General features: G+C 43.0%; 1 protein-coding gene across 1 annotated transcript; it reads left to right on the forward strand.

Annotated features, from left to right (window-relative positions):
• The first annotated feature begins 34,702 nt into the window (after positions 1-34,702).
• On the forward strand, positions 34,703-59,433 carry LOC147111127 (protein Wnt-7a). The gene is made up of 4 exons (XM_086001699.1): positions 34,703-35,047; positions 36,696-36,922; positions 39,145-39,416; positions 57,403-59,433. The coding sequence occupies exons 1-4, from the start codon at positions 34,977-34,979 to the stop codon at positions 57,880-57,882; spliced, it is 1,050 nt and encodes a 349-aa protein (XP_085857825.1). The 5' UTR covers positions 34,703-34,976; the 3' UTR covers positions 57,883-59,433.
• The last annotated feature ends 12,656 nt before the right edge of the window (positions 59,434-72,089 follow it).

A 72,089-nucleotide genomic window follows, 5' to 3' on the forward strand; every position in this document is an offset into this window, starting at 1 on the left:
TGTAGTTTTTTTTTACTTCTTAAGAAAGTACATTCACATATATATGTTATGAAGCCATTGTGCATTCTGATTGCATGATACTGGTAGGAGGACTGCACCAATACATCCAGGTGTCTTGGTGTGACTGTGCTTGTGCAGGTTAAGGGATCACCATAACTTATTTCCTCTTGGTTTCTGGGAATGAGTTAGGTTTGGGAGTGAAAGGGGACAAAGACTGCGTTGGCTTGTGTTCATGTTGGCTGGGTAATTGCTCTTCATGGTCAATGGGTGGGTCACTGTATTAAGTGGGAAATTGTTCTGAGTAAATCTCCAAGAATGGGCCTCAGATTGCTTGTTATTTCTTCAGTTCCTGGCAGATGCTGAATCTCACATGCTCTATTTGAGAAATATCCCACATGTGCTTTAGCTAAATAGTTGTTATGGGGAAGGCTACACTTTGCCAGAGTGGGATACAACTTACAGTTAGTAGCAAGAGTCATGCTAGCATGCTCATTGTGAGGGTCCCGTGTTGTTCAGTGGGTAGCCCAGCAAGCACTGAACTAGTTCCTCTGGAATTTCAGTACCAATCATGGCCCTTGTGGCCTCTTGGACTGCTATTCAGAATGGCTGAATCCAGTTGCATGACCATAATACAGTATGTGGAGGAGGCTGCCCTTATGACCACAGCCCCTCCATCAGTTTTCAGATATAGAGGGCAGAAAGTGGTGGAATTTGTGTGAGCGTAGAACATTTGATATATGATTATGGAAAAGGTATTCTCAGTTACAAACATTCCCATTGCTACACTGAAGCAATAGTTCAAATCTACTTGAATTGATTGACCTCTGTATTGTACCTTGAATAATCACTGCTCTGGCTTTAATATTCTGTTTGCTTCTTCCTCTTGGTTATTCTTCAAATCCTTTTACATGGCTTATTTTTGACCAAGCTATTAATAATTTACATGATGTGGTTTTGGTGCGTCAGAGTGCTGTGGTGAGCAGCAACTATACAATGAAAACAATGTTTTAGCTCTGCCAAGTGAGCCATACAAACCAGAAGGTCCAAGGTTCGATTCCTGGCCTTTGCTGAGTTAGCTTACCATAGAAAGGGTGGCTATTTGGGTGCTGTAGTTAGCCTCAATGCTCCTGGGTTAGGGAGGAGAAAACACATTTGCCAGGGTTCCTGCTCTGGATTGCTTTGCAATGATGAATGCTGGAATGTTGGATGAGGAAAGGATTGGGTTTGGTTGTGAAGTACTCCACATTCATTGTCCAGGTTCAAAAATGAAGAATTGGGTGAGTGCTCCTGACACTCCAGTGCTGTAAACCAGAGTCAGCGTCTTCAAGAGAGGAGCGGAGAAAAAAAGAAAAAGCATGGGGGGAAAATTCGGTTGCTTTGCGCCTCCTGTTAGCATCCTAAGAGGGCGCTAATGGGGCACAAAGCAACTAGCGCCTGGGCGCAGTGATGTTTGCACCGTTCGCAAAATTGACCAGGCACTTTGCGGCAGCGCTAAACACTACCGCCACGATCTCCTGCGCCCGCAGATCGTGACGTCAGTCGAGCGTGCAACGCCCCGGTAGCACCCCGGACTGGATATTGAGCGCCCCCTGCCTTTCCGCCTGCCGCTAGCAACGACAGGTTGAGGGGAACGTTTTGCAGTCGGGAAGGGACTGGGGGAGCGCTATTTAAAGGCGGCCGCTTCCTGCCTTTTTTTGTCTGCGACATTTTTGCACCACGCTTTCTGAGAAAGAGAGAGAGAGAGAGAGAGAGAGACTTCTGGAGAGATTCAACGCTGTGTGAAGGAGTTTTGGGTACTGAGCAGCACTTTGCAGATTCATTTTGATTTGCCCTTCCTTGAATCGATTTAGAAGAGACTATGGGGGCTGCACTCTGAGCTCTTTCCCTGGGACTCTCCATTGTTCTTTCCAGCAGAATTGATGTACAGGTCTCTCCAGGCCGAGATTCAAGGCTGTAATGAGCAGGCTGTGGATGGGGAGCAAGATCGGCCTTCCCCGGCGCCAGTGTGTCTGTGTTCCATTTCTAACTGACATCACATGAGCTTTGCCAGCACTCGCTCCTCGGCGTTAGCACCTTAAGAGAGGTGTGTAGCACCTGGTTTAGCACTACAATCACCTCTAGGGGTAATAGAAGCCAAGTTTGCAGTCAGAGGCGATAATTAGCACCAGGCACTAAAATTTGCGCCCAACCGATAATTGCGCCCCAAACGGGGCGATACCGAATTTCTCCCCCATAGTGTTTCACTTTCAAGCTACAGCACTGAATAACTGCATAAAAATGCAGACTTCTTTCAGACTTTATGGTTTTGTTAAAATTTAAACCAACGGGGTTGCATTTCTTTCATGTCTGAATCTTCGGTTGCTGTGGAAACATAAATGAGCTGCCACTGGAATCACAACACGTAAAATGGACTACACTTTTCAAGGATTCCAACTGGAAAATTGTAGACTTTGTGATAGCAAATGAAAGAAACCCACAACTCTGTAAATCATTATCATGCATTCAATTAGTGAATTTCAATTAGAGATGCCTTTAAATACCTTAATTGAAAAAAAATAGAATTTATATTTTCAGCTTGATTTGTTCACTTGACAAAAAGCTGGTAGGTAATGATCTATATTGGCTACAGACTCAAGTTTTGACTGTTCCCTTTTTGAAACATGAAAAAGGAAAAACTGTGTTCACTTTTTTAAACTATCCAACCAGAAAAAATACAAGCTATTGTTCCTAGGTAGAACTCCATTGGAACTTGTGGAAACCTGTTTGAATGCGATTAGGTTCAGAGAAAAGTCCAAGACACAGGGGTAGAGTAGAAGAAGGATAAAAGTATAGCAAACATATACACTTAATACATGTTAGCAAAGACACTGCTAAATCAGGAGAAATAGTGTTGTGGAGGGATTGTGAGTTGTCAGTACCGTATTATGAAAGAGGTGGAAGAGATAACAAAAGGAAACAGGAAAATGGATGGAACAACTATTATGGAAGAACATAGAAACATAGAAGATAGGAGCAGGAGTAGGCCATTCGGCCCCTCGAGCCTGTTCCGCCATTCAATGAGATCATGGCTGATCATCCAAATTCAGTACCCTGTCCCTGCTTTCTCCCCATATCCTTAATCCCTTTAGCCTTAAGAAACATATCTAACTCCTTCTTGAATATATTTAATGAATTGGCCTCAACTGCCTTCTGTGGTAGAGAATTCCACAGGTTCACCACTCTCTGGGTGAAGAAATTCCTCCTCATCTCAGTCATAAATGGCTTACCCCTTATTCTTAGACTGTGACCTCTGGTTCTGGACTCCCCCGCCATCGGGAGCATCCTTCCTGCATCTAGTCTGTCTAGTCCTGTTAGAATTTTATACGTTTCAATGAGATCCCCTCTCATTCTTCTAAACTCTAGCGAATGCAAGCCCAATCGACCCAATCTCTCTTCATACGTCATTCCTGCCATCCCAGGTATCAGTCTGGTGAATTTTCGCTGCACTCCCTCCATGGCAAGAACATCCTTCCTCAGATAAGGCGACCAAAACTGCACACAATACTCAAGGTGTGGTGTCAGCAAGGCCCTGTACAACTGCAGCAAGACATCCTTGCTCCTGTACTCGAATCCTCTCACTATGAAGGCCAGCATACCATTTGCCTTCTTAACCGCCTGCTGCAACTGCATGCTTACCTTCAGCGACTGGTGCACAAGGACACCCAGGTCTCGTTGCACTTCCCCTTTTCCCAATCTATTGCCGTTCAGATAATAATGTGCCTTCCTGTTTTTGCCACCAAAGTGGATAACCTCGCATTTATTCACATTATACTGCATCTGCCATGCATCTGCCCAATCACCCAGCCTGTCCAAATCATACTGGAGTTTCTCTGCATCCTCCTCACAGCAGACACGCCCACCCAGCTTTGTGTCATCTGCAAACTTGGAGATATTACATTTAGTTCCCTCGTCTAGATCATTAATATATATTGTGAATAGCTGGGGTCCTAGCACCAATCCCTGCGGTACCCCACTAGTCACTGCCTGCCACTCGGAAAAAGACCCGTTTATTCCAACTCTTTGCTTCCTGTCTGCCAACCAGTTCTCTATCCAAGTCAGTACCTTACCCCCAATCCCATGTGCTTTAACTTTGCATGCTAATCTCTTATGCGGGACCTTATCGAAAGCCTTCTGAAAGTCCAAATACACCACATACATCAACATAACGATAGTGAGCAACAATACTGGTAAAGACGTTATTAGAGAATAAGATAATATGAAACAGAACTGGTATAGATAATGCCAGGTGTGTGTGTAGGCTACAAAAGAACTGTATGAAATTAGAAACATGATAGAATTGAACATCTTTATTTAACTTAGTATACAGTTACTGGAAGGACCTGAGCAGATATGAAGTAATACCCATCAATGGGTAAAGCCAGTAAGTGTGATGAGTAAAGTTTAGTGAAAATGATAATGTTCCTGATTAGATCCTGAAGAATGGGAAAACCTCTAGTAAGATAACGGAGAATGAAAATAGAACTAAAGAAGTAATATTTAAACCTTAAATCAGGAACTCTCTTCCCCAAAAAGCTATTGAGGCTAGGCCAATTGAAAATTTCAAAACTGAGAATTATAGATTTTTATTAGGCAAGGGTATTAAGGGATATGGAACCAAGGTGGGTAGATGGATTTCGGATACAGATCAGCCATGAACTAATTGAATGGTGGAACAGGTTCGAGGGGCTGAATGGCCTACTCCTGTTCCTCTGTCCCTAAACATTTATTATCAGAAAGATAAGCATCTAGGAACCGATATATGTATTTAGAGGTCCTAAATACACCAATAGCTAGAATGCATAAAGTATGTTGTGCCTTTCAAGAAATAGTCTTAGTAACATGTTTGCATGAGTGAGTATTGAAAGGGAGCTTCTGCACCTTTATCTTGATGTTGCATGATGATCTTCCATTATAGAAACCGCCCAATTTAATTCCCGTTCATTTGAGGCTGCCTAAACCCATTTAGTAGTCCTTACACATGAGAAGGGCTTTCATCCCGTCAGTCTGGATTTAAATCCCACTCCCAGAGATGAAAGGAGAGTGTGTTAACCCACAAAGCCTCCAGTCCCCAGGTTAGAGAGTTAAAGTGAATGAAATAGTTATTTATGTTAAAATATCATATAGTTAATCTACCTTTTTTGTTGAATAGTTATTTTTCACCATTTTTGTACCTAAGCCCCTTTGCTGTAAAACTAGTCACTATTTCAAGATCATTAAAGCACAATTGTGTGCGTGCAGTGACGTAGCACTGTGTCCTGTACTTTCAGTTTCTGGATGTTTTGGCATCTGCAGTAACTGTTAACCTGTAAACCCATTTTCCTTTACTAAATGTACATGAAAGTTTGTGCCAGACCAGTCATAAAAAATAACATTTGGGGTGCAGTTTTGATTTATGCCCTATTTATGCTATCCCTATAATAATTGTAGGTAGTTTTTCTAAATGATATATTGCTTTCAAATCCTGAAATGCTTCTGTGGGTTCCATAGTCTATGAATCTTTACTGGTCTGTAAATCATAACACATGTTGCAGAAAAATGTGGGAGATTTGTGACTAAGTGTTCTAACAGTGTAGGAATTGTTAAACTATATATTTCAAATGTGGCTTATAGCACAGAGTGGAACATTCAACAGGAACACCTGCTCTAGCTCCCCACTTGCCTGCACCACTTCTGAGATTTTCCCCTGGAAGTGACATTCGGCGTACAAGATATCCACCCAAATGTTGGCGGGCATATTGTAATGGAGTGCAAATCATGGGAATATTTCATCCAATGTATTCCTAGCATTTTCATGCCATTATAGTATGTTGGGTGCTAGGGATGTGTAAGGGTCGAGAACCAAAGGACACAGACTTAAGGTGATTGGCAGAAGATCCAAAGGCTACATGAGGAAAAACTTTTTTACGCAGCAAGTGCTTAGGATCTGGAATGCACAGCCTGAAAGGGTGGTGGAGGCAGATTCAATCGTCGTTTTCAAAAGGGAATTGGATAAGTACCTGAAGGAAAAAAAATGCCAGGCTACGGGGAAAGGGCGGGGGATTGGGACCAGCTGAAGTGCTCTTGTAGAGAGCTGGCACGGGCTTGACGGGCCGAATGGCCTCCTACTCTGCTGTAACCATTCTCTGATTCTATGATTTTATGCAGCAGGAAACTAGCATAACTATGTTGAGCAATACCACACAAACTCTCCGTGGATAATCCTCTTACTAGTCAGCAGAAGGAGATCTCACAATTCATTACATTCACAACAAACTGTCTCCTTAAACCTCTTCCTCTGCCTTTCCAGCTTCACTTCTAACACCAAGCGTGAGGAATTCATGAATCATGACTATTCAATTAAGGTCAATGGGTTCTCCTACCTCCTCAAATGCCTCAGCTGCTATCTCCCCTCTTCTATTCCCCTGTCCCTGATCATCCCTCAGGCCCTCACTTACACTAGCCACAAGCTTCTCATCACTCTGCACTTCCTTCTCCATTTCTCTTCCACCCTCACTAACTTTATGTCTTCCATAACACCTATCTCTTGCTCCCTTGATTCCATTCCCACCCAACTGCTGGTCATTCAGCTACATTTCTTGGGCCCTGTGCTGGGCAAATGAATAAAAGGTCTTTATTCATCTCAGAGACTCCCTTTCAAAACTGTCATCGTCACACTCATCTTCAAAAAGTCCACCCTTATCAGCTACCGCTCCACCTCGAATCATCCTTTTCCTCTGTAAGGTTCTTGAATGCATGATTGTCTCCCTGCTCCTTGCCCACAAATCTCTGTTTGAATCATTTAAATGCAGCTTCCACCCTGCTCACCGCACCGAGACCCTGGTCAAATCCACCAACAGAACCCTCTTAGAAACATAGAAACATAGAAGATAGGAACAGGAGTAGGCCATTCGGCCCCTCGAGCCTGTTCCACCTTTTAATGAAATCATGGCTGATCATCCAAATTCAGTACCCTGTCCCTGCTTTCTCCCCATATCCCTTGATCCCTTTAGCCTTAAGAAATATATCTAACTCCTTCTTGAATATATTTAATAAGTTGGCCTCAACTGCCTTCTGTGGTAAAGAATTCCACAGGTTCACCACTCTCTGGGTGAAGAAATTCCTCCTCATCTCAGTCCTAAATGGCTTACCCCTTATCCTTAGACTGTGACCCCTAGCTCTGGACTCCCCCGCCATCAGGAACATCCTTCCTGCATCTAATCTGTCTAGTCCTGTTAGAATTTTATAAGCTTCAATGAGATCCCCTCTCATTCTTCTAAACTCTAGCCTCTTTGCCCACTCATTGGTTATCTCTCTTCAGTCTCCAAAAAAGGCTTAATATCTGTTCCTTTCTTCCTCTGTGAAGTGATTTTTCCATGCTAATGGTGATTTATGGGTATGGTAGCCTAGTGGTTATGGTACTGGACCAGCAACTCAAAGGTCATGAGCTCAAATCCCACCATGGCCAGTTTACAGATTGTTGTAAAAACCCAACTGATTCAATGCTCTCTCTTTCAGGGAAAGGCACCTACATGTGACTCAGTCCCACAATATGAGGTTGACTCTTAATTCCATCAGAAAAAAATCTATCAAGCTATTTGTACAACAACCACTGCAAAATAGAATAATAAGCGAACATAAGAACATAAGAAATAAGAGCTGGAGTAGGCCATATGGCCCCTCGAGCCTGCTCCGCCATTCAATAAGATCATGGCTGATTCAACCTCAACTCCACTTTCCCGCCCAATCTCCATAACCCTTGATTCCCCTAGAGTCCAAAAATCTATCTGTCTCAGCCTTGAATATACTCAATGATTCAGCATCCATAGCCCTTTGGGATAGAGAATTCCAAAGATTCACAACCCTCTGAGTGAAGAAATTCCTCCTCATCTCAGTCTTAAATGGCCGACCCCTTAACCTGAGACTATGCCCCCTAGTTCTGGACTCTCCAGCCAGGGGAAACAACTTCTCATCATCTATCCTGTCAATCCCCCTCAGAATCTTGTATGTTTCAATGAGATCACCTCTCATTCTTCTAAACTCCAGAGAGCAGAGGCTCAATCTACTCAACCTCTCTTCATAGGACAACCCTCTCATCCCAGAAATATTGGATGGACCTATCAGCAACAACCCAGATATCAGATCAGGACAAGACTCAGGCAATCTGTGCCTAGTCAACACTGCAAAGCCCTCCTCACCAACATCTGGCAACTGGTGCTTAAGTTGGGAGAACTGTCCTACAGGCTAGAATCACAGAATTGTATCTATCAATCAACATCACAGACCCCGCCATCATCATCATCTCACTCCAGGATAGACTCACTAGAGGTAGAGGAACAGTGCTATACAGTTGGGTGAACATGGTGCTGGGAGTCCTCAGCAATGCATCAGGAGTCTCATGTCTTCAGATTGAACAAAGAAATCTCCTGCTGATTACCACCCACCATCCCCCTTGTAAATGATAAATGAGTACTCCTCCATGTTGAACAGAGCACTGAGGAAGAAATGGCATAGAATGTATTCTTATGGGAACTTCAAAACCCATCAAGAGCGGCTCAACTGACCAAGCTGACTGAGTCCTGATGGGGAGCTGCCAGACTGGGCCTGCATCAGTGGTGATGGAATCAATGAGGGGAATAATACACTTGACCTTTTCTTCACCAACCCATCTGCTGCAGACCTGTCTGTTCATGATAACATTGGTAATACTGATCACTGCACAGTCTTGTCTTCACAGTGAGGAGTCCCTTCATTGTGCAGTCCAGATGTGCTAAATGGGATAGATTAAGGACAGATCAGGCATCCATGAGACTCCGCTTGCTATCAGCAGCAGCAGAATTGTATACCACTACAATCTGCAACATCATGGCCTGGCACACTCCTCCACCACCATCAAGCCAGGAGATCAAGTCTGGTTTAATAGGGAGTGTAGAAGGGCATGAAAGGAGCATTGCCAGGCATATGTTAGAATGAGGCACCAATCTAGTGAAGCTACAACACAGGTCTACTTATATACTAAACACCAAAAGCAGCAGACTATAGATAGAGCAAAATGGTCCTGCAGCCAACAGATCAGAGCAAAACTCTGCAGCCCTAACATGTCCAGTTAAGAATGTGGTGGGCAATCAGGCAATTAACAGGAGGAGGAAGATTCATGAGCATCTGCTTCCTCAACTATGGTATAGTTCAGCACATGGGTGCAAAAGACAAGGCTGGAAGTGTCTTCAGGCAAGAGTGCTGTGGTAAACCACTGTTTGTATTCCTGTTTGTCCTGTTTGTATTCCACTGTGTACATGCCTGGACATGCCTCGGCTGACTCCTCCCACAGGTCCTAGTATAAAGGTGACTGCTCCCCAGCCCTTTGTATCCTGGACCGGTCGACCACGCGAGGCAGACCTCCATTCTGTTGTTAATAAAAGCCTTTAGTTACTCTTCTAACTCTCAGTCTTTTATGAGTAATTGATAGCGCATCAATTTTATTAACAACATTTTTATAATGGAGAAGATCCTCACACCAGCATGCCTGGACTTAGATCATCGGGAGGCGGACTCATCCACCAAGTTTACTCACTGGCTTAAGTGTTTCGAAAAATTCCTGACCGCCTCCGAAGCAATCAAATCGGACGAGGACAAACTGGATGTCCTGACCTCCAAAGTGAACCACCGAGTGTACTCGGTCATCCAAGATGCGACCTCGTACGCGGACGCTATCAAGCTCCTCAAGGACCAGTACACGCGCCCAGTGAACGAAGTGTACGCCAGGCACCTCCTGGGGAGTCGTAAACAACAACCTGGGGAATCGACCGTGGAATACCTTCAGGCACTGTCTGTGCTTGGCCGGGCCTGTGGCTGTAAGGATGTAAAGGCCGCCGTGTACACAGAGGAACTTATCCGGGACGCTTTTGTAGCGGGCCACAGATCCAATTACACCCGACAGCGACTGTTGGAGCAGAGTAACCTCGACCTCAACAAGGCCTCTGAACTCGCACTATCGTTGGATGCAGCCTACCAGGGCATGGATGCCTACTCCTCTGCACCGTGGACGCCGCGGGGAGTGACAGCCTGGGACACGGTAGGACCGCCTCATAGCGCCGTGCCACCCCAGCCACACCCCAACAACGGCCCAACTACCGCAGCAGTGTCCCAAGGCCAGACAGCAGTGCCCCAAGGCCAGAAATGGTACTTCTGTGGCCAGGCAAAACACCCCAGAGCGCGCTGCCCGGCGAAAAACGCGATCTGCTCGGGCTGCGGAAAGAAGGGACACTACGCTAGCGTCTGCAGGGCCAAAGCCACCCCGAACCCCAGCAGCGCCGCGTGTGGGCCATGCGGGCCGCCATCTTGGACCTCCCCGGCCATGTGCGAATCACCGGTACAGCAGCCATTTTGGACGCCTCCAGCCACATGGGGATCATGGACGCCGCCATCTTGGACGACAGCCGGGACGCAGCAGGCCCCCGACACCGCCTCATCTGATACCCGCAGCGACACACCGACCCCTACGCTGGCATCCGTTACACTGGACCAAGCGAGACCGCACCAACTGGCCAGTTCCACAATGGACATTAAGGTAAATGGCCACGATACAATCTGCCTTTTTGACTCTGGGAGCACGGAGAGCTTCATCCACCCCGACACGGTGCGGCGTTGCTCTCTCCCAGTCCTGCCTGCGCAACAGCGGATTTCTATGGCCTCCGAGTCCCAGTCGGCGGACATCGGCGGCTACTGCGTGGTGACACTCGTAGTAGACGGGGCCGTGTACGACCATTTTAAACTTCTGGTCCTGCCTGACCTCTGCGCTGCCGTCCTGCTGGGGTTAGATTTTCAGTGCCACCTTAAAAGTGTTACGATGACGTACGGTGGACCCCTACCCCCACTCACAGTCCGCAGCCAGCAGCTTCCAAATTGCCCGCCGCGCACCAGGTGCAACCTCTCCACACTCAGAGTCACCCCCCCACCACTGTTTGCTAACCTCACCCCCGACTGTAAGCCCATCGCCACAAAGAGCAGGCGATACAGTGCCGGGGACAGGGTTTTCATTAAAACCGAAGTGGAGCGGCTCCTGAAAGAAGGGATTATTGAGGGCAGCACCAGCCCCTGGCGAGCCCAGGTTGTGGTCGTTAAGACCGGCGAGAAGCAGCGCCTGGTCATCGACTACAGCCAGACAATAAATCGCTACACCCTGCTGGACGCCTACCCACTCCCCCGTATAGCTGATATGGTCAACCAGATCGCGCAGTACCGCGTCTTCTCGACCATTGACCTGAAATCAGCGTACCACCAGCTCCCCATCCGCCCTGAGGACCGCCAGTACACTGCCTTTGAGGCAAACGGCCACCTCTATCACTTCCTTAGGGTTCCCTTTGGCGTCACCAACGGGGTCTCCGTCTTCCAAAGGGAGATGGACCGGATGGTAGATCAAAATGCGTTGCAGGCCACTTTCCCATATCTGGACAATGTGACCATCTGCGGCCGTGACTTGCAGGACCATGACACAAACCTCGAAAAATTCCTCCGCACCGCCCAACTCCTAAACCTGACATATAACAAGGAGAAGTGCATATTCCGCACAAACCGCCTCGCCATCCTTGGCTGTGTTGTGGAACACGGAGTCATCGGCCCCGACCCCGACCGGATGCGTCCCCTTATGGAACTTCCACTGCCCCACTGCCTCAAGGCCCTGAAGAGGTGCCTAGGGTTTTTCTCCTATTACGCCCAGTGGGTCCCCTACTATGCGGACAAGGCCCGTCCGCTGATCAAGTCCACCTCTTTTCCCTTGACGGCAGAGGCCCGCTTAGCCTTCCACCGTATCAAGGAGGACATTGCCAAAGCCACCATGCACGCAGTGGACGAATCCATCCCCTTCCAGGTGGAAAGCGACGCGTCCGACTTTGCCCTGGCCGCTACCCTCAATCAGGCGGGGAGACCCGTGGCCTTCTTTTCACGAACCCTCCAAGGCCCGGAGACCAGACACTCCGCTGTTGAGAAGGAGGCCCAGGCGATTGTGGAGGCTGTGCGTCATTGGAGGCACTACCTGGCCAGAAAACGATTTACCCTGCTCACTGACCAGCGTTCAGTTGCTTTTATGTTTAACAACAAGCAGAGGGGCAAAATCAAAAATGACAAGATCTTGAGGTGGAGAATCGAACTTTCCACCTATAACTACGAGATCTTGTACCGGCCCGGGAAGCTAAATGAACCCCCGGATGCGCTATCGCGTAGCACCTGCGCCAGCGCGCAGATCGATAGACTGCGGGCCCTCCACAATGACCTCTGCCACCCGGGGGTCACCAGGTTCTTCCACCTCATCAAGGCCCGCAACCTGCCTTACTCTATTGAGGAGGTCAGGACCATGACCAGGAACTGCCAAGTCTGCGCTGAGTGCAAACCGCACTTTTATAGACCAGACAGGGCCCACCTGATAAAAGCCACTCGCCCCTTCGAGCGCCTGAGTGTTGATTTTAAAGGGCCTCTCCCCTCCTCCGACCGCAATGTGTACTTCCTCAATATTATTGACGAGTACTCCCGTTTCCCGTTCGCCTTCCCCTGCCCGGACATGACCAGTGCCACGGTCATTAAATGTCTGAACAACCTCTTCACCCTGTTCGGCTTCCCCAGCTATATCCATAGCGACCAGGGCTCATCGTTTATGAGCGACGAACTCCGTCAGTACCTGCTAACTAGGGGTATTGCCACAAGCAGGACCACCAGTTACAACCCCCGGGGGAACGGACAGGTGGAAAGAGAAAATGCGACAGTTTGGAAGGCCGTCCTGCTAGCCTTAAAGTCTAGGGGCCTTCCAACCTCCCGCTGGCAGGATGTGCTCCCCGATGCGCTCCACTCTATTCGGTCACTGCTCTGCACTGCCACTAACGCCACCCCTCATGAGAAAATGTTTGTCTTCCCAAGGAAGTCCACATCGGGGACATCGCTACCGTCATGGCTGACGTCCCCAGGGCCGGTCCTACTGAGAAGACATGTGAGGACCCATAAAACGGACCCCCTGGTCGAGAGGGTCGACCTCCTCCACGCCAACCCCCAGTATGCTTACATCGCATACCCGGACGGGCGGGAGGACACAGTCTCCATAAGAGACCTTGCACCCTCGGGGACCGCAGTAACCCACTACCCACTACCACCCCCCCCCCACGATCCGATATCCAGCCCCAGCAGACGGCAGGCCTGGGCCCCGCGACCCGCTCGACATCTACGAGGACGACACACCTGTGCCACAGCCTACGCTGGACTCGACGCCGGAAGCTTCACTACCCCTGCCGTCGCCACGCCGATCACAGCGGCAGACAAGACCTCCGGAGAGACTCCAATACACTAACTTTTAATACACTTCACCCCGCCGGACTCAATTTTAAACAAGGGGTGAATGTGGTAAACCACTGTTTGTATTCCTGTTTGTCCTGTTTGTATTCCACTGTGTACATGCCTGGACATGCCTCGGCTGACTCCTCCCACAGGTCCTAGTATAAAGGTGACTGCTCCCCAGCCCTTTGTATCCTGGACCGGTCGACCACGCGAGGCAGACCTCCATTCTGTTGTTAATAAAAGCCTTTAGTTACTCTTCTAACTCTCAGTCTTTTATGAGTAATTGATAGCGCATCAAGTGCCAAGTGGATGACCCCACTAGACCTCCTGCCAAGGTCACCACCATCTACACCAGGAATTATCGCTTCCCAGCTCATTTGGGATCTGATGTGACACTGTGCCAATGTGCCCAGTGAGAAGAGGGGTACTGACTTCCATATGAGTGTATTGAGCCCCAGTTGCGATCAAAGGGGACATGGCTAGAGTTGGGGGGCCTAAGCAACCACCACCCCTCCAAGAATAGTGGGCAGGTACCAGAATTTGGCTGCCATTTGCAAATTAGGTGTCCTCCCTCTGACCCACTCCCTCCCCCAAACTCCAGTGGGATCAGTGCTGGATGGCACCAGTGGGTGTGATCCTGGTATAACCGCTGGGATTGCAGCCTATGGGGCCAAGTTCTACAAGCCATGTTTGAAATAGTTTAATAATTCCTAGACTTAGAATAATGCTTAGTCACAAAGCCTCCACATATATTCTGCAACATGCAAAAACATTATTATTTAGAGGACTGTAAAGATTCATAAACATGGATTTTGATACAACCACAGAGCTAGTACAGGCACAGCCTTTTAAACACCTTGATTTGGATTCTATTAGTAACATTTCCACAGACTAAAATTCTATGAACAATGAAAAATGCAATAAAATAGGGAAGAATTAAACATACACAATTCACTAAATTCTCTTTCTCCAGATATGTATTGATTTTCTATCCACATTGATGCATCGTGAGCCCAAAAGTAGGCTTGCCGCCCATCCCCTTCCCAGCACATTAAATTACTGCAAAACTTTTCTTTCCAACTGGGAAACAGCGAAAAAAAAGACTAACTTCCATTTACTTTCACCTCCAGCATAGCTGATAACCACTTCTGTTCAACATCCACTGATCCTCTTCCAGGATTGCTGTCACCTTCACCGAGTATACATTTCAAGCTCCAGCCTGCTGTGTCTCTCAATGCTGTGATTCTGATCCGTTGCCCAGGAATCAGCTTTCATGGTTTATCATATCATCCAAAGCCTTTGATGTATTATCCTCTTGTAACATACTCCTAAGTATCAGTTACCTCTTTATTGTAAGGATCATTAATCAGTAAAGTACAAAAGTGGCCATTTTAACTGTTTGGAACTTGGAGACAAAGCAACACAAAACATGAAATGAACATTTGACCTGGACTAGTGTAGAACTATGTAATGTCATGTCTGTCAAATATTGGTTAACATAAGCTTAGTCTCTTAATTTTTGTCACTGGGTTTTCTGCTATTCCTTAAAACGTTGTCTAGCTTATAAAAACATATTCATAGTTGTGATGGGCGTTAGATACTATGACTAGATTTTGGGAAAATTATAGGGATTTTGATTTGTAAACAAAAAGGTGTTTCCATAATAAAATCGGTGGGACACATTGTGACCTGTCATTACATTTACCTTTGATCCAGTGCTAATTTTCCCCATTCATTTCCAGTCTCTGTGGTGTTCAGGAACTGTTCCTCAATACCCGCTAATAGTGAAGCATTATACTGGTTTCATGACTTAGGAACATGATGTGAAGTCTACCCCCAGCTGGTCAAACAAAGTGAGGATTTTGTGCAGTAACTGATATATCCGTTTTACCAGTCAATGTACATTATAGAGCAGTATTTTAAAAATAGTTACTGAGTTTATGGAGAGAAAAGTTCCTTTGCCAAATTAATTACTGCGTTAGTGTACATTCTGATCTGAAATTAAGGTGTGTGTGTTAGAGAGAGAGTAAAAGGGAGAAGATGTTTTAGAAAGGTGTATGAATATGCTTGAAGCATGAGTAGTGCTGTAAAGAGAACAATGTTAGAGCTGACTAAAATGCATGCCCTACTTACTTAACTTTTAGAACCAGGAAATAAGATTTTCTGCACTTCTGATTTGTGCATTTTACATACAGGGTGAATTTTCCTCCCCACTATGCCCAGACACCAGATAGGAGTAATGCTCTCAAAGTGAACTGTGCCTGTCCTGACTTGACTACACCTGTATTTGATGGGTTAGTTCATTTGAATGTTCTGGTCTTAAGCTGGCACAGGACCACATTCTGGCAGGGCCTTGCATCTAGAAATGGGGATGTCCAGAAAGAGCATCCAGAAGGCCACCATGCCAGAAGCTCCATGAGGAGGCTAGAAGAGAAAGCTAGTAATTACCTTTGTAGGCCTCCTTTACTGCCTGTCCCTTTCAGATCCTCTGATCTTTGAGTGGGGGGACTCCAGGCCCAAGGCCCAGTGTCAATCTCTTCTGGTGCCCCTAAGTCTGGACCACCTTACGGTGAAGCAGTGGTGCTCCCACTTCATTTCCACACTTGCTCTAAGTCTGTGCCTATTATAGGCTCAAGCATTCTGCCCTTCCCTGCTGAAGAGGCCCTGGAAATTGTAAGGCAATATAAAGGGTGAGGACGGCACCATGGATCCCTTATACCTGTGCTTTGCAGCCTGGGAACAAGCATTTGGGCGTACATGTTCTTTATGACAAAGGTCTTGAGAAAGAATAAAATGCATTTATATCACACCTTATAGTGTCTCTCAGATGTTCCAAAGTGCATCACATACAATGAATTATTGATAGGGGGCATAGTCTAAAAATTAGAGCCAGACCTTTCAGGAGTGAAATTAGGAAACACTTCTACACACAAAGGGTGGTAGAAGTTTGGAACTCTCTTCCGCAAATGGCAATTGGTGCTAGATAAATAGTTCATTTTAAATCTGAGATTGATAGCTTTTTGTTAACCAAAGGTATTAAGGAATATGAGCCAAAGGCAGGTATATGGAGTTAGGTCGCAGATCAGCCATGATCTCGTTGAATGGCAGAACAGGCTCGAGGGACTGAATGGCCGACTCCTGTTCCTATGTTCCTATGTTATGATGTTGGCAAATGTAGCAGCTATTTTGCATACAGCAAGGACCCATGAATAGCAATGACCAGTTAATTTATTTTTGATGGTATTGGTTGAGGATGGAATATTGGCTTGGACACCAGAGAACTCTTTGCTCTTTGAAAAATGCCATCGAATCTATAACATCCACCTGAACAGACATGCAGGGTCACAGTTCAACATGTCATCTAAAGGACAGCACCTCCAACAACACTGCCTCAGTACTGTATTGCATTGCCAACCTAGATTATGCAATCAAGTCCAGGAGTGGGACTTGAACCCACAACCTTGCAAGTCGGAAGCAAGAGTAGCGCTAACTGAGCTAAGTTGAGAATTCTTTATAACATACATAACCAGGTGGCTTATTTGAGTGTTAAGGGTATATACCATAGTTTAATCTATATTTAAAACTCTACAAATGTGGAAGGTAGCATCCAAATGGTAGAAGAACAAAATTAGATTATAATGTCAGATGTTTCCTTGCCATGCCTTTGAAGGGTGGGGTACTGTTGGTAATGAATTACAGCAAAGGAATTTAGTGAAGTAGTCTGAAGTAACATGCAGGTATTCAAAACTAAAGCTAACTCTGTAGCAGAGGGGGAGAGAGACCTAAAAAACACAGGAATAGTTCAATGAGAGCTAAGCGTTCAATAAATACTTGAAAGGAAAATGGTGTCAAAGGTTAAATAAAAAATACATGGTGTCACGTTTGAATGGAGAGGGGAATTTTAACAAGTCACTGGCTTCTTTGTCTTAATAATGACCCTGAAATGGACATAATGCACAGTGTCAACTAGAAATGTATTGCAATCAACCAATAAGAGTTATGTGTAAAACTATTAATAGCTAAAACAATTTACAAAACATTTTAATTGCCTTGTGTATTATTAATGTAAAGAATGACAAATAATGACAAACTCAGTAAGGCATAATGTGCATAGGACAGTGTTGAAATGAACACGATCATTAGAACTACACTAACAAGTAATATAGTCGTATTTCCCTCTGATTGGCGGGTTGGCAGCAGGGTGGGACTACTGCTCACCCACATGAGTCTGCTGCCAACCTGATGGTTTCCCTCCCCAGGCCCTCAATAGCTATGTGAGGTAGTATGGAGCAGTGATACAGCTCCTCGCGGATTTACCATCACGGAGAGGGAGAGTAATTCAGTGCTGCAAAGTTTAAAATGCTAGCCATTTAAAGGGACACTTTTTTGGAGAGCAGGAGATGGGTGTGGCTAATATGTCACTGTGTGCACATCTAAACAAGTCCTTCTGTTTTTCACATTACAGTATAAGGGGTGCCTTGCAGGAGGGGGCCAGCCACTCAAACTATGATTAGGGAGTAACAATCTCATGTGGAGGCAGTGGGGACAATTTCCATCCATATGGTTGAGATGATAGACATGTAGGAGGAGTCCACTACCCGTATCTGTAACTCATTGCAGGAAGAGTTTCACCACCGTGGAACACCCTGAAGAGCGTGACAGCCTGGAAAATTTCTGTGGAAATAAGACACCAGGCAGAACTTCTCACGACATTGGTGACTTCTGGAGTAGCAGCTGACAGTGCTGCAGTAGATGGTTGAATAGCACAATTTCATAGGGTTTCCAAGATCTAATTGGTACTATTCGGTCTGTGATGACACTGACCAGTAGCACCTCAGAGTCTGTGCCCAGCACGAGTGGACTGCAAGGAGTGATCATTGATGCCACTGTCTCTCCAGAGAGTGAAAATGAACCTGCTTCCTTAAGGCCCTTTCCAATGCCTGCGCATGAGGGAGCTTCAAACATGGGCCCAGCACCTCTTGCAACTGAAAGAGACAGGCTGCCTGAAGCTGGTCTCTCTAAGACAGCAGCTTCTCTGAGATGAGTCACCTCCAGCCTCTAAGGCTTGAGGGGATCCTTCCCAGCCATCCACTACTCAATCTCATGCCATTCAGGGACACCTTGTAGAAGTAGTAGACTTGGAGCTCGAACAAATAAGTTAGTTGGCACAAGGGGGAGACACTCGATAGCTGGATAGCTCGCCCTATTTACTGTATATGGTTCCATATAATTGTGAATTGTGCAGCATCACTGAAGAGAGCATTAATTACTTTGTTTATGCAATGGGTGAGTTGCTGTTTGATTAACGTGGCAAAAAAAAATCACCTGATGTTGTCTGGAAGAACCCAGTGACAAAGAACTTCAAGGCATTGATGACCTTGACTAATACAGACAGTGCTGTTGTCCTGATGGAAGTGAGCTGCAGGCCTACAGCCAGTAGCTGGCAAATGTCCCAATTGCCTCGAGGGATTGGGGGGGGGGGTGCGTGGTGTGAAGCAGAGGTCTAAGTAAGACTACTTGGTCTGGAAACCTTGGTGAGTAGGTATCTATGTGTCGGAAAGAAACTTTTTCTGTGACTTTTCACTTGAAGTGCCTCCAATATAGCCTCTTCCATATCCTACTCATCCTCCTCCTTTTCATAACATATGAATGGAAGGAGTCCACTTAGGAAAACCATGTCCCAATCCAAAATTGTACTTTTTGCAAAACTGACAGAAAGTAGCAGCAGAAGTCCAGACAGATTTTGAAGTGACTGCTTCCATCAGGCAGGCAGTGGGCCTGAACCATTTTATTGGTCGAGCCTCATAGCAATTCCATCACTGAGCTGCTTGTGCTTTTGGAGAAGCTTGCTAATCGGAGGGGAATGGAAATCTGGTGACATAGGTTTCACAACACAAGTGTATAATTTACAAACATACAGAAAAGGGTGTGAAAAGGCCCATCAATGTTCACCCTATCCACAAGATGATGTGACCTTGTGCTGACCCCCTCCAACGTGAACTCCTGGGGGGAAAGCTTGTGGCCAATTTCAGGAAAAATTTTGGAAAATTCCTGCCCAATTCAAAAAGGCATTCAAGCAAGCTTCAGGATTCTATGGTTAACCATGGCATATCACTAAACAAAGTTAACTAACCCACTTCCCCCTTCCCAAAATGTCCCAATGTCTTCCCCCTTCAGGAACAAGCTGAGTTCTTTCTTAAAGGACTATATTATGTTCATACTTAACACATCCATTGATAACCTGTTCTGCGGACAAAACCTCATCAAGAAATACTTCCTGCCACCTAACTTGACTCTTTGCCCAGGTATGTTATAGGCACGTCTTCTTGTCCTACTGTCATTATCCATTTTGCATATTTTATCTACCCATATCCAATCCTTTCATATTTTTAAAAACTTCAATTATATCGCCTTCTAAGCCTATTCCTCACCAAAGTGAATAACTGCACTTCTCGAAGCTTATCCTGAAGAGATCGAAGTTTAGGTATGACCCTTGTTGCCTTCCCTACATCCTTTCTGGAGCCTCAACACCCATCAAGGGCTAAACTCACTGATGGATTTTTCAACTAGGATACACTTCTATTGATGTTTAACCCATGGAGAAAAGGAAAATTTGAGCAAGCAATGTCAAATGGTGCTACCACTGGAAATTGCAGACGTCCAAAGAAATGTAAATGCTGTATTTTTTTACACTAGTAAGTTTGCTAAGGCCAGTAAAGGCAACATTATTTACTCCATGCCCGCTGTCCTTCACTGATTTTTACTCAAATATTTCACTTGGTGTTTGCTCCTGTTTTGGACAGGTGTTAGAATAACGAGAGTGCAGCAAATATTGGGCAGTTTTCATCATAAGCACTATTGATATTGCTTTTATTTATTTTTATTCATTCACGGGATGTGGGCGTCACTGGCAAGGCCAGCATTTATTGCCCATCCCAACTTGCTCTTGAGAGGGTGGTGGTGAGCCAACTTCTTGAACCGCTCCAGTCATACTTCTTTGTAGCAGTTTGGTACAACTGAGTGGCTTGCTCGGCCATTTCCAGAGTGCAGTTAAGAGTCAACCACATTGCTGTGGGTCTGGAGTCACATATAGGCCAGACCAGGTAAGGATGGCAGATTTCCTTCCCTAAAGGACATTAATGAACCCAATGGGTTTTTACGACAATCCAGTAGTTTCATGGTCACCATTACTGATACTAGTTTTTTAATTCCAGATTTTATTTAATTAACTGAATTTAAATTCCAGCTGCCATGGTGGGATTTGAACTCATGTCTCTGGATCATTAGTCCAGGCCTCTGGATTACTAGTCCAGTAAAATAACTACTATGCTACCATTCCCTACTGTATAGGTGCTGAAGGCAGAATGCTAAAAAGGAGTGCAGAATGCAAAGAACCCTCAAAGCATTAGATTCCCAAGGGAGTACATTAGGATCAACTACCTGAATATGACTGCAGATCACTGCATGCAATGCCTATGGTTAACCAGAAAGATGGTCACTGAATTGAGTCGCCGTTTGGGTCCCAACCTGATGGTTAATCCATAATGAGCATAACTCTGCCTGTGGCTTGTAAGGTGAGCAAAGTCCTAATTTGTTATGCTTCTGGCTCCTTCCAATCTGCAATAGGGAATTTCATATTGGTTAGCCAATCCTTGTTGCATTAATGTCTGCACAATGTCACCAAGGCTGCGATTTTATCATCGGTGTCGAGATGGTAGCGTGCGAGCTGGTTTCAGGGTTCCAGTCACTATCCTAGTTGCAGCCGCTCTTTCAAAGGGATTTTCCCTTGATTGGCCTTGTTAAGCCCACTCTGCGGGCTTCCCGGCCAATTAACAGGAAGGGCGTCTGATGACAGCATTTGATGACATGTCATCAGCCGGTTTCCTTAAAGGGACCATGGCCGCATTGAGTTTGACAGTTGTTCTGTCAGTGTTTGACAGCATTGAGGTGCTGCAAACACTGACAAGCACTGCACAAAGGTGGACGCTTGCACCCAGGATCTCAAATGACTCCCTCCATATGCTTATGGAGAGAATCACAGCATGCAGGGAGGTTCTCTTCCCTTCCAAGGGCAGAAGAGACCACCCCAGGACATCAACGCAGCCTGGTTGCACATTGCACAGGAAGGCAAAAGCAGGGATGTCGTCAGGGGTCCCTGGCTGCAGTGGCACCAAACTTTCAATGATCTCAGTGGATCACGAAATGTTACTGCAAAGCCACACTCAACCTCATCCTACTGTGCCACTCAACACATCCCCATCACTCTGCCTTCCGTACCCTTCTTCTGCATATCCTTACTCACACCAACTTACCTTGCACCTCCACCCAACCCTCTCTATTTACTTTACCACTTCCCCATCTCACTAGCCACCCCTCACACTCAGCCTCATTCTACTGCAAGCATACCAATTAACAACACACAAGGGTAGGCACTTGAGAGGTTTAGCCAATGTCCATGTAAAGTTTCTGGTAATGTGTTGTCATACAGTGAAATCTATTTTTCCAACACTGGCCCTTATTGGACAGGTCTGAGCGCACCTTGAGAAGTGTCTTACTGAGTTCCAGTGAATGTTCAGGCATAACTTCCCCCCGCCCCACCCCACCCCACCCCGCCATAGTGATGAGTGTGCATGGATAGCTTGGACATTAAAGGGATGCTTCACGGTACTGGTGTGGGATGGTGTCAACCTGGCACATCATGTGGCAGCCAAGGTTAACAGCGTCAAGTAAAGTAAATCTGGCCATGGTGATGCCATCGCTGGCCTCCTGGGCAGCAATGTTGTCAGGGGCTGATGCCCTGTGTCCAGTGCAGCATCAGGTGATGGCGGAGAATGTTGGTGATGTTGGTGTGCCTGGTGATGTTGGTGTTGGGGCTGATCGTGGTAGTCTTCAGAGGATGTTGCTGCAATTGATGGCAGCTGTAGGTGAGATGACAGAAGCGATCGGTCAATGGTGAGAGAGGTTGTTCCAATGAGGTGGCACTGGACATACAGTTGCCTCTAAACACTTGCAAGCTAAAGAAATCTCTATATGTATTACAAATGAAGTCACCAAAAGTTTCTGCGCTCTGAAACTGACCATCTGCAACATGGCATCCTCTACACCACTTCTGCAGCTGTCAGCTTATCAGAAACATCAGAGCAGACTCAAATCACCCCAGGTTGAACATAAGAAATAAGAGCAGGAGTAGGCCATACAGACCCTCGAGCCTGCTCCACCATTCAATAAGATCATGGCTGATCATCGACCTCAACTCCACTTTCCCGCCCGATCTCCATATCCCTTGATTCCCCTAGAGTCCAAAAATCTCTCACGTGCCTACCCTGTGTGTTGTTAGTTGGTATGCTTGCAGTAGGATGAGGGTGAGTGTGAGGGGTGGCTAGTGAGATGGGGTGTTCCCTGAGAAGGGGGTAACCCATGGGAGAGAACTTAAAATTGGAAGGAAGCCTCAAAATAGTTTTAAATTGGCTCTTAACAAGCCATTTAATGAGCTCAATTGTCTCCCCCACTGCTTGGTGTTGGGTCAGTTCTCCACTGACAGACCCGACACCTGGGAGACTCGTGTGGAGGTGGGTTGACAGCGGGTTTCCTACCCGCTGTCAATCTTTGCTATTTTGACAGCGGACCCGCCTCCTAACCCGCCTTCTGAGTGCTGGCAAAACTCCGGCCCAAGACTCTGATAAGGCATGCATCTTGCTATGTGCATTTTACACCTATCTGCTACAGGAGAGATGCAAGGAGCAAGATTTCTTTGATATTGATAGGTTTCCAAGGGTGCAGAGCGTCAATAATTGCAAACACGTGCCCATTCAATCTCCAACAGACCAAGCAGTACCCTACAACAATAGAAAGGATATTACTCAATATGCAGATAGTTTGTGTTGTGAATATGAGCATTTTTTACATGAATATCATATATCTTGGAAGTTGCTGTGGCTGTTACATCTTGTGAAAGGCCAACATTCAAGATTACTTCTACAGACATGATAAGCTGGGTGGATGGGTGCTAGAAATTCTGCCTATTCTTTTCTATTTGGCTGATGACACGAGTTTGCTGTGATATCCAACATGACCAAGATGCTAATGAGGCCAATGCCAAAACCAGGGTGCAGCACCAGGAGATAATTACCATATTATTCAGCTGAGCTGCAAAACTGACATTGTTAAAATGACCGGGGTGTAATGATGACTTCCCATGTTGTTTGTCTTTACATTACTGAACCTGCCCTGCAGCTTTGAGCAAAGATTGCTGCAGCTGGCAGCTTCTGAATGTTTGATAACACCCAAAGCAACATTCACTGTGGGATGGCACTGATGTATCTCCTACTTACTTACAAGATACCAGTCATCTTTCTGTATCTAAGGGTCAAAATATGTCAGACTGTCTCTCACAAAATCAACAGGCAGTGCATCATAAATGGGGAACATTTAACACGATAGAATCATAGAAATTTATGGCACAGAAGGAGGCCATTTGGCCCATCGTGTCTGTGCCGGCTGAAAAAGAGCTATCCAGCCTAATCCCACTTTCCAGCTCTTGGTCCGTAGCCTTGTAGGTTACAGTAGTTAGTGCATATCCAAGTACTTTTTAAATGCGTTAAGGGTTTCTGCCTCTACCACCCTTTCAGGCAGTGAGTTCCAGACCCCGACCGCCCTCTGGGTGAAAAAAGTTCTCCTCAACTCCCCTCTAATCCTTCTACCAATTACTTTAAATCCATGCCCCCTGGTTATTGACATCTCTGCTAGGCCCCTCATAATTTTATACACCTCAATCAAGTCTCCCCTCAGCCTCCTCTGTTCCAAAAAAAACAACCCCAGCCTAACCAATCTTTCCTCATAGCTAAAATTCTCCAGTCCTGGCAACATCCTCATAAATCTCTTCTGTACCCTCTCTAGTGCAATCACATCTTTCCTGTAATGTGGTGACCAGAACTGTACCCAGTACTCTAGCTGTGAGTATGGGTATTAGTATGGGTGTGCTAAGGGAGCCAGCAAGTCACAGCAATACCATTGATGTAGAAGAGAGGTTGGATGCATTTGAAGGCTGTGTACATCTACCACCTCTATATTGTACACCATCGCTATACAAACAGATATCTTTTTGTGGTGGGCCTTTAGGGGTGACCAACTCCAGAAAGTTTTTTTGACCTAATAAATTCAAAAATAAGCTCTTTCCCAGGGGTGTAGGGATCCCTTCCTGAAACGGGTGCTATCAATGCCAGAGTGCATAATTTGACACCTTGGGCTGCAACAAGCAGCTTGATGGCAAGATTACTTGTATACTCCAAGAGCGCATATTGAAAAATTAGCCATCCTTGGGCTATGATTTACTGGCCATTAAAATTAATGTGTAGAAAATCACAGGCTGGAAGTATGCAATTTTCTGATATGCGTGAAGCAGAAAAGCTTCCCCATTATGATGCACATTATACAGCAATTGGCACACGTTTAGTTCCATTTCTGTTCCATAATTGACTCCAACTTCTCACATGGTTTAATTTTCCAAATTATAATTCTGCAGAACCCATACTGCCATTTACAGTTAGCACTCTTGTTCAATTTTACCATTACTTTGCCATACCATCAGTTTTTGTTCTCCCTAATGGTATACCATGTTTGTCAGTTGTGGCTATAACAAACATGGCTTTCCTAAACTCACGTAAAGAGAATGCCTGTATATGATGTAAAATAGTACGAGTTATAAATTTAAATTAAATTCACTTACTTTGGTAACCTTGATGTCAGTGAATTTTTTTATGGGTTATCTTAACTATCCTCTTGGGCAGTGATACAGCTTTTACAAGTATGTCACCTCCTTCAATGCTTGCAGTCTGTGGGCCTTAGTGGTTTTTGTCTGACCCACCAACCCAAAGATAAACTGCCGGCGAACCAGCATTTCATGCACAAACACTTCTGCAGCAGTTTTGTTGAAGTAGACTTTTTTTCCTGCGAGGTTGAATCACAATGTTACTAATGCTGAAATCTCTGCTTCCCACAGCTGTTTTAGAGATCCACTTTAGTTCCAATTATGAGGACAATGACATCTGGGAGGTGCTCAATAGCCTTCCTTCTCATTTTTTGCCACTAACAGAAGCAACAAGGAAAATCAAATGATCGCAAAGCACATTCAGGAGCAGGATCCTGAATAACCTAAATAAATGTATGCTTGGCTTTATATTTTATTGACTCAGCAATACTTCCGAGAATTTGATTTACTTTCTCTATAGTTACCTATTTTTATCTTATTGCTTTGAAAAAAAACATGAATAACCAAGGATACATAGAGAACAGCAAAATATGTTAACATAAAATTTCAACACTATAAAATTATGTTTATTCTTTGGGAAATAGAGTGCAATTGATTACATTCAACAGTTTCATTTCAAATTCTTTGTACTTTTTGCCTAAAACAGACTTCATTTTTCTATTGTCTAATCTGGTCCACAGCATTTATCCAATTTCCTATTCACAGTTGTATTTTTATGATGACTACAAGCCACAGCAACCTGAGAGGAATTTCGGGAGCAACCTATAGGTGAGTACAAAGAGAAAGTAGAAGGAGAATGCACGGTCAATCCGGCTCAGAAATCTATCATGTGTCATTTTCTATGTGATTCTATAAAGGAATATAGGAATGGGGCAGATCCATGGTTTAGGACTGCTGTCAGCAGTGTGGAGGATAAACACCAACACAGGCAGGTTGGGCCAAACAGATTGTTGACATGTCCCAGTTTCTGAGATAAATGTTTGTCTTAACTGACTGGATGATATACATAGCCTGGGCGGGGCACAGAGAGGAAAATTGGGCAGGGAGGCTCACACATCTCTTACAGAACCTGCCTGATTTTCCTTCCATTAATTTAAATGGATGGAACATTAGGCAGCTGTTACCTGTGTGAGGTCTTGTCACACTTTCCTCTTTGCACTATTTCCCAGGCTGTGCTCAATTACCAGATGGTAAAAACTAAAAACCTAGCGCTGTAATTCTACAAAGGGATATGGGAAGAGGGTGGTCATGTGGGATTAGAACTATTGTTCAGGTGGAGAACAAACATCAACACGATCTGTTTGGGCTAAAGAGCTTGTTTCTGTGTTGTAATTCTATGTAATTCTAATTCTTAGTGAGCAAACCATGTGTAATGAAGAGACTCGCGCATTGAACGTATATAGGGGCCTGGAGCAAATATATATCCCAGATATATTCTAGAATCCTCATGAAGATGAGTGAGGAAACGGCGAGGTATTAAATGTACCTGAGGACTGAACCATACCTAATTTTGATATTCAGATTAAAAGGAATGACGTGTCGGTTATTCAAATACTGGTAGCCAGGAAAATGCTCAAAAGCATTTAATGGAATCATAGCAATGTCCATTTAAAGGATACAGAGGCATAACAGACTGACCGTGTAAATCTGAAGGTTACAAATCCACCAGAATTCTTCGATTTATATAGCGCCTTTAACGTAGTAAATCGTCCCAAGGCGTTTGTCATGAGCGTTAACAGACAAAATCTTCGAGGAAATAGCTGAACTGGTGGATCAGGGCTGTCCACTGGATACAATTTACTTCGCTTTTCAAAAGGGGTTGATGAAGTTTTGCTTCCGAGACTCAAAGAAGAAGATTAGCTTGGGTAGAGAAAGTGTCCAGGGGTTCCTGCTTCTGTTGTGTGGATTGGCGCTGATGGGAAACAATAGCTGGGATAAGAACTACCATCTGTACTCATTAAGTGTCAAGAGTCAATACTTTTGCTTTTAAAGCTACTTTATCAGCTCATTTTACATTTAGTGTCCCTCTTGTAGTTTAAATAATCAAACTACTAACCCATTCCTGTGTCATCCACTACTATATGCAAACCCAAAGAGTACCGTCAAATTGAGTAGTTAAAAAGCTGCTTAATCGGAGTCCTTAAAAGTGATTAATTTCGATACATTTACTCTACCGATTGGTGTCTATATTCCACCTATCGATATACATCTTATTCTATCATGAATGAACATATTCGACGTTTAATCTGACTGTTATTGATATACATGGAATTATGGTAATATTTGGAGACAACTAATACGCGATATTTCTATAAATATTTAAAACAATTCCCCTAACGTGCCTCCTGCTATTTATGTGGCTTTTCAAATAAATCCTTAGGAGGGCACTGTACACTAATCATATACTGAACTGCCGCGGTTTCTGCTGTTAACCTCACATTACCTCCACTGTACTGTACACTTCCATACTATGCTAACGCTACACTGCTTCCACTGTGCTAATCCTATGCTTTGCTAATTCTATATACTATATTAAAAACTTTACATTTCTAGATGGATATTCACATAATGTAATAAGACAAACTTATTCTTTACTAACCCAAAACTGTACTGAACAGCCTCTCCTGTACTATACTTACCCTTGACTGAAGTACCAGATTGCAGTTGTGCTGACCCTTTTGGTTGGTGCAAAGTGGTTGGGGTACATGTGATGCGAAGTTCATAGAATCATAGAATGATTACAGCGCAGAAGGAGACCCATTGAGCTCGTGCCGCTCTCTGCAAGAGCACTCTAGTTAGTCCCACTCACCCACCTTTTCCCCTTAGCCCTGCATTTTTTTTCCTTCAGATACTTATCCAATTCCCTTTTGAAAGCCATGATTAAATCTGCCTCCACCATCCTGTCAGGCAGTGCATTCCAGATCCTAACCACTTGCTGCGTAAAAAAGTTTTTCCTCATGTCGCCTTTGGTTCTTCTGCCAATCATCTTAAATCTGCCTCCTTTGGTTCTCAACCCTTCCGCCAATGGGAACAGTTTCTCTCTATCTACTCTGTCTAGACCCCTGGCAGCATAACCTGGAATCAGGTCTCAATCTGACTCCAGAATGCACTAAAGTCTGTCTCACACCATTTGAACTTGGCACAGGGTAGAGTATAACTTCAGTGTGGTGTGAAGACAAGTTTAAAAAGTGCTGAGGTGGTCTTGATTCTTTATAAGTTTAGTCTTGAATATTCCTAATGCCATGAGAAACCCAAAGCTCCAACCCGCAGTCAGCTAACATTAAAACATAGTTACTCAGGGAGCGAGTATATCTACATGAATATGGAGAGGTCTCTCCTGGCAGACAGAGTATGATTCACAACCTGCAATATAATTATGTTTTTTCCAACGTGCTTCACATTCTACACCAGGGATGTCCAACCCGCAGCCCTGGGGCCAGATGCAGCCCCTGAGCACTGTTAATTGGACTCCTGAATCTGTGCTAACTCATTCCTACTTATATTTATATTTATTTGCTGGATTGCTCAGATTGAATTTTGTAGTCCTGCAGATTTGCTGCTGCTTCATTGGTGAACAAATCCTAATTCAGTAGACCAAGATCTGTTGGTATCAGCAATTTAAGATATATGCAAATCAATGGGAACATTTATATGTGGCCCAACAGTCTACACTGTGGGCACCTGTGCTGTCCACGAAGGCAAGAGTTTAGATACTTTGCTCTACAGATACTTGTCTCAAATCAACTGCAAGCATAAAGTGACACTACACTGTTTTGCTTCTACTATATATATTTTTTTAAAAGAGGCTCCTTACAAATCCTACTTTATCCCCTTCTATATTTTACTCATTCTGCATTAACCGTACATTGTATTATGCAACATTGCTCTATTCCAGGCTATAAAAGCTTAGCCTACTAACTTCGTGCACTAATTCCATACTCTAACAAACGGAATTAAATTGTATACTGGTACCAAATTCTGCACACAACTAGTTTACTAAGCTGTACTAGCTGCTCGAATCAGCACTTGTTTAAATTATAGCATAATATATTGGAATTACAACGTAGTATCAGTACTGCACATGGTTATTAAATGATGAGCTTAACCAGAAGTTAATTTGTGACACATCAGGTTTACATTAAAGAGGTCTTACATTCTTAAGCACTTGTCATAAAAGTCCCCCTCGGAGACATCATGACGTCCTGTGAGCACCGTCAAAGACACTATTTGGTAAAAGGCTTCCAGCATTGGGCAACCAGTGGCAATGACCAAACTGGACACCATCATTGATCGGCACAGGTAGAATTAATCAGCAAATTGCCCTGTTGCAAAGGGAGTGGTATTTAAAGGGGCGAAACTTCTCCCTCCAGCTATTTTCCTCAAACTTAATTAGCAGAGGCAAATTTAGATACGTCATGGGCATCATGGCAATGGGAAATATCTCCACAAGAGAAGCAGAACTCGATAACTCGCTAGTGGTAAAATCACTTAGCCATTCGTGACTTCTGGTTGCTTAGCTAGTGGAGATATTTAACATATGATGGTCATGATCTATTCCAGTTATAACATAAGAACATAAGAACATAAGAAATAGGAGCAGGAGTAGGCCAATCGGCCCCTCGAGCCTGCTCCGCCATTCAATAAGATCATGGCTGATCTGATCCTAACCGCCAATCCACTATCACAGAACCATCTCCTGAATCTAACAGAATTAGACACACGAAATAGGAGCAGGATCAGGCTACACGGCCCCTGGGCCCGCTCCGCTACCCACAGGGCCATGACCGATCCGGACCTAGACTCATGTCCAAATTCCTGCCCGCTCCTCGTAACCCTTAATTCCCTTTACTTCTAGGAAACTGTCTATTTCTGTTTTAAATTTATGTAATGATGTAGCTTCTACAGCTTTTTGGGGCAGCATATTCCATGGACCTACCACCCTCTGAGTGAAGTAGTTCCTCCTCATCTTAGTTTTGAAAGAGCAGCCCCTTATTCTAAGACTATGCCCCCTAGTTCTAGTTTCACCCATCATCGGGAACATCCTCCCCGCATCCACCCGATCCAACCCCTTCACAATCTTATATGTTTCAATAAGATCGCCTCTCATTCTTCTGAACTCCAATGAGTAGAGTCCCAATCTACTCAACCTCTCCTCGTATGTCCATCCCCTCATCCCCGGGATTAATTGAGTGAACCTTCTTTGTACTGACTTGAGAGCAAGTATGTCCTTTCTTAAGTATGGACACCAAAACTGTACGCAGTATTCCAGGTGCGGTCTCACCAATACCTTGTACAACTGAAGCAATACCTCCCTATTTTTATATTCTATCCCCCTAGCAATGAAAGCCAACATTCCATTGGCCTTCTTAATCACTTGCTGCACCTGCATACTAACCTTTTGAGTTTCGTGCACCAGGACCCCCAGATCCCTTTGTACTTCAGTACTTTCCAGTTTCTTGCCATTAAGATAATAACTTGCTCTATGATTTTTCCTGCCAAAGTGCATAACCTCACACTTTCCAGTATTGTATTCCATCTGCCAAATCTCTGCCCACTTACTTAGCCTGTCTATGTCCCCTTGCAGGTTTTTTATGTCCTCCTCACTCACTACTTTCCCTCCCATCTTAGTATCATCTGCAAACTTTGATATGTTACACTCGGTCCCCTCCTCCAAATCGTTAATATAGATTGTAAAGAGTTGGGGACCCAGCACTGACCCCTGCGGAACATCACTAGTTACTGATTGCCAGTCTGAGAATGAACCATTTGTCCCGACTCTCTGCCTTCTGTTAGATAGCCAATCCTCTATCCATGCCAGAATATTACCCCCAATCCCGTGATTTTTTATCTTAAGCAATAATCTTCTGTGTGGCACCTTGTCAAATGCCTTTTGGAAGTCTAAATACACTACGTCCACTGGCTCCCCTTTATCCACCCTATATGTTACTTCCTCAAAGAACTCCAGCAAATTTGTCAAACATGACTTCCCCTTCATAAAACCATGCTGACTTTGTCCTATTAAATTATGATTATCCAAATGTCCTGTTACTGTCTCCTTAATAATGGACTCCAAAATTTTACCTACCACAGATGTTAGGCTAACCGGTCTATAGTTTCCAGCCTTCTGTCTACTGCCCTTTTTAAATAAGGGTGTTACATTAGCAGTTTTCCAGTCTGCCGGGACCTTTGACGAGTCCAGGGAGTTTTGGAAAATTATTACCAATGCATCCACAATCCCTACCGCCACTTCCCTCAAGACCCTAGGATGTAAGCCATCAGGTCCAGGTGATTTATCCGCCTTGAGTCCCATTATTTTACCGAGTACCACTTCCTTAGTGATTGTGATCGTGTTTAGCTCCTCCCCCCTTTAGCCCCCTGTTTGTCCAGTGTTGGGATATTCTTAGTGTCTTCTACTGTAAAGACTGATATAAAATATTCATTCAGTGTTTTTTCCATCTGCATATTTCCCACCATTAATTTCCCGGTCTCATCCTCTAAGGGACCAACATTTACTTTAGCCACCCTTTTTCTTTTTATATAACTATAAAAACTCTTACTATCTGTTTTTATATTTTTTGCTAATTTACTTTCATAATCTATCTTCCCTTTCTTAATCAATCTTTTTGTTATTTTTTGCTGTCTTTTAAAGTTTTCCCAATCCTCTATCCTCCCACTAGATTTGGCTACCTTATATGCCCTTGTTTTTAGTCGAGTACTATCCTTAATTTCTTTACTTAGCCACGGATGGCTGTCTTTTCTTTTACACCCTTTTCTTCTCAGTGGAATATATATTTTTTGGAAGTTGTAAAATAACTCCTTAAATGTACACCACTGATCATGTATCGTCTTACCCTTTAATCTATTTTCCCAATCCACTCTACTTAATTCCATTCTCATACCTTCATAGTCTCCTTTATTCAAGCTTAGCACACTTGTTTGAGATCCAACCTTCTCACCCTCTAATTGAATATGGAATTCAACCATGTTATGGTCACTCATTCCAAGGGGATCCTTTACTAGGACATTTTTAATTAATCCTGTCTCATTACACAGGACCAGGTCTAAGGTTGCTTGCCCCCTGGTTGGTTCAGTTACATACTGCTCAAGAAACCCATCCCTAATACACTCAATGAACTCATCCTCAAGGCAGCCCTGCCCAATTTGATTTGTCCAATTAATATGATAGTTAAAATCCCCCATAATTATAGATGTTCCCTTATTACAAGCCTCAACTATTTCCTGATTGATACTCCGTCCAACAGAGTTGCCACTGTTCGGAGGCCTATAGACTACGCCCACTAGTGTTTTTCCCCCCTTATTATTCCTTACCTCCACCCAAACTGTTTCATTATCCTGATCTTTTGACCCAATATCATTTCTCTGTATTACAGTGATTCCTTCCTTTATTAACATAGCCACCCCACCTCCCCTTCCTTCCTGCCTGTCCTTCCTGATCGTTAAATAACCTGGTATGTTTAATTCCCAGGCATTGTCACCCTGCAGCCATGTTTCTGTAATGGCCACAAGATCATACCCATATGTAGTTATTTGTGCCATTAACTCGTCTATTTTGTTACGAATGCTACGTGCATTCAGATAGAGAACTTTCAAAGATGTTTTGTGACACTTAGTTCCTGCTTTTGCCCTTTTTATTACTTTACCTTTTACTCCATACCTTCTGCCCCTTCCTGACATGCTCTGGTTTTTAATTTCCCCACTGCTACCTAAGTCTGTGACCTTCTCTGTTGTCATTTTTATTATTTGCTCTCTAGGAACCTCCCCCCCCCCCCCCACTAGTTAGTTTAAAGCCCTCTCTACAGCCCTAGTTATATGATCCGCCAGGACTCTAGTCCCAGCACTGGCCAAGTGAAGCCCGTCCCAACGGAACAGCTCCCTCCTGCCCCAGTACTGGTGCCAGTGTCCCAGGAAGCAAAACCCATTTCTCCCACACCAGTCTTTGAGCCACGCATTTAACTCTAATTTTATTTGTCCTAGTCAAATTCGCTCGTGGCTCAGGTAATAATAACCTTGTGGTTCTGTGTAAGTTTTTAACTGAAAACTAGTTTAAATGAGTATTATAGCAAAATAAAATCAGTTCAAACAACTTTAATCCCACTTTATCAATTTTATTTCTACTTGAAATTTCGTCTGAGATTTTGAAAAAAAACCTTTGAAGTCTTAATTAGCAACATAAACAGATACAAAAATGTCTACCTAATACAAACGTCACACATCCTGAACCATGTGCTACTGACTCTCAGAAATGATCCACATCTATCGTATTTATTCGCTCGACACCATTGCCTGAAATGAGATTTGTCAAAATGTGACTAATAATGAAGTATGCCATCATGTACCTTGTCTAAAGGAGGCAGTTGAAAACGTATGGTGCACTCCTAAAGAGTGTTAATCTTTTATTTGGTCACTTTTTATTCCTGCTTTGTTGATTTAGGTCGTTATATATAAAACAAAATAAGCATTTATGTTTTCTGTAAATATTTCGCCTAACCACTCTTCTGCCCTTTAAATCTTTGATTGCCGAATTTCCCAATTATAAAACAGACTAAGTATGGAGAGTTTTTTGTCTAGTGAATTTGATTAGGATTATTGCTTCAAAACACCGAATTCTTTCGGACTTGGTTGAATCACTGCCCAGCAATCCGAGCCCTTTCCTATTCAGGGTAGTTAGTGACTCTTTAAACGTACACGCCTGACACCATCTAGATTGTCCTGTAATGACAGCTTCACGTACAGTTTGCCGGAGTGCTGAATGAGTGATCACCCCATTCAGTCTAACGACATTTGAAAGAGTAGGATCGGTTGGTGACAGAAATATAGAGGGACAATTTATTAATCCAGTCTCAAAAAGTAAGCTGAGGTGGGGGAGGGGAGTCAGAAGACTATAAAAATCTAACAAATGGAAAAAACCGAACTAGTAGTCAGAGGGCGGTGCGTTAGGGCGCTTCAGTCACAAAAGTGCCTCAGTTCCCTTTCTATCACACAGCATGAGAAACCCTTTGCTCCGTAAACCCCTCATTGGCAGGACCTCAATTCCCTTGCGGCAAACAGCTCACAATCTAATGTGCCAAGTGGTCAATGGATGTTTAGCTGAAAAAAAGTCTCATCATTAAATATCGATAAAATTGACAGCCGAATACGGCACAGGCAGCCCGTAAGAAGAGCTTTGAATTGTGTGCGTGAGACAGCGGGAGGGGAGAGAGGATCCGCGGTGAAAATATCTTATCAGCGTACAGAAATAATTGCAGTACCGAAATAATTAAAACAAAAAGTTGATGTTAAGGTCCCTAATCCTATCTAACTCCTGGGTGCGAGATAATCTCCATAAAATTCAATGGGGTCTTGTCTGCACTAAGTTACGTTTTTTAAAAATGGAAACTTGTTAGATCATCCACACAGAATTCTGCAGGTTCTTCGTTAGCAACCCCCTCCCTCCTCCCCTCCCCCCGGAAAAAAAAGGTGAGTGTGTGCACTCAAGAGGTATTTTGTGGGTCTGCTGCGGTTTCCTCACGAACACGCCCAAATAGATTAGATAGATATATAGAACCTGGGGGAAGATCCAGCGTCTCATTGTGGCGAATGCCTGAGATCCTGTGCGATCTCTAACCCAGCCTCCCATTTCAATCTCGATACGTGTGACACGCATACAGATGATGGATAATCTGTAAAAAAAAGAGTGCAGGATATCGATTCTCCACTGGGATTTACAATATACGCTGGTTTTTACTTTGGGTGCACAGTAGCTGAGATCACAAGGGTCGGCTTGTCTCTAAATACCTTGGACTGTCTCTGCCCGGGACTCTGATCAACAAGCAAACAGCACGACAAGAATTGCATCCAACTCACAAAAGTTAGCAACATGAACCGAAAAACCAGGCGCTGGCTCTTTCACATTTTCCTCTGCGTGGGAATCGTGTACCTTAAAATAGGGTAAGTGGCTTTGGGGAAAAGTTGCCGTGTCTAGACGTGCCAGTGTTTTTCATTGCAAGCTTTGACGATATGATTATGTTTTTGTGTCTATAATAACAAAGTCTGCTGTGTGACTGGGGTGGTTAGATCCTGAAATCTCACAAGCAGTGTTGCGTTTGCCTGATACACGCCAGCTACTATTGGAAGAAGTGTATTCCACCGTAAATGAATTAAGCGCTTAAGTTTAGGAGTGGAATCCGAAAGCTGTGCTATAGTATTATCGTGTGGGGCTGGAGAACAAAACAATGTTCGCCTTTTATATCACCGAATGGTCAATCGGGGCTCAAAATATACGGTGCACCATATCGCGGAACCTGTAACTCAATTCTCGACTCAAACTTCACCATTAGGTTTTATAGTTTATAAAACATTTTAGAATCTCTAGTACAATGAAGTTCGAATGACTTGTGAGATCTTGTTGGTTTATTTAGCTGTTCTGAAAAGGATAATGTGCTGAATGTAGCAAGTGTAGCAGGAAGCGCTGTTACTTTCTGGCATTGCGCTCTCTCTATACTGCTGCTGCAGTTAAACATAGCTTGATGTGGAGACTCGGGCCGAACGATAACACAATACAATGGCTGTGATTTGCACTACAGCCAGTTCTATAGATCGATCAGTGTGTACAGATCGCACTACCATACAGAATTAACCCGTGCCTGTTTCCCCCATTGCACATGGCATGGGGTACGCCAGTTCACTTCACCTCCTCAGTGTAACAGCTTTCTTAAAATGTGAACGTATATACGGGGTATAGGCATAAGGAAGAACAGGAGGTTAAAAGGTGGTTATAAGGGGAGTGAACGCATGAATCAAATGTCAGAACTGCTCCAGTATAAGTAAAACAGTCATTATTGGTCCAAAATCAGTCCGAGGTTATCACTCCATTTAATACATTAACTAGTTTTGTTGTATATCACATTGATAGGTAAACACATTCATTCATTTTAATGTGTTGATATCACGATGCAGCTTAATGGTCATAACATGAGCACAGATGACTTTCGATCACGTTGCATGTTTAATTGATGTGAGATTGCTCAGTATTCAGTGAGATACACAATTTGCCCGTTGTATTTAGTAAAGATTTACATTTGTGATTTTGTTTCGTGAATCCATCCCACAATCCCTGTAATCTTGTAGGGCTGCTCCTTGAGTTCCCAGGACGGACCGTGTCACCGTCCCGAACATGAATGGAGGCTGCAAACCACTCTAGTTCGTACAGTGACCCACAATCACAAATGTTCCGGTTTATTTGTGACCTGTTTAGATCCAGGCACATCAAAGAAACCAACGTTGAAAATAAAGGACTCCAGATAAGAGGGAGGATTTGAAAAACAATGGCCCTTCTGCTCAAATTTACAATAGCTGAGGTCGATCAAAGTCGAACTTGGCAAAATTAGACGGAGTTCGATAAATGCACCGTTGGATATGTCTGAACCTATGAAAATGACCAGATCATTAAAAAATACTGTGCAACCTTATCGGGGAAACATTCATTTCGGACTTTAAAAGGACTCCATTGTATTTGTGCAGCGAATTACGTGTTTGGAGTTAATAATTAGTTGTCGTGTTTGCTTTCTCACCCAATGTGTACCATTATTTGCCACAGCGGATTCTCCTCGGTGGTGGCGCTAGGAGCGAACATTATCTGCAGTAAAATACCAGGACTGGCGCCTCGTCAGCGGGCGATCTGTCAGAGTCGCCCCGATGCCATCATCGTCATCGGGGAAGGGGCTCAGATGGGAATCAACGAGTGTCAATTCCAGTTCCGATACGGTCGGTGGAACTGTTCTGCACTCGGCGAAAGAACCGTCTTTGGCAAGGAGCTCAGAGTGGGTACGTTAGAAAATGCAAAACTCTGCTGTCCATCCCAACCTGTCACAATATGAGATCTAAATATAAGATCACTGCATAGCAGGGAACCTTGTGCCAAATATACAGGCAAGAATCCTCACATAAAGCTATAGTATTCATGTTCCAATGCTTAGTCAGTTTCAAGTTAATTTCACAGAATCAGCCAAACAAAAAGAGTTTCATTCTGGAACCAGTCCTGCCAGTTGTCGAAACAGGCAAACATGGAATGCATTTAGAATGTTGAGCAACACATCATTCCTGTTTATTACAATTTTGGACAAGTCGGTAATCACGGATTTACTGTTTGTGGGCCATCACTGTAAGAGTCAATATCTGTATACATGGCCCAGCAGAGGAATTGACAAAACATTTTAATCACTCTCATTATTTAAGAATAAACCTAAATTTGTCTTCAAATTGTGTTTTTGAAAGTAAATCATACCCAATATTAATGTTGGAATTTGTACAAATCTTTCATTGGTAGAAATCATGATGTGTATATTCTGGATTCTCTTTAAAACAAAACAATCAAAAAGCCATCTTTCATGTTACTTCCCACAAGTGTCCACTTTTGCTATTGCGGCGAGTTGCTTTGATGGTGCATAAATAGTGTCTCCCTTCCCCAATCACTTTAACCAAGTTCATTCAAACAGCAATACTACCCTCCTACCTTTGGCTGTGAATCAGTAACTCCAACTCGTTTCTTGGTTACAGCACACACATGTTATCAGTCTTTTCAGCGTGGGCAGTTTATTAAAATCATTGTCAAACTTGAGGGTGCTCCACTGCAACAAAATACTTAACTGTCCTTTGAAAGACCTGGTGATTATTGACTTTTAGACGCGTAATGCGGTAAACATTTTATCAAGTTTGACTTCAAAGAACTCAAGGTGTAACTTTCGCCATAAATAAAGCAGTGCCCTTAACTATCTAAACAGAGCGAGGTTACCTGTGTTATAAATCATGTGGCCACTCTGACCCAGTATATACGGTTTATCTTGCTTTTTAACTATGTCATATAAATGGTGGGCTTTTAGATCGCCTGTCCTGCTTCTGTAAGGATTCTGTATCTATTTTGTCCCCTTCAGTTTATGCATCTGTGTAAATGTATCTAATCTCATTGGCACACCCTCAGCAAATTGTAGAATTTGTCACAACTGTGGGTTCCTAAAGCTGATATTCCAGAAGCGAATTCCATTCAGAATGTACAAAAGTAAGGAAGAGGCACAGCCAATAACTTAATACAGAAACATATACTTCAATAAACCAAGACACGCGCCATCACGGAATATTTACTCCGGTGATTGTAGCTCTGGGGGAGAAATCTTCCAGTTTATAACTATCCAGTTCCCTCCTAACATGGTCCGCATGACTTACTCTCCTCCCTGACTTTCTTACTTTCGAAAGTTCCCACCTTTCAATTTTATTCAGATATAAAGGATATAAGCATCACCGACAGTTAAAATATATACAATATATATACGCAACTACAGTAGTCACACATGTGGGGAAATAAGATGCATAGTTTTGGTAAGTCACATGACAACAATCTGATGCTTTTCATTGAGGCCGAACCAAGACATTAGGACCTTGTTGACGCACATGTAACCCATTTGAAGTGTGCTAAACACGTTGGTGTAAATGAAAAGCGACTTTGCCAGACGATCAAAAAAGGAACCCTTACAAAAGCAAGTCACATTTAATGAAATTGACCATCTTCGACAGCAAGATGGTTGCGGATAATTGTTTGTCCGAGTAGTCTTCTATCGAGTTGGACTGTGTACTCTGTGCCTTATGGTTTGCCATAATGTGCAGAAACCACAACGCTTATTTTGCAAAAAGTAATCATGAATGCGTTTTATTAATTTTGAAATTGATCTCAATTTCTTGTAACCATTTACTGCTGGTAATATTACCTTCATGTTTAATTTTATTTGTTAAATGTAAAATTTGTTATGAATTACACACTACATTATTCTTTGGGCGTGGCTGACATTAAGTGAACGTTAATGGATTTTAAGTTGATGTATTTATTGAGATTTAAAATGAGCTATACTTCTGCCAAATGGTTTAAATATTTATTTAACAAGTAAGTCGTTAGCACAAAGCATTATTGTGTGGCCTGAATGTAAAATATGAAGTGCTATGATTATCATTGGTCTATCAAGCAAGCTAATATGTGTGTCCCAATGTCTTGATTGCAGGAAGCAGAGAAGCGGCCTTCACTTATGCTATTATTGCTGCTGGAGTAGCTCATGCTATTACTGCCGCATGCACCCAGGGAAACCTGAGTGACTGTGGCTGTGACAAAGAAAAACAGGGTCACTACAATCAGGAGGAAGGCTGGAAATGGGGAGGCTGTTCTGCAGACATCAGATATGGAATTGGATTCTCCAAAGTGTTTGTAGATGCAAGAGAAATCAAACAAAATGCCAGGACACTTATGAACCTGCACAACAATGAGGCAGGGCGGAAGGTAAGAATTATAGTCACTTGTCTTAAATGGAAAAGAAGTAACAAAATATATATTTCATTTTCTGATTTTTCAATTATATTTGAAGAAATGGTAAATAAATGAAATCATTAGGTATTAATATCTAGGCATCTCCCAAACACCACTGAGACAGTGACATAATGTATGCAAAACTCCATTAACCAAGGTAAACACTTTTCACTAAAATGATACACGTAGAACCATTTTAAAAGGCTTTTTACTTTAGCCTGGAATTCTAGATCACATCTTTTTTTTGGGGGTTTCGAAGAGCTCCATTGCATAATTAATTACAACCAATCAGGGCCGAGAAAATGTTAACGGTGATTTATTGCTAAATCCATTACAGATAACCCTGAAGTTGCTTAGGTATTTTTTTAACATTCAATATTATATTTTTGTGCCACATCATAGAAAGTACAGGGAGAAAATAGTTTTAAAAGGCAAACATGATGTCCTCACATATAGAGGTATTTTTAATAGCTTAAATTTATATTACCAAAAAAAGTAACTAAATAAGAGAGCTAAGTTAGTACCCATTTTTCACAATCACTTTGCATTTTAAGATACTCAACTCTAAGATAGTTTCTGATCTTTGAAACTGTGTGAATTTATCTACATGGATTCAGGTGGTTTGATTGGATATGCAATGGCTGTTACTGCTTCAGTCATTGCTTACAAGTTTACATCATTGTTCAAGATGGCATTAGGCTGGCTACCAAACTGAGAATGCACAGCGGTGCAATGTAATGTGGTCGCATTGCCTGCTTTTCACTGACACCAGTTGCTTTTAAAGCCTTTTTTCCCCCTGTGCTCCATCAATCTGGGACACATATAAATCACCAACAGAGATCTCAAACTAATGGTGCATATTTTATTTTAAGTTGAGCTTGTAGACTTTTGTATTCAAGCTATTGAAAATGCCCTTCCATTTTAACTGATATGGTGGCTCACAGATTATAAAGAAGTTGTTCATGTTTTGAACCAAAGTATATTTTGGATAGTCTACAAGAAAAGCAGTTATTAGGTTATAAAACCAGTGAAAGAAACATGATAGCTTCTACATGGCTATAAAGGGTACCACCTTCATAGAAACAAATTTAGCAATCCTTTTATATTTCAGGAGTGAGAGGAGTCACAATGCTCCTCATTTTCATCATAATGACATCTAATGCAAGTGGCACAATGATGAATTAGAACGTGAACATGTTGAATGTATAACACATGAAAAAAATAATTCCAAACACTATAAATATTATTTGAAAACAAACTTCTCACTGAAATTCAAGACATTTACACTCTGCCTACTGAACACTAATAAATGTTGTCGAATGTGTAAGATCATACAGGACAAATTTTGTATCAATCATTCCATTTTCTCAACTATATCATAAACCATTACTTAGACTTATCTTAAGACTCTTAACACTTAAGGCTCCTAACACATGAATAACATTATCATGAGGAATCTGATCATTTGCCCATTATCTGTAGTTAGAAGACAAGACAACATTTTCCTTTCTGTATTTTTTTAAATCATCACTCCCCCTTAAAAGTATCATAGTGAATCACCTGTCTCTGACCAGATCATCTTCTTCCACAACTGCTTTACCAATATCACAGTATCATGTTCCAAAATGACAAAATACAACAGAATGATATTTTCATTTCCAACGTCTTCTTGACTTTTTTGAGGAAGTGACATTTCAAGTGTACATTGGAAAGCCTGTGATGTAGACTTACCAGAAAGCCTTTAATGTAGCTCGGCATGAAAATCTGTTACACAAGCTTAAGGCGAAACTTGAAAGTGGTTTGGGAATTGACTGAAAGAGAGGAAACAGCAGGTATCGTTAGTGGAGTGATATTGGCTGGGGAGATGTACTGAGTGGCGTGTCTCAGGGATCATTGCTTGGCCCCTACTACAGTATTTCCATTCTACATAAACAATCTTGATACAGAAATATAATGCTAACTGGTCAATTTCACAGATGATGCTAAACTGGAGGGGGCAGGGTTAGCTGAGGCTGATGAAGCAGAAAGATTTAGATAAAACTAGCAAATTCAGCAGAACAATGACAGATGAAATTAAATAGATATAAGTGCAAAGTGTTTCACCATCAAAGAAAAAATGGAGGCCATTCATATTTGAATGAATGGTGTTGAACTAGCTAAAAGAGAGGATGAACGATCTGAGAGTGATAGTAGACTCAACACTTATAGTCAATGCAGCAATCAACAACGCTATCAGAATGCTGAGCTATAGCTCCAAATCAGCAGTGTATAATTCTGAGGATGTCACACTGAATTGTATAGTGTTCTGGTCAGGCTGCACCTCAAGTACTATGTTCAGTTCAGATCATTGAGACATAAGGGAAACATTCAAGCCCTGAAGCCAGTACAGAGTAGGGCCACGAGGCTGATTCCTCTTGTCAGAAGACTTGAGTTATGAGGAAAGATTAGAAAAAAGTAAACACTTTAGCCTTGAAAGAAAGTAAATGAGAGGGGACTTTATAGATATATAAAAACATGCTAAGTACAACAGAAATGGTTAACTCAGGGCATTATTTCACATTAAACTAAGACTGCGGGCTTTGGGACATAGATAAAATGCAGGTTCAAGGCTGATGTCAGGAAGCACCTGTTCAAGCAAAGAGTGATCAGTACCTGGAATGGCCTTCTGGAAAGGATAATGGAAGCAAAAACTCTGGAATCATTCAAGAACCCATTAGATGCTGCGATGGTGAGGGGATAGGTTTCAATGGAAAGATGAATGAAATTAATTGAATGGTCTCCCTCATTTATTCCTATCTTTGTGAATAGCTGGACATTTACTAGTGTTATGTGAATAATCAAAAGCAATCACAATATGCAGTATCCACTGTAATGTTGCATATTATAGGAGAACCAACTTCAATGAATTTATGTCTAATCCAACTCTACTTACAGCAAAATATTCCATGTCCTAATTTGGAAAACATGTACCCAAATTTTCCTCACAGACACGAAAAGGATGGCTGACATGGGAAATCAAAATGTTGTGCTGCTGTGATAGAGAGGTACTCTTCCCAGTGCTGTCTATATCTCTGATACATAGTATACCTGCTCCCAGTGTCCTTAGCTCTTATCAGGTGCTGCCTTGGGTCATAAAACCTAATAGTACTAAATCTACCTAATCCTAAAGCCCCTACTCACCTGCATCTCTGCATATACTGTCAAGCTCAGGATCTCAAGATAAGCTTAAGGAGGAGTGCTCAGACTTTCTTGTGCATTTTCAGTTCCAGTCATATGTTAGTTGTCTAGATTGCAATATATTGCACAGGCATTTTATCTTGGTTTGCTGGGGACAGGGGAATACGGGCCTAATGCATCACTGCTTATAATAACTTGCCCACTGCTGATGTGTCAAGTTTTCTGGACATCATACAATACAGGCATGAGATTGGGACTGGCTCTGGCCCTTGTGCTTTGTAAGCATTCTAAGGTCCAGCGCATGTGGAAGTGTGCATCTATAGCACACTCCTGGACTCATTTAGCCAAGATTACCATGATTTTATGATGCCTGTTGGGACTGTGTTACATTGCGTGGATGATTTTGGTTTACTACGCTTGGATTCTGCTGCATTTGATTATCGAGGAGGAGCTTCTATATCTTCTCCATTCCTCTGTCATTATGTGGCAGCCTCTGGCCATTCAGGCTTCTGTCAAGTTTTCTGTGTTCTCGGTTGATGTGAAGATGGATATTGAACAGAAGGAGGAGATCTGTCTGTCAGAGATCTTTAGGCTTTGGAGGTATAGTTGTAAGGAGCTTGGGGCATACCTTGGTGTCTTAGAGTTAGCAGTAGATTTTAAAGCAGTGGAATATGTTATATTGAGTGATGTGGAATTTGCCAAACAGCTGCAGAACCATGATGACCTGAAGCTTTTTGGGATAGCAGGTTTATTTCAGTGATGTCTTCATGTGTTACATGTTGCAGCTAGTTGAGAGCTAACCAATAACCAAACTGGAGAGAGGGCTAATATAAACAAGAGATAGCTTCAGTGCCTCTTTCCAGTTGGTGAGTGCAAGGAGATCTTTTTGGAATAACAACAGAAAATGCTGGAAAAACTCAGCAAGTCAGGCAACATCCGTGGAGAGAAATTTGAGTTGACGTTTCGGGTTTGACCCTTCTTCAAAGCTGGAGAGAAAAGGAACTAGATCGAAGGCAGGGCTGTGATCGGACAAAAGAATAAAAGAACCAAAAGAAGTAAAAGAGATTAGAAGCTAGACGAGATGGTAATAGGCTGTGATTAGGTGTAAAGTGTACTGGCAGGGCAAAAGATAGCTGCCAGGTGTGAGAGAGAAACAAAAGGAAAGGGGGGGGGGGAAAGGAAAGGAGTGGAAAAATATAAGTGAAAATGAAATAGGGGCCGAGGTTATGATCTGAAATTGTTGAACTCGATATTGAGACCGGAAGGCTGCAGAGTGCCTAATCGGAAGATGAGGTGCTGTTCCTCGAGTTTACGTTGAGCTTCCGTGGAACAGTACAAGAGGCCAAGGACAGTGAGGTCCGAGTGGGAATGGAGCGGTGAATTGAAATGACAGGCGACCGGAAGCTCGGGGTCTGTCCCTCAGATCAATTTCCGCCTCTTCCGCAACTCCCTTTGAATGCCTTCAATTAGGTCTCCACCTCTCCACAATACTGAAATGGCCCTAACTTAAAGTTATGAATGACATTCTGAGTGACTGTGACATATTTCTTAAGGCTAAAGAGATCAAGGGATATGGGGAGAAGGCAGGGACAGGGTATTGAATTTGGATGATCAGTCATGATCTCATTGAATGGCGGAGCAGGCTCAAGGGGCCGAATGGCCTACTCCTGCTCCTATCTTCTATGTTTCTATGGTGCATTGTCCCACTGTGTCCTCCTCGACCCATCTGTAATCTTTGACATGGTCCACTGCAACATCCTCCTTCAACACCTCTCCTCTGTTCTGCTTGGTCAGCCTGCCCTTTCTTGGTTCCTCTTACCTATCCAATTGTAGCCAAAGCATCTCTAGCAATGACTTCTCTTCCCACCCCTGCACTGTCACCTTGAGAGTCCTCCAAGCATCTATTCGTGGCCTCCTTCTTTTCCTCATCTACACGCTGCCCCTTGGTAACATCCACAAACATGGATCAACTTCCACATGTATGTTACTGACACTCAGCTATACCTCTCCACCACTTTTTGTGACCCCTCCACTGTTTCTGTACTATCAGACTGCGGCCTAGAAATTCAGTCGCGTTTGCGCCCACTTATGGGCTATAGAGTGGTTTGCGCCGGAAGTTTTTTCGCGCCCGAAATTCAGTTGGTCCGTAACATCGACGTTAGCCGGTAGCGCTGCGCCAGCACCGATGACTTCATCGGTGTGCGCAGCGCCCCGGTTCCAATGCAATTCCGGTCCGACCGCCAAATTCAGTTGCGGCCGCCTCTCCTGTGGCGGCCGCAAACAGCGTTTGCAAAACGGTGCCTTGCAGCTCCGAGAGGCCGGCGCATAAAGGTGGAGGGGCGGCCGGCCGCTTTCCCGGCGGCCGCCTGGCCGCACCTCCCTCCCCGGACTCCTGCACCACCCCCCCGCGGCATTGGTGTGTCACTCCCGCGAGCCCGGCACTTCTCCGTGGTGCCGGGCTCATTTGCCGGGGGAATCCAGCGGCGATCTCACAGCTGCAGGCAGCTCCTCCTTAAGAGAAGGAGGAGGCCTGCAGTACCCCAGCCTGCCGCACCGCATCGGGTGCCGCAGCGGCAGCTGGACGCCTGAAACTGACATTCTTCGCCCCAAACGAGGCGGCCAAACCCTCCAATAGCGCCCGCCTCCGTGTTGGGGCGGCGCAACTGAATTTCAGGCAGGCGCTACGGGAATCCGGCCGAGCGCTAAATTTCGGGCGCTAAAGACCTGGCGGGGCTATACCTAATTTCTAGGCCTGCCTGTCCAATATCCAGTCTTGGAAGAGTCACAATTTTCTCCAGTTAAACATTGGGAAGACTGAAGCTATTGTCTCAACCCCTGCCATTGATTCCAAACCCCTTCATGTCCACTGTCTCAGGCTGAAGCAGACTGTTTGCAACTTTGGTGTCTTATTTGACCCTGAACTAATGTTCTGACCTCATATCATCTCTATCCCAATGATCGCCTACTTCCACCTCCGTAATATTGCCTGCTTCCATCCCTACCAGTTCAACTTCCACTGAAACATCCACGCCTTTCGTCACCTCCAGACTCAACTATCCCAAAGTTCTCCTGGCGGGCCTCCCATCCTCCGCCCTTTGTAAACTTCAGCTCCTCCAAAACTCTTCTGCCCGTATCCTATGCCGCTCTAAGTCCCGCTCACCCCTCACCCTGTCCTTGCTGTCCTGCTGTGCCTCAAATTTAAAATGCTAATCATTGCATTTAAATCCTTCCATGGCCTCATCCGTCCCTATTTCTGCAACCGCGTCCAACACTACAATACGCCTGAAGTCTCCATTCCTCTGACTCCAGCCTGTTATATATGCCCCCTTCCTGTGCCCTACCATTGGTAGCCATGCCTTCAGCTACCTAGGCCCCACACTCTGGAATTTCCTCCCAAAACCTCCCACCTCTCCTCCTTTAAGATCCCTCTTTGACTGAGCTGTGGTCATCCCTCTTAATACCTCCTTCTTTGGCTCTGTGTCCAATTTTGTTCCCTCTGTGAAGTGCCTTGGGATGTTTTTCTACACTGATGGTGCTAATTATTTGCAAGTTGCGTTGTTGTTGAGAAATTGCAGTTCTTTTCGTTGTATCCATGGATTTTTGCCAATCATAGGAATTAAAAAATATTGAGGCCCCTGAATTATCGTGCCTGAATGTGGATGGACAGCATCTGGAAGAGGCAGAAGAGATGGGGAATACATTCATCTTTATCGTACTTGCTTTATCGTACTCAGTATTGATATGGGTATGTTGCACCTCAGGTCCATAGCTGTAGATACAGAGGGGGATGGGACATTTTGTTGCCTATAAGGCTGAGAGTTTGGGGGTAGTATCATATCTCACTTGACAAGCAGGGAACAGATTTTTTTTCAGTGGAATATTAGTCTCAATGGAGGGGAGGGGGTGGTGGGATGGAGGGCAACTTCCTGCTCCTCCTGGCCCTACCCCTGGGGGAGGTTTGCAGATTGGGAGATGCCTATAAATTCCTGGTTTTTGGTTAGAAGAAACCAGCAGGATATTACTGTTTGCCTTTGTCTTTTTTATACACTTTTGATGCTTTGAAATATGGCATCTTAAGTGTGACAAACACAAAACTCTTTTATACCTATTAGCAGATCTCCCGTGATATTGCTCACGGTGAGGCAGAGGTTGTGCTTTTTTTGCTACGTAATGTACAATATATTATCAGGACCACTGTTTTATAGGCTGGAATTTTAACTTGAAAGCGGGTAGGGAGCAGGGGGGATGGGGGATGGGTGCTGGAAAGGAGTCGGGAAACTCAGGAGAACGGGTTTCCTGCAGGCCCTCCTGAATTTAACGGCAGGGCCTGATTAACATTTAGAATCACTGTTTCCTGCCCACAGCCAGACAGATGGAGAGGCTGGCTAGCTGTCAGGTGGGTAGGCCTGTGGCATCAGGCCCCAGAGAGGAGGAAAGGAGGGATCAGAGGGGCATTGGAGGCCAGAGGGGGATCAGGGGCTGGAGGGGGAGGTTCGAAGGTGATCGGGGGGCAGGAGGGGAGAGGTCAGAAGGTCAGAGAGGTGATCAGAAGCCAGAGGGGGTAATCGGAGATCAGAGGCCTTGTGGGGTGGGGCAGGGGGGTTGGAGGCCTCGGGGCAGAGGTCGGGGGGAGATCGGAAGGGATGGGGGGTGTCTGATTGTGGTGTGTTGGTGAGGCAGGGACACTGGAGCCAGCAGGTAAGTGGAACGGCACTTAATTCCTGGATCCAGCAGTCCTCACCTTCCTTTAACTGGCGGGTTCCTGAGGCCCGGGAAACCTGCCCATCCACAGTTAAAATTCAATTGGTGGATTTTAATGAGGCACGGACCCTCATTATAATATTTAAAGTGCCAATCTGCCTCCTGCGAGCGGGTTGGCTGCCCGACCCCAGTCCTGCCTCCGTTAAAACTGGAATTGGGCGCATCGGAGGCGGGTTGGAGTCGGGATTCAGATTTTTAACTCTTTAACCTCCCACCCGACCCCAATCCACCCACCTTTTGTGGTTAAAACTCCAGTGATTGAATAATTTAAATTGCGTTTTATCACAATGGGGGCGATTTTCTCACTGGAGGCGGGTTGGAGGCGGGCTTTGGTTTGGGTGGGTTCAAAACCCGCCTCCACTGATAGTTTTGAAAAAATTGTGATTTTCCCCTGATTGGCCACTTGATTTCAAAGGTGTGGGTTGCCCTTGGTCAATTAGTGTTTTGGGACTGAAAGTCGCCTCTGCTGACATCACTTTTTCAGCCTGATTTAAGGGCTGCTTGCTGCCTTGGATCATTCCACTGGATTTCTGCCGATGCTGCACCTCTTGCAACATATTCTGAGAAACCACTATGTCCAATTCCAAGGCAAGGGCCTCCCCGAGGTTCTCTGATGAGGGGGTGACAGCTAGCAGGGAGGTGCTCTTCCACTCATCTGGGAGGAAGAGACCTCCCAAAGAAACTAAGCTGTGTGGGTCCAGCTGGCAAGGGATATAACCTCCAGATCTGTGTGCAGATTGGGTGAATGTTTATGTGTATTGATGAAATGCCATCCCTGTTGGAAAGCATTAAAATGATTTGATGGCAAAATATTGGTGTCATGGCATCTGTTCTTTCGCCTTTGGCAGCTCCACATTGCAGGCTCCGCGACACTTGTGTGGTCAAGTTGGTGGCCAGAGTGAAAGGAGGCCAGAGAGTCATGTCCATTGTCTATGATGTCTTAAGATGGAGCCAAGGACATGTGCCAACTTGGGCAACCTATGTAAATCTGGCCAGGATAAGTTCATCCCTTGCATCATGGGCAGCCATGTGCTCATGTGCTGCTGCTGCTGCTGGTCGATAGACCAGCGCTCTCTCCTCCTCCTGCTCCTCCTCGTCCTCCTGCTCCTCCTCCAGCTCCTCCAGCACCTCCTCCTCCTCCTCCTCATCTGAGGAGGCCTGGAACTGAGCCACTTGCTCATCAGGAAGCTGCAAGCCACAACGCTGTGCAATGTTGTGCAGTGTACAGCAGACCACGACCATTCTGAAGACCCTGTATGGTGTATACTGCAGGGCTCCACCTGATTGGTCAAGGCATCGGAAGCGCATCTTCAGCAACCCAATGGTTTGCTCGATGATGAACCTGGTTGAAGTGTGGCTGGCGTTGTAGCGCTCTTCAGCCTCGTTAGCTGGCCCCCTGATCGGTGTCATTAATCACTTCTTCAGGGGGTAGCCTTTGTCACCAAGGAGCCATCCGTTAAGTTGGTTTGGTGGATTGAAAAGCAGAGAAACACTAGAGCGACGCAGGATGAAAGAGTCATGGCAACTACCACAGAACTTGGCACAAACATGCACAAACTCCTTCTTGTGGTTACACACCAGCTGTACGTTGAGGGAGTGGAAGCCCTTTCGGTTGACAAAGATAGCTGGGTTGTGATGGGGTGCCCTAAGGGCCACTGTCTATAATGCCCTGCACCATTGGCATGCCTGCCATATTTGCAAAGCCAACCAAACGCGCGGTTATACTTGTTTGATCCCTTGAGAACTGGATGTAATTGTGCGCCTTTGCGAAAAGGGCATCGGCTGACTGGGAGATGCCGCTGATGTCTGCTGATGGTCCCTGGAAGGAGCCTGAGGCAAAGAAGAGTGCGGTGGTGACTTTGACAGCCACTGGTAAGGGGTGTCCACCCGTTCCTCTGGGCACCAGGTCTTGCTGCAGCAGTCCGCAGATCTCTCGGACAACCTCTTGCGAAAGTCTCAGCCTTTTTTGGCACTGCTGCTCACTCATGTTGAGGTAGCTCATCCTCTGTCTGTAAACCCTGTGTTGGGGGTATCTCCTGCGGCTGGTGCCTTCTGCCCTGTGCAGCATCAGGTGGCTGAGCAGGAGGTTGGGGCTCCTGCTGCTGTTGCTGCTGAGCTGCCTGGTTCTGCTGCTGCCGTGGCTGCTCCTCATCCGAATCTGAGGTCCATGGTGAAAGGAAATGAATGGTTCCCATGTTGCTGGTAGATGCTTCCGTTGGGGAAGTGCTCATTGCAAGCGGGAAGAGGTTCTTCCAAGGAGGTCCCACAGTTGAAAGAAACAAGCTGCAGCACCTCCGACTTCGGAAGGCCTGCTAAAAATGCTGAAAGAGCTTTTAAAGCAAAGTTCTACCACATGCAACTAATCCCTGAAGAAATCTGTGATTTAATGTTGGAGCTGCAGCTGTGAGGAGACCACCCACTTGTCAACCTGCCAGGTTTAGCTGGCGTGGTTTAGGAGGGTCGTGGAACACGCTGAAATGGTTGAAAAATAATGAGGGCCTCTCAAAATAGGATTAGAGAGGCCCTTAATGAGCATTTAAGCCTCTTAACAACCTCTCTGGCCAGCTGGAGATGGGACCGTTTCCCACCCTGCAAAACCGGCACCGGCAAAATTGCGCGGAGGCGGGTTCCAAACCCGCACTCATTTTTTCCGATTTTCCCACCTTTCCCACCTCCAAACCCGCCTCCTCGGGGCTGAGAAAATCGCCCCAATGTATTACGGGAATGTTAGCAGTACTTTGGGTTTAAATTATATAATTATGTCCTATTTTCAATCAGATTGTAAATTAATGGCGTTTATTATTATATATGTTTGTTTAGCTATGTAATGAATTTGCTGCCTTACATTTAAAAAAAACCTAGGATCCAGAGGAAGATGGTAGGGAAGATGCTTCAAGTTGTACTGAGGTAGGAAGCACGTAGAAGTATTCAGGGTGGGGGGGAGGTGATATAGTTTTAGTAGTGTTGGGAGGGTGGTCTAGGGGATTGCGAGCAGTGGGAGACAGGAGGTAAGGTATGGGAGGAATGGAGGGGTGTGGGAGCATCGATGATGGTGGGGCGGGGGGGTCCTTAGGTATTGGAGGGTTTTGGGGTCTGGGAGTAGTGTGCTAGAAGTGTGGTGTGTGGCACCAATACGAGAGGGGATTTTAGGGTGTGGGAGCACTGGGATGATTGTGGTGGTATGTGAGTGCATTGGGAAAGAGGGTTGTTGGCTGTCCGAGTACTGGGAAGAGAAGTTAGTGGGAGAGGACGTGTGAGGTGCTGTTGAGAAAAGTGGTGGAGCTGCATTCATAGCTGTGACCCAGCAACTGGTTTTAAGTCCTTTCAAGTGCTCACTGCAGTTTTACTATGATACCATGGGCACGGTGGCAAGAGGTGACTGGAGGGATCAGCAAAGGGGGAAAGGTACACCAGCTTGGGGCAGAGTTACTGTAGTGGAGACAGGCAGTAGACTGGAGAGGGAAGTGGTAAGCATGAAGCAGGACAAGGTACAGATTCTCGTGACGGTGAGTGTGAGGGATGGTAGGGTAGAGGGTAGAGCAGGGCGTGGTAAACAGAGAGGGAGATAAAGGCATGGGCATGTGAAGCAGTTGATGGTGGTAAGATGGCAAGAGGTGGCAGAAGGAAGCTAGGAAGGGGAAAAATATACTGGTTGATATGAATCAGTCATTCATGAAAGAAAGACTTATGAAATAATACTGAGCAGCCTATGGGTGGCGCTGTCCAGGGAGAGTATAAATACTCGGGCACGGGCCCAGCTTGCGCAGGACATTCTTAACAGGAACTAGTGAAGGACACAACTAGACCTCCATGTTATAAAACAGTTGATTAAAGCTTTGTTTAACGCTTAGACCAAGTGCCTAGTAGTTTTCTTACATCACTGGTGTTAGGGGTGGGGCAGGGTGAGAGGGAACTGAAGGAAAATTAAGGCTGTGAGCCTTCATTAATCCTTTGCTCGCCCCAGAATTGAGCTGGGAAGCCAATTATTTAAAGTGAATACTGAGCTCATGCGTTACTAAAGTCAGCGTGCTCTTCAAATAAAAGAGGCGTCCTGAACTGATTTTGAAAATCCCATTCCAACAATGCAAAACCCATGTTCTCAGTAATTACAAGACAGTTAAAATGCAATAAGTGATAGTAAAACAATAAAAGACAATAAAAGCAGAGTAAATGATTGTAAAAGTGCAGTAAATGATAGTAAAAGGCAAATAGTATTGTAAAGGCACAGTGAATAATAGTAAAACTGCAGTAACTGATAGTTCTAGTGCAGTAAATAATAGAAAAAATGTAGTAAATTATAATAATCACAGCAGTAAATGATGGTAAAAGCTCAGCAAATGATGGTAAAACCACAGAAAATTATGGTAGAAGCACAGAAAATGATGGTGAAAGTGCAGTAAATGATGGTGAAAGTGCAGTAAATGATGGTGAAAGTGCAGTAAATGATGGTGAAAGTGCAGTAAATGAAAGGTAAAGCACAATGGGGATTAAGGTGAAAATTCCCCAGTGGCTGGAGTCATACCTGGCAGAATGGTAGAAATGAAAGAAAGAACTTGCATTTATATAGCTCCTGTCACAACCTCAGGATGCCCCAAAGCACTTTACAGTGAATTAAGTGCCATTTTTAAGTGTAGTCACTGTTGTAATGTCGTAAATGCAACCGCCAATTTGCGCACAGCAAGGTTCCACAAAGAGCAATGAGATATATGACCAGATAATCTGTTTTATTGATGTTGGTTGAGGGATAAATATTGGCCAGGACACCAGGGAGAACTCCCCCGCTCTTCTTCAAAATAGTGCCACAGGATTCTTTACGTCCACCTGAGAGGGCAGACAGGGCATCGGTTTAAAATCTCATCCGAAAGACGGCACCTCTGACAGTGCAGCACTCCCTCAGTACTAGCATTGAAGTGTCAGCCTACTTTATGTGCTCAAGTCCCTGGAGTGGGACTATGAACCCACAACCTTCTGACTCAGAGGCGAGAGAGCTACCCACTGAGCCACAGCTGACAACTTTTGTGGCTGATGGAGGCCAATCATCTCAACCCCAGGACATCGCTGCAGGAGTTCCTCAGGGCAGTGTCCTAGGCCCAACTATCTTCAGCTGCTTCATCAATGACCTTCCCTCCAACATAAGGTCAGAAGTGGAGCTTTTCACAGATGATTGCACAGTGTTCAGCTGCAGTGGCGGAGCATGCCTGCAAATGATTTTACCATCATCTGCAGGCATGGAATGCTTCAAATGATGGTAAAATCACAGGAAATAATAGTAAAACCACAGTAAATGATGGGAAAACCACAGTAAATAATTGTAAAAGTACAGTTAAAGGTAATAAAAGCACTGTAAATAATAGAGCAATAAATGATAGTTAAAGTGCAGTAAATGACAATGAAAGTGCAGTAAATCATAGCAAGGTCACAGTAAATGATTTTAAAAGTGCACCAAATTATTTAAAAGCGCAGTAAATGATGGCAATAGTGCAGAAAATAATCATAAAACACAGTAATTGACAATCATTTGTAGTAAATAATGGAAAATGCACAGTAAGTAACAGTAAAAGTGGAATAAATTATCGTAAAATGCAAGAAACAATAGTAAAAGCTCAGTAAATAAGAGTAAATGCACAGTAAATGCTTTAACAAACTTAAAGCCGATTGCTGATAGGCGACATGGTGCTGAGACTGGTGGTTGGGGTGGGGTGGACGGAGGCAGGGTTGGGTGGATGAGGGCTAGATGGATGGGGAAATAGTGGTAAGTTCACAAATACAGCCTTGGGGATTGCAAAAGCATGGCCCAGGGCTCATAGTATCGGGACAAGGGGGTTGAGGAGGTGAGGAAATGTAGTCAGGGGTTCAATGGGCAACAGGCCTAATTTTAACAGGTTTTAGGTGGGTGGATATCAACACCACAATTCAGCCTGCCTTGGAGACATAGCTGGGAGGATTCAATAAGTATAATACGGCGGTATAGTTAAGTTTAAACATGACAGGTAGATGTGACAGAAAAATGTTATAAAAAGTAAATGTGAACAATCACAGAAAGTGTGCTATATGAAATTTTAAAATATATTTTATACATGCACTGAAAAGTTCCTGAAGGTGGTTCCATTGTATTGTGCCTTTTTTCTAAGTGGAAGATGTCATTGTAGATATAATGATTGCATTTTGTGCACTTGAACTGCAATGATATCTATGCTCAAGGATTAGTAGTTGTGAAGCCATCAATGTAAATTTATTGATCGATAATCCACAGTTGATAATATAAAGAGTATGGATAATACTTTTGAAGAGCAATATTTAGACAATGGAATGGTCACCTGCTCTTCAAATTGATGCGATCCCTGGTCATGGGGGGTAGTCCAGGATGTGAAACAGTGCATGGATGCATTTAAACTACTTCTTACTCATTCTTTAGCGGTGCAGAAAAGGATTGCCCCAGCAGTTTCCTTTGCTCCGACAAATAAACCATCTGTGATTAATGATACTTGGGATAGATTTTCCGGTTATTGAGTTTGGGTGTAGTGGATCACCTGGGCACAGTGCAGAGATGAACATTGGGCGGGAAGGATCACACACCCTTAACGCAGCTTGATCGATCTTCCATCCACTAACTTAAGTGGATGGAAAAATCAGGAGTGTGGTTCTTCCAGCCATATTTTGCTCCATGCTTTGCTCAGGCAATTCAATATGTCCAAGTGTAATAACGGGAAAAAATACCCTTTGATCTTTATGGGGAACTTGAGTGTAGGTGGAATTGAAACTTCAGTCTCCTACTTACGAGTCCAACCCTTTATAGATGCTGGTCCACCTGGCGGATATTTTAATAAGATGATGCTGAGGATTGGAACACCTTTGATATTTAAGGGATAATTTTTAAGTAGCTGTCACTAGCGGTGCGCCTGCGGTTTTCTGCTATGTGCTGGTGGTGGGCGAGATTTCCGCTGCTGGCACATACTCGGAATATTACCCGCTAGTGTCAGAATCAACAATCCCTAGGTCAGGTATACCACGGGCTAGTTGCAGAGTGAAGTTCACTCTACTTTATCCCAACAATGTGTTTTAACTGCAATCTGGGATGCAAACGCAGGTTCCAGAGAAGAAAGAGCATTGCCGTAACTTATTGCAGTAGTTCTCAATGCCTCTTTATGCAAGGCATTAAGTGGTACCGTGACAAAGTATAATACTTGGGAGTGCTGCTTTGTTGTGACAGAGCAGTGGAACATACAGATTCAATTTTCACCTCATTCCATCGAGATCCTGAGCTCAGCTATGCTATTGAGTAGAGTTGCCAAATGAAGGCCACGTGCCTCTCCACAATGGGTGAGGAAATAAGGGATAGTTGTTACTAGGCTGCTCTTGCATGTCTCTTAATAGCCAGGTCAGAGCAACATTGGCAGAGGCTTCAAAGTAGATTGCCTGCCCTCTTGCAGAAGATACATAACTGAGCACTGGGATAAAAATAGAGGCATTCACTACTATTTCAAAATATGGATAAAATTGTTAGCACTCGTAATCGTTCACTGACATGTGCAAGATTTTCAGATGTTGATTTTAAGATGGGAACTATTTTAGTCTGTATAAAGTGCAAAATAAAACAAAAAATATACTCTGATAGAGCCTAATAATATGGATGCTTTAAGTGCCAACTTGACTCAAATTAAAGCACTCTTGCATCTGAGTCAGAAGGTTGTGTTGCCTACCAGGGTAAGGGGTATCTCTAACCAACTGGAAAGGAACTTGGAAATGGAAGAGGAAGAACCAGTTGTCGGAAGCAACGACATAGTAAACAACAGGGAGGAGGTCCTGCTGAGGTAGTATCAGGATTGGGGATGGTGGCGTAGTGGTTATGTTCGTGGACTTACAATCCAGAGGTCTCGACTAATAATCCTGGGAATGTGAGTTCAAATCCCACCATGGAAGTTTGATCATTTGAATTCAATTAAGTTCTCGGACCAGTAAAAGTGACCACGAAGTCGTAAAAACTCCAACCTAATGTTCTTTAGGGAAGGAAACCTGCTGTCATATATGTGACTCCAGCCCCACTCCAACATGGTTGCCTCTGAAGTGGTCTAGCAAGTGTGGTAACTAGCAATGGGCAATAAATGCCCACATCCTGAGAATAAATCAAAAATGTTAAAAAGGAATTCGGCGCTAAATTAAAAGCAGGACCTCAGGGGCGGTAATCTCCGGATTATTACCCAAGCCACGTGCTAATCAGAAAAGTACATGCATTGCTGAAAGACTGGTGTGGGAAGGAAGGGTTTCTTTTCATGGGACACTGGCACCAGTACTGGGACAGGAGGGGGTTATACTGCTGGTGCATCTGAACCAGGCTGGGATCAAGGCCCTAGCAGAAAGGTTAGAAATAGACTGTAGAAGGGAATTTAAAGAAGGTCTGGGTGGAAAAAATAATAACCTAAAGATAAAATAAAGAGGGGAATAAGAATACAAAAGGATATAAAAATAATGTAAATACTCTGGGAACAGAGAAGATTATAGGAAGTCATAATAAAATATCTGTTAAAAATAAAGCAGGAGTGATGAAAAATATAAACATATTAAATTGCCTGTATAGCAATGTGCAGCGCATCAGTCACCTAGTGTGACAGGTCAAAAAGTGTGCGAAATACACCATCAGGACATGTGGGCAGAGTAGGGACAGTTACTCAATATGTGTTATGTACATAAATGCATGCAGCATTAAAAATAAAAATAAAAATGAGTTAGAAGCACAAATTCATCTTAAAGGATATGATGTAGTAGCCATTACAGAGACCTGGCTACAAGCTGGGCATGATTGAGAGCTAAATATTCCAGGGTATGGGATCTTCAGAAAGGGCAGGGAAATTGGGAAAGGAGGAGGAGTAGCAATATTGCTAAAAGACACAATCACAGCAGTGGAAAGAAAGGACTTCAGTAAGGATGAACAGGCAGTGAAAACAGTATGTGTAGATCTAAGGAACAGTAAGGGATGCAAGGCTCTGGTGGGAGTTGTCTACAGACCTCCTGACAGCAGTGATGTAGTGGAGGATTGTATAAATACAACGATCATTATTTTGGGCCCACCAAGCCGCTGAGGAGGGGAACATTACTCACTTTTTGCAATCAGAATCGGGATTAAGCATTCTCAGATTAGATATAACATGGATAAGATGTAGAGTAAAACATCCTGTATTTTGCTCCAGCAATATATCTTAACCCCACCTCAAACCTGCACTTGGACCTGCACTAAGGTGATCTTTCCATTTCCCACACCTGGCTTCTTTTAAGTTAGACTGCCCATTATTGCATTAGATAGTTTAGTTTTGTGCTGTGCAGAAGGAAGAGGCTTTCATCTCATCTGGGCCGTATTCAAACCCAGGCTCCAACAGTGAAAGTTCCTACCACCCAGCTCTCTAAAATGTGTTTAGTTTCACCTTGGGGTGTGTGGCCAGTGACAGTTTGATTTAGTCATTCAGTTTACCTAGAACAGGGCAAAGCCATCAAATCAAACACCAGCACTGCCAGAAAACCACCGGAAGTGATGCTATTGATAGAAACAGCATTAAAAAAGCTCATCGTAAAACAACCATTTCTCAGAAGACTTTCATCACAGTCTATTTGTAAATTTTATGAAGTTATTAGACTATTTATCCTTATTTGGATCGGTGTCAAATTTTTTGTCTTAAAATACTCCTGTGCAGCGCCTTGGAACGTTTTACTATGTTAAAGGTGCTATATAAACACAAGTTGTTGTTGTTGTTACTGTCACCCTGATTTTTGATAGTAACTCAGTGTTGATGCGTTTTCTGACATTTCAGCTGAATTATGGTCAGAAATTAGTCCTTGAAGATGGACTGATTCTCATGTCTGGTTTGCTGCACCCCATTAACCTGTACTGCTTTTAATCTCATCAGTACCCAGTCAGACTCTGTTATAAAACAGTTACATTTAAGGCTCTTATAATTTGGAGTAAGTGCAGAAAATGCTGACACTTTTATTGTGGGTTTTGGTTACATGTATTGCATTTACTTCATTCTAGATCCTTGGAGAAAATATGAAATTAGAATGCAAATGTCACGGAGTGTCTGGATCTTGTACCACTAAAACATGCTGGACAATGCTTCCCAAATTCAGAGAACTGGGCTACATCCTGAAAGAGAAATACAATGAAGCAGTTCAAGTTGAACCAGTAAGGACGCATCGAAACAAGCGACCAGTCTTCTTGAAGATTAAAAAGCCACTTTCCTATCGTAAACCTATGGTTACAGACTTAGTGTACATTGAGAAATCTCCTAACTACTGCGAGGAGGATCCAATCTCTGGGAGCGTTGGGACAGAGGGCAGAATGTGTAACAAGACATCCTCGCAAAATAACAGTTGCGATTTGATGTGTTGTGGACGAGGATACAACACTCACCAGTATTCCAGAGTCTGGCAGTGCAACTGCAAATTCCACTGGTGCTGCTATGTCAAGTGCAACACCTGCAGTGAACGAACAGAAGTTTATACATGTAAATGAAATTGAATCTTTTATAGGGAGGAGAGTCATATCCTCCAAAGGAAATATTCCTACATTTGCACATGATCTCAACCTAGTGGCTGTGAGTTTGCAAATAATGTCTCGCTCTCTTATAGAATGCAAAAGCTTGAGGATCCCTGTCCGATAATGTTGCCCGATTCATGACCCCTCTGGATTACAAAGAAAATAAACACCTGTTGCCATCTCCATAAATATACCACACAGAATGCAAATACTTAAAGCCTATTTCAATTAGTGCATTGAAATAAATCCAGATCTGAACAGAAAATGGCACAAGGTTGAAAGAGCCATAGTGAAATCAGCAGTAACTTGGCTTGAAAAAAAAAACCCTTTTAAATATGGACTATAAACAGGACAGGGTTGACAATGCCCCTGTGAGAACTTCTGCTTTGAGTGTGGATTATGCAGATTTAGGTTTCTGCATTTGTGAAAAGCTTCTGCTTGTCTTGCCTGTCTGGATCTCACAGGATTGGCTACAGCAAGTATTACTGTTTTCAGTTTCCCATAGACACTGACTTATCAGCTTTCTCTTTTCTGTCACATTTTTTCACAGCCATTAAGAACACCACGGTGGACTGGGGCACTTGGACATAATGACTGACTATACCAGCAACATTAAATAAATAGTAACGACAATATTTAACAATATATTTAGAGAAAAAAAACTAATATTAATTTATTTAAAAAGAACTTTACTTAACTTGGGACATTTTTACAAAGAAAGAGTTTTACTTTCTTTGTGGAATAATTTCTTTAGATACAGCAAGAATTGGATTTGTTTGGCTGTATATATTAGGTTTTACTCAGATATTTCTAATAGCTGTATTTGCAGGAACATTCTGTGTCCTGCAGCATCAGGCTTTTAACTGACAAAAGCAGGCATCTTTTGTAAATCTTCTGCTGTTTTGCTGCTAGTTGTCTGGAAAATCAAACTGGTTGTGATCATTTTAAACTACTGTAAAAACTTGATTATTTTTCACTTTGAAATGTCAACTAATTATAAATCATTTGAACTAAAGATTATCAAATTTGATACTCCAGACAAATCCCATCATGTGGAAAAAGGAACCATAGGTTAAGAGAATATATTTTGTAAGAGACTATTTTTATATGAATATTTTATTTATACTGTTTCTGCTTGTATAACTCTATAACCAGTACTTTTCTTAAAACAGGCATAAAAGCTGTGATTATTTGTAATAGATCTGAGGGAATTTAACAGCATTAAGACTGATTAGTTTATGGACAGAACAGCAGCAAGCTGGATAAATTCAGATTCAAATGGTAGATGCGTCAAAATGCACAATGAACTTTCTTAGATTAGCTCTATCCGGATGTGTGTGTACAAACTGGCTCATTATTGCGTTTCAAACTGCAGAATATGCAAAACAAGAACAGGGTATGTAGCATCAATTTTGTTAGTTGGCTTGAATTCATGATTGGTATTAACTGGATACTCATTTATCCCTTTCAGAAAAAAAATTGAAATTGCTTCCCGCATGCGTCAGTCATTAAAATGTGGGGTTATGACTAGCAAATGTGCTGTGTGTGCTTTGAGATAAAGCTCCATATTGTGGAAGTGTCAGATTGATTTCGTCATTGCCATGCTTTAGACTGTGACTGTACAAACTAGCACTATACACACTGTCTGATTCACACAGATAACAGACAGAGTTGTTATCTGTAACAACAATGAAAAGTGGTCTATTTCTTTCATAAAGAATGCTGAGAATTCAAGAAGGTTTCACGACCAAGAACACATTCACTGTTTAGCACTTTACAGCACAGGTAAATCTTGTATATTTTTTACTTTCAAGTGTACCATGGCTATTAAACTTTAAAATTCTACAGTATTATATTGGACCTAGAGTACGCAAAAATCTGTAGTTTGTGCTAGCTCCAAAACATACAGACTAAAATCCTATCAAATTTTGAATTTTTTATTTAGTTAAGATTCTCACTTAGTTAAAATAACTAATTTTCTTGGACCAATATATACTACAACTATGTGCCCACTTCGAATTCTGCCCTCTCTGAAAATATTTGCAAGGGATTTTGATGTCTAATTTTTTATGTTGTTTCCCAGGGAGCTTGTTATAGATATGTATACATATACATATGTAATTATCTCACTTACAGCTGAACATCCACTTTTGAGAGTTGTCTTCTTGCCAAGAAAGAAAATCCAATACTATATGTCATTGAAAAAATTAATAATTAAAAAATCAAAGTTCTCAAATTTATAATCTAGTTGATTAGACATGTATAGAGAATACACACTGGGGTCCTGTAGCATATATAATTTATTCCACAGTCTTGACCATGATAACCCAGGCTGCTCGATAGAAGTTCTAGCATGGACTTCTATGTGCATCCCAAAGACAGGTGATGCATATTATGCTATTTCACAATCTTACTCAGAAACAATATTAAAAAACTACAGTTGTATTTCATTACGAATAATTGTCAGAAATGAAAGTACTGCTCTATTAACAATTTCATATAATTCCAATACTGCAGCATTTAACAGTTTTGATGACCTTGTTTGTACAATATAGAAAGTTATCCAGTTTCAGAAACTGCAATATTTCGAGAGCTAAATAATTAGCATAAGCAGTTAAGGTTGTAAGTTTTTCCAAATAAAACCCGCAAATAGGTCATTGGATGAAATCCATATCTCTCCAAGACAAAACCTCGAATTGCCGGACTGAGAATATTTTAAGAACCCTTAAGATACACAATGTGTTTATTTGAGGAAGAGAAGTTTGGAAGTCTCAGTCTAACAAGGCAAAATGTGAACAATAGCTGACAAGTGGTCAGTGCTTCATTGGTTTAGCAGCTCTTCAACCAAGCGGCCACGAAGACTAACTAAGAAACACTCCACATTTATATATCATAATGTCACACCGTTTAATAACAGGCTGAAGGAAGACATTGCTAACAGCTTATGGTGATGATTATGCAGCTGAAACTGTCATTCTGATGACTTGCTTGGACAGGAGGAGTGGTAACAACTTAGTGATAGATTGTTCTTCCATCAGTCTGCCGCAGTGACATCTGTTTTATTCAGAGCTCTACCACAAGTTGCTACAACAACGCCAAATTGCTTTAGAAAATGCTGTATAGTTGCTGAGAGAATCTTGACTACCCATTATCAAAATGTTAACTATGCAAAACTAAGTAACATTTGGTAACCCTTTGTTTGAAAGTCAAAAGTAATATAATGATTGGTGTGGGTGGGGGGGGAAGAAAAAAAGTTTATACAGCAGATGATTGTCACGTCCCTGCTCCTGCTTTCTTCTAACAAATGCACAAAGGGCAAAGGAGTTCTGAAACCACTTGGTTCACAATTATCTTATTCATACTGAAAACCAAACTGTATAGATCACTGACAGACAAAAAGCAGAGCTTCTGTTTCTGAGGTCCAGCCTCCCTTAACCAGATCATCTCGGGTTTGCACATTTCTATCGTAAATTTGATGTAATATATTGCAGGATGCTTTTAGTGCTGTGTGATAGTAACATTATTTCCTCAAATTTGTCACTCCATCTATTTTCCAAGAAAGACATTAGCACTTCAACTGAAATTTCACAGACCATATTCCCAAAATTTTCAGAGTTGCACATATTTCAACTATTGAAAATGGTTGAATCCCGAACCCAAGTCATTTTTCATATTCCAGTACCCAAGTAAAGCCAGCAGTAGCTACCAGACACACATTCCCATGTAGGAATATACTAAAAATAAAACTTAAACACATTATCAGAATTCACAATTTCCATGTCTATTGACTAATTGCACTTTTCTATTCAAGTTTATTTAGATTTTACTGCTCCAACAGTCCACTTAGTATGGTCCCAAATCAAAATCAACCAGGCTACACAAAGATTTCTGGTTGATCAATTACAAATATTGTAATAGTGTCAGCTGTGGCTCAGTTGTAGCACTCTTGCCTCTGAGTCATGAAGGTTGTGGGTTCGAGTCCCACTCCATGGGACTTGAGCACAAAAATCTAGGCTGACACTCCAGTGCAGTGCTGAGGGAGTGCTGCACTGTCAGAGGTGCCGTCTTTCAGATAAGATGTTAAACCGAGACCCCGTCTGCTCTCTCAGGTGGACGTAAAAGATCCCATGGCACCATTTTGAAGAAGAGTAGGGGAGTTATCCCCGGTGTCCTGGCTAATATTTATCCCTCAATCAACATAACAAAAACAGATTATCAGGTCATTATCACATTGCTGTTTATGGGAGCTTGCTGTGCACAGATTGGCTGCCGCGTTTCTCACATTACAACAGTGACTACCCTTCAAAAGTACATTGACTGTAAAGTGCTTTGAGATATCCGGTGGTCGTGAAAGGCGCTATATAAATGCAAGTCTTTATTGATTTGACAGAAGGTGAACAGTGCATTTTATTTACATATTCCTCTCCTTAATTGCAACATTCAAATTAGACTCCTTAATCAGAGGGTTTTGGATGGTACAATCCACAGATAGCATCTTCATTGCTATCCCTTTGTTGATCCATCAGAAGGAGCACTTAAGTGATGCAAAAAGATTCTAATCCCAGTCCATTTCCCTGTCTCTGCAGATGACCATCCTGTACTGACAAATACATTCTCTAGGAGGAGTCTGAGCATGAAATCCAGTCCAGAAGTCTGGACTACTGGTTAAGTGTCTAGCACTTCAGAATTATAGTTATTCCACTACCCTGAATACTGAACTGTTGAATAGTAAAAAAACAATTCATACAAGTCAAACAGCAAATGCTTGCATCTAAAAATGCATAAAAATTTGTATTAAATATTATTTTGGCAGAAGTAAAGAAAACTACCAGGCATTTTGTTTGTTATGTATTGCCAGAAACTGTCAAAGAAAATAACATGGAAGTGTTGTAACATCATTTTTTACCAGATCACCTCATACACATGCCCCATTCAATTATATTCAAGATTGCAGCTTTAATTAAAATCAAATTAATTTTATAATGAACTTTGTGAGTGAGCTATATAGATGTTTTGAGATGAGGCATTTGAGATTTGGAATTATGAAAATTCATTACAAATGACATTTTTTTTAGATGTATTTGACCTGTTCACTATAGGGTAGGTATTTTGTGGTATAATTTTGTGGAAAATTACTGAAATTTGACTGTTTGCCACTTGTCATACAGCCTAAAGATAGGATTTTGGGTTTTTTAAGCACTTAGGGATCGATTTCATTGACCCGTGGAGTCGAGATTGGAGGCGTGCGGGGGGTTAAAGTCCTGAATTCGGGGGTCCCGACACCATCCCGCCCCCAACCCGCCTCCATGTAAGTTTCAAAGGAGGCGGGTACCTGCCCCGCACTGGGACCCACCTACCCGAGGCGATAGTTAACAGGCAGTTTTTAGCCTAATCCCTATTTTAAAGCTTGAAGTATGGGATTCCCGATGGCTCCAAACCACGCCAAGTTAGAGAAGTCGGGCCGTCGGGTTGAAGGGCTTGGAGGGGTCGAGATGTCGGTGTTCAGGTGAGTGATGGGTGCATGAGTGCAAAGGTAAGTGTGTTTGGTGTGTCTAAAGTGTGTAAAGAAGTGTAAATTACCTGTACTTACCTTTACAGCCTTCCTTCCTTTAGGTTTTGGGAGTCCATCATCTAACCGGCACAGAAAGCAGAATGGCTGTGATCTGTCAAAAGTGACAGCTTGCAGCTTTCTGTGCCGGTGAGATTTCTAACTAAGTCTGTGTAGAAGGACTCAGGTTAGAAATAAGACTGTCAGTGTTTGACAGCTTCAAACAGCTGTGAAGCACTGATATTTCATCTGTCAAAACATCTTGACAAATGAAATTTCAGTCTGTGACGTCACCTGTTGCCGGGTGGCCCTTAATTGGCCTGCTGAGCCCGCTGGGCGGGCTCAACAAGGTCAATCAAGTTAAAATCGCATGGATTGGCCGCATCTCGATGGAGGTGGGACTACAACCCTGAAAGTTGTAGTCCCGCCTCCTTCCCGACTTCTGAATGAAAATCACCCCCTTAAAGTCTGCTTGTCTCTTCATCTATTTGTGAGTGAAGGTTCAAACCCTCTATTCATTTTTTTTACATGTCCTGTATGAATTTGCAAAAGGTGTTCAACAATGGAATTTTACCATCATACAATTTGCCAGCCATCCATAGCTAGCCAGCTTCAAATTTGAGTGCCTGACTGATGGCCATGATCAATTCTACAACATTTTATTTACTCTTGCACCTTTTTAAAAGTTGTCATTAGTTTGCTTAGCTGGACGAAGAACCATATTGAGCAGGAGATAAGCAGTGATGGTGAGGACGCTGCGGAGACCTCATCCTCAGCATATGTGGCACAGGCTCTGGTATGATAGCATTAGCTTTAATATTCCCAAATAGTTCTGGTGTCATTTACCTGCGGCAGTTTCTAGAAGAAACAGAGATGCCTGATATGCAGCTGCTGCTTCTCTCATCTGAGCAGATTAAGCAAGTACAAAGTACCAGCTCCATAAGTTCATTACAGTACATTATGCTCATTTTAGTCCTGATAGACTAGAATGACACATTCAACAATCCACTATTCTTTATGTTTGTGTTGCTGCCTTTCCCGTGGTTTCTATCACGGCTGTTTCTCTACATAGCTGCTTTTCGTATGCTATATTATTTTACCATTTGCAAGAATACTTTTATTATCAGTTGTACTACCACCTACTCAGGCGTAGTACTTCTTTAACCATTGAAATATGCTAATAAATGTTTTTTCTTCCAAAGTATTTTGAGTACCATCAGAAATATGGTTCTGAAACAACAGTATATAAATGCAGATTTGTAAGTAAAATATTGATCTGCCAGTTGTGGGTTGGCAACCACTAATACTGTACTGAACAACCTAGGTCAAGCAGTATGGAAATGCTAGTTATTTTATGCCCCATAATGAAGGTCTACTTGGCTATTTGTTTTTAATGATCAGATTTGTTTTAATAATGTTTTGGTAATAATCATTTTAACTGTACAAAAATACATAAAAATGTCAGTTTGTGGGGTTATTTTTTTCATATCACACACCATGTCTTCAAGGAGGTCTGTCCCTATCACCAATTTCACAGAACCATCAAGTTGCCATTTCAAACACTGTTCCTTTATCCTTTAGGAATTTAAAACTCTTTGGGGGTGAACTTCTACAGGGGTTCTCCCAATCATCGGCAGTAATTTCAGCGAGAAATCGTGGAAAGCCCGAAGAAATGGTGGATGGTCAGGGGAACCCTCATAGAAATTTATTGCCAAATAAATCTAAACGTAACTAGAATGGGAGCACTGAAGGAAATGTAAATCTCCTTCTTGGTGTAGCTTGTGTTACTAGATCTGTCCTCATATCAACAAAGAGTCAAGTTGGAGGTATGTTGGTTGCCATAGCAGCTGTATTTCTGTGCTGGTTCAATTTAATTATTTTTCAAGACCTGTGGCAATTCACTAGTATGTGAATGTGCAACAGAGCGAGTGAGTGACTAAAGATGTTAGTGTGACAGAAAGAGAATGCAATCTTTGACAGAGCGTGAATGGAGGAACAATTTAAATTATTGGCAACTGCTATTTTAAAATTATTTTGTTGTTTTCCGTCTTCTTTTTATTGTACCATCTTAGTTTATTTGCATCATCTATTTTCCTTGTGTTTCTTTCTTGTTTTTAAAATGGTCTGTATTTCCATTTTGTTTTTGTCTTGTGTCCTTTCCTGTTTCAAAAACAGTTTCTGTGTGGCTGTAGTTGTGTTTTGGTGAGATCACTAGAGTCAGTGTAAATTGAGTTGGAAACTGAAATATTGTTATTCTTAACTTGGCTGCTTCCAGTTTTCTAATAATTTCAACTGCTGAGCAGTCCTTTTGCAAAAACCTCCATTTTATATATGTTTTTGTAATTAACCTTGACCACAGAACAGATGACTCAATACTCTCCCAGAATAAAACTCACACCATGCCTACCCTGCCAGGTCTCCAATACTTGGGGTTGAGGATGTTCGTGAGGCTTCCAGGTGAGACACCACAATTACTTCCAGTTAGTACAGTAGTAACAGACTGAGTGAATCCACTTGCTGTGAAGGCTGGTATCTGAGTGAAAGATGATTAAAATCATTATGGTGAGATTTGGAAGTGTAGCTAATAATCCAACCCCATTAAAACCAGGCAGCTGTAAATTATCTCTGACCTTCTAGCATCTTTGAAAGTCTTAAATCTGATTATTGGAAGATGTGGCTGGACAGACCTGGGTTCAAGCTTTATTCTGAGCAAGTGGGAGGTTGTATACCACAAACCTAAAACTCCCAGCACCCCTTCCATATTTTTGCACAGACAAAACTGTTTACAATAACTGTGCCTGGCCTATAGCTTTCAGCACTGGCAGAAAGTGGTAAAGCAACTAGGCATACCCAAAATGTACTCCCAAAAACTGATAAAGACAATGATTTCTTCAAATATATTAATATATATTTTAAAATGTATTCATTCATTTATTTCCCATCCCTAATTGCCTTTGAGAAGATGGTGGTGAGTCGCCTTCTTGAACCACTGTAATCCATGTGGTGGAGGTACTCCCACACTGCTGTTAGGTAGGGAGTTCCAGGATTTTGACCCAGCGACGTCGAAGGAATGGCGATATGTTTCCAAGTCAGGATGGCGTATGACTTGGAGGGGAACTTGGAAGTGGTGGTGTTCCCATGCACCTGCTGCCCTTGTCCTTCTATATGTTAGAGGTCGCAGGTTTGGGAGGTGCTGTCATAGAAGCCTTGGTGAGTTGCTGCAGTGCATCTTGTAGATGGTACACACTGCAGCCATGGTACGCCGGTGGTGGAGGGAGTGAATATTTAAGTTGGTGAATGGGGTGCCAATGAAGTGGAGTGCATTGTTATGGATAGTGTCGAACTTCTCGAGTGTTGTTGGAGCTGCACTGGTTCAGGCAAGTGCAGAGTATTCCATCACAATACAGCTCAAAAATAATGTTTCTCTTCATTATTTCCATCCATTTACTCCCTCTGTAGTTGAAGACAACAGGTCAGAAAGAGACTTCAATCTGAAATAATTCACATTTTACAGATTCTGATAAGTGCCAGGCAGATTGTTCCATGTGGTGGAAGATTTAAATTGGTAGACAAACACAAATAAACTGTGGCAATTACAACAAATCTCACAGAAGAAATTTTGAAAAATAGTAAGACCAAAACAAGATGCATCATTTGAGGCATTGCAGTGTTACAGCAAATCAGAGCATCAAGATGTGATGTTACGCAGTGGTGATATACAGGCTCGATACCTCCACTTTGAAAAGATTTGATCTCAGCCACGTGGCTCTGTAGAGGGTAAAATTTGAAGGACTGTTGTTCCCAGACACAGTTACTAGCTTCCTATTTCTAGCTCAGGCTTTCTTTGGTGAATTCATGGGAACAGGGCGTCCAACTTGCTCACAGTCTATGCATGGACTGGAGACACAGCCAGGGAGAGGGGTCAGCTATGCAGAACATAACTGCATTACATACCACCTCAAAAAAGGTATTTCTTAAAGCAGGTACAAAGCTACTCCATGCAAAACAAATGACTGAGTTCTGAGATATTTTCATGAGGTAAGCACAGGAACGATTTTGACGATAGTGATCAAGTGGCAGTCACATTAGTGTTTGTTGGACTTTCTGTAAGAATTGTAAAAGCAATGAAGTAAAAGTCTTGCTTCCTCCACTCTCTGTTTTCTATAATCACCATGGTCATCCTCTTCCATTTTCAATCTTTGGTAGAACACAGTTAATAATCCAATGAACATGTGCCTATGCAGAAGCGGAAGCCAAGCGCAGGCAGCGTAAGGAGCGCACGTCAACCCAAGCACCCCACCCACCCGCCCCTTCAACCACCGTCTGCCCCACCTGTGACAAGACTGTAGGTCCCGCATTGGACTCATCAGTCACCTGTGACCTCATTTTTAATGATGAAGCAAGTCATCCTCGGTTCCGAGGGACTGCCTAAGAAGAAGAAGAGTATGTGCCTATGCTTATAAATGTGGTAGGGAGTTCACTGGAAGGTGTCCATAGTGCGCCTCTAGTGAAGCCTGGCTTGTCTGGCATCCCTCCATTACTTCTTGTTTTCCTTCAAAAACATGTGATGGGGATTCCCTTTGGGAAGCCCTTTGTCCCAGAATTGGAGACATACTAAAAAAAATGGCAGTGACAGAGCACTAGGTAGAAAGCCTCTCGATCAATTATGTGAGTACCAGAAAGAAACAAAAAAGTAAGATAAAAGCGTCAGAAATAGCTGCAAAATGCTGATAGAAATTGTACTGTAGGGTATTTTAAACTCACTTGTATAAATAGTACACCAAGCAATTCTGGACACTCATTGTCTATAGATGGATACATGATTGAGTGTTATACCAGCTTAAATGCTGCGATATTTCTTGGAAGTCTAATTGATATCACCAGTGCCTAATTTCCAAATAATTAACTGCAAATTGGGCAGACACTTCTGACACCAGTACAAAACCCAATTGCAACATTGAATGGGGTGCCAAATGAGTAAAAATCTGGTGTAAGAGATCGGCACCACTTTTTTTGATCACTTGCATCTCCTTTACACTCGTTAATCAGGTATAAGGAACTTTAGTGAATCCAGCAAGAGCAAAGAATAGTATTTTTAAGTCCTAGCTGCCATAGTAATTCCTGTTCTTGGCACTTTTGAAGAGTCGTAGTCCAATATCCACGTCCTAGAAAAACTATTGCGAATAAGAACAGAAAACACCATTACAATAGCAGAAAATAGGAAATAGAATATCAATTCGATAAAGCTGAAGACTGTAAAAGTAGCCCAACGAAAATGGTACACAGTAAAAGCAAAGCAGAAAAAAGACTTGCATTTATATAGCGCTTTTCAGAACCCTAAGATGACCCAAAGCACTTTACAGCCCATGAAGTACTTTTGGAGTGTAGTCACTGTTATAATGTAGGAAATGCAGCAGCCAATTTGCACACAGCAAAGTCCCACAAACAGCAATGAGATAAATGACCATGTAATCTGTTTTTGGGTGTTGGTTGAAGAATAAATTGGCCAGGACACCATGGAGAACATTCTTGCTCTTTGCAATATTGCCATGGGATCTTTTGCATCCACCTGAGAGGGTAGACAGGGCCTCGGTTTAATGTCTCACCCAAAAGACGGCACCTCCAACAGTGCAGCACTCCCTCAGTACTGCACTGAAGTGTCAGCCTAGATTATGTACTCAAGGCTCTGCAGTGAGACTTGAGCCCACAACCTTCAGAAAGAGAAAACAATAAAAACCACAGTGTACTTGGTGTTAATGATAAATTTGTACATCATTGATTGCAAAATAGAAAAGAGTTATTTTAAAGTTTTGATTTTGGCTTCAAGGGTAGTAGATGGAAAATTGCGGGCAGGCGAGCGCAGAAGTGGAATTTTTACCCCCAGGTTTTTTAGATTTGATTGAACCGAACATCTGAACCAAACCTGGTTTTTGCACTCCTGTAAAGTGGCCTGAAGCAGTTACTTTTTTGATGGAGTTGTATTTACAAACATAAATTTTATCACGTATTTCTTATAACACCTGTGTACACCTGGAATGAGAGAGTATGTGTGATTTATGGTGAACACTCATGAACTGCTTTGCTGGAGATTTGCCATACCTCAGTATCTGTTACTGCACGGTTCTGTGTCAAACCAATCAATCCAGCTTACTACAGAAGCAAGCTGCAATTCTCCACTGATTTTCTCATTTACTGTATCAAGCATATAGTTTCATTTAATAGAATCCTACTTGCAATCATTACCATTTTCAATTTTTTACACAAAAAATACATTTGCATTACAAGTACAGAAATGCAACTGAATACCCATCATAACTAGGATACCTGTAATCAAAGGTTTGGTTTAAATTGAATGAACATAATCCATCAACTCAATTATCTGTTCAGCCTCTTTTACTACAATGTCACCCTAAAGCAATGTGCTGCAGCACCCAAACCGCACTTCTTTTCCTGGACATGACTTGCTTTTCCCTATTGCTGCCTTCAAAGACTGGTGCTTTTGCATTCATCCATAGTTCCGAGATCAGTTCCTCTTCACCCTGAAAAGCTCAGGACCCTCAATTGATCTCACATTGACAGCTCAAATGTGCCAGCGACGCCCACATCCCAGGAACGAATAGAAAAATAGCTCCAACTCTTTCAGACCTAAACGGCAGCCTTCCTGTGATTGATTTCAGCTCTTTCTATCCCATACACTCGGGGGTAAAAATTGGTCATGGCCTATTTTAGGATGCATAACCAGCGGCACGCCATCCGTGCATGCTCAGCCTCAAGGCGACATGACATTGGGCCTTCGGCCTCATTTACATTATTCGGGTTAGCTGCCAGTGCCTGTCGTATCTACACAGGCAGCTCACCCATTTTACATAGATGAATGTCGGGCCACTTGCCTCACCAGCAGCGACACTAAGGCAAGTCCTGGGAAGGGGAGGGGGCAATCGTAAGTACTGCTGACTTGGCAGAGAATTCCTGCTCCTCCTGGCTCCACAGCAATGTTTTAAAGAAAATTTCCATTGGCAGCCGCTGCTTAGGCCGCAGCAGCCACGGAAGAAATCTCATTGCAATCCAATTTCTGCAAGCGGCCTAAAATAGGTGTTAGCAATGTTCCCTCGTGGCTGTGCAGTAATGGGAAAGGTCCCGCGCAGGCCGCTCACCGGCTTTTACATTGTAAATACCGCGCATGTGCAGAAATTAAAAGAAACAGGCCGCGCAGAACAAAGCGCAGCTTACAGGGAACATTGAGTGTTAGGTGCCTCACTTATATATGTAAGGAGCCTAATGGCTGTTTTAGGCACCTGCCAGTGACTGCTGAAAAATGGCCTGACCCAGTATTGGGTCTTTCAAGCGTTCTTGGGGCTCAATACATTAGTGCCCGAATTTGCCCCTCATTGCCCGTAAAGCAGGTACAACGAGGTCCAATTTCTACCTCCTAGGCCTCTACTGTCAGACACTGACAATGTGCCTATTATCTTACTACTTGGTTGTCATTTTGTTCTGGCAGAATGTGAACCGTGACATGATCTTGCCAATGCAATCTCATAACAGAAGAGAAAAGCCTTGTAATGTTTTGCTGGTTTGATAAGAATTCCTTATGTGCAAGTCTTCATATACAACTATAGGGTCTATTCAAGGGACTCGTTATGAATTTTGATTAAAATGTTCTGTCCTATTAAAAATTAGATTGCAAAGTGAGAAATGATTTGTAACTCTTTTTGGAACGTTCTGTATAACTGTTCTGTTTCAAGAAATGAGCAATTATGTGCAATCATCATTTTTATATAACAGTTTACAAAGGTTAAATACGCTAAACTACTGTTCACTGAAATTTTTGGGTGAAGTTTTAAACTAAAAATGAATGCAGTCTTGATCCAAAGATAGTATTGTTGAGCTAAGTGAGAAAGTTAGTCATCAATCTTTAATCTTATACAGACCAAATTTATAAATACCTTTTAAGATCTAGTACTAAACAATAGCTCATTTAGCTGGCTATGTATGAGGAGTATTTTAAATTCAGTAAACCACAATCTTAAAACAACAGATTGTACTAATTTGTGCAAAAAAGAATGCCAATTTAAGATTTAGGGTCTATTGGGGGGTTAATTGAGCATTGTTAGATCCGTGGTTCAGTGGATAAATAATCGCACGGATGCTGTACATTAACAAATAACAGGTCTTTACTGGAGGAGGGTAATCTCTAGACTGGGGTACAGAGGCATGCGCACAGCTTATATACCGGTGTGGTCACTGCCGGTACTACAGTATACAGGAGCTGTAAAAAGTAGTTCTGACTTAAAGGCACATACACTACAATTCCTCCCTTTTTAGATTAATAATACCCCCTTAATATTCAAATAACAATTACATTTTTACATGTACATTCAATAACAAAAGTCCATTTATAGATTCAGTCTTTGCGGCGGCTTCCTGACCCTTTCGGGATAGCGCCTTTCCAGAGGTTCTTGTTCTTGGTGCAGAGGCGATTCTGACCCCTTTTCATCGGGTAGTTCATCGGGTTCCACTGCTACTGGGTCTGAAGTAGATGCTACCGGTATGTTGGGTTGATCCCCAGGTACTCGAGACATGGGGTTGACGCATTCCTGTGATGCTAAGATCTGATCCACTGTGTACATTAATG

The sequence above is a fragment of the Somniosus microcephalus genome, chromosome 11 (genome assembly GCF_052327205.1).
Source record: "Somniosus microcephalus isolate GS21.2 chromosome 11, FLI_Smic_1.0, whole genome shotgun sequence".
NCBI lineage: Eukaryota > Metazoa > Chordata > Chondrichthyes > Squaliformes > Somniosidae > Somniosus > Somniosus microcephalus.

Bases quoted from the DNA above. Each gene is read 5' to 3' on its own strand.
- LOC147111127 (XM_086001699.1), top strand. From the start codon at position 34,977: ATGAACCGAAAAACCAGGCGCTGGCTCTTTCACATTTTCCTCTGCGTG. The intron at 35,048-36,695 runs GTAAGTGGCTTT...TATTTGCCACAG, and splicing joins ATCGTGTACCTTAAAATAGG to CGGATTCTCCTCGGTGGTGG. The intron at 39,417-57,402 runs GTAAGAATTATA...ACTTCATTCTAG, and splicing joins ACAATGAGGCAGGGCGGAAG to ATCCTTGGAGAAAATATGAA.